This window comes from Aegilops tauschii, chromosome 4, assembly GCF_002575655.3.
Source record: "Aegilops tauschii subsp. strangulata cultivar AL8/78 chromosome 4, Aet v6.0, whole genome shotgun sequence".
Lineage (NCBI taxonomy): Eukaryota > Viridiplantae > Streptophyta > Magnoliopsida > Poales > Poaceae > Aegilops > Aegilops tauschii.
Window position 1 is genome coordinate 453,939,338 of NC_053038.3, and position 72,089 is coordinate 454,011,426.

At 43.4% G+C, this 72,089-nt stretch overlaps 3 protein-coding genes and 1 pseudogene across 4 annotated transcripts; 3 read left to right on the forward strand and 1 right to left on the reverse strand.

The window, feature by feature from the left end:
• Positions 1 to 11,996: 11,996 nt before the first annotated feature.
• LOC120963519 (uncharacterized) lies at positions 11,997 to 12,431 on the forward strand. The gene has a single exon (XM_040388165.1). It carries the CDS (start codon positions 11,997 to 11,999, stop codon positions 12,429 to 12,431), a length of 435 nt encoding a protein of 144 aa, XP_040244099.1.
• A 744-nt stretch (positions 12,432 to 13,175) lies between these two features.
• On the reverse strand, positions 13,176 to 17,956 carry LOC109774670 (uncharacterized; annotated as a pseudogene).
• A 2,767-nt stretch (positions 17,957 to 20,723) lies between these two features.
• Positions 20,724 to 26,792, forward strand: LOC109774656 (pentatricopeptide repeat-containing protein At2g48000). 2 transcript variants are annotated; one of them, XM_020333413.4, is made up of 3 exons: positions 20,724 to 21,050; positions 21,780 to 22,793; positions 26,453 to 26,792. In XM_020333413.4, the coding sequence occupies exons 1-2, from the start codon at positions 20,808 to 20,810 to the stop codon at positions 22,779 to 22,781; spliced, it is 1,245 nt and encodes a 414-aa protein (XP_020189002.1). In that variant the 5' UTR covers positions 20,724 to 20,807; the 3' UTR covers positions 22,782 to 22,793; positions 26,453 to 26,792. The 2 variants fall into 2 exon arrangements, with proteins under 2 accessions (XP_020189002.1, XP_020188994.1); XM_020333405.4 differs by lacking the exon at positions 26,453 to 26,792 and having other exon boundaries at positions 21,780 to 22,860.
• A 14,475-nt stretch (positions 26,793 to 41,267) lies between these two features.
• LOC141021958 (uncharacterized) lies at positions 41,268 to 59,958 on the forward strand. Its single transcript, XM_073497819.1, has 7 exons — positions 41,268 to 41,313; positions 41,761 to 42,019; positions 57,302 to 57,427; positions 59,211 to 59,220; positions 59,325 to 59,461; positions 59,556 to 59,603; positions 59,841 to 59,958. The coding sequence occupies exons 1-7, from the start codon at positions 41,268 to 41,270 to the stop codon at positions 59,956 to 59,958; spliced, it is 744 nt and encodes a 247-aa protein (XP_073353920.1).
• The last annotated feature ends 12,131 nt before the right edge of the window (positions 59,959 to 72,089 follow it).

A 72,089-nucleotide genomic window follows, 5' to 3' on the forward strand; every position in this document is an offset into this window, starting at 1 on the left:
CAATTTCATTATGGTCTTCTCCTATCGACCCCCAAAGAAAAGAAAAGAAATAAAACTATTTACACGGGAAAGCTCCCAACAAGCAAAAGAAGAACGGGAAATCTTTTTGGGTTTTCTTTTTAATTACTACTACTACAACAAGAAAAATAAACTAACTAAAAGCTACTACTAATTTTTTGGTTTTTCTTAAGGTTTAACAAACACACAAGAAGAAAGCGGGAAAAAGAAAATAAACTAACATGGATATTACAGTGAAAAAGTATGAGCACCGACATCTAGCAATGAGTGTGTGTGAACATAAATGTAATGTCGGTGAGAAATACGTACTCCCCCAAGCTTAGGCTTTTGGCCTAAGTTGGTTTATTGCCACGGATGGCCTGGCGGGTATCCATAGTTGTAGCCGGGGTCGTACTGAGATGCAGCGGCTATCGCTGCCTGAGCTGCAGCGTGGCGGCGAGCTGCCTCCGCCCTCCTCTCGTACTCATCTGCCTCCTCTCTAGTAATAACATACCTTCCTTTTGCCTGATAATCAAAGAAGGCAGGAGCAGGGAGAGTAATACGGACAACACGACGTCTGTCAAAGATTAAGCGATACCGGAGAGGTGATTCATTCCTCTCGACAAACTGGTGGTGGACCATAGCATTATAGTCTAAATAAGTAGCAGGCAACTCAATATCATCTTCACGAATGTCCACACCAAGAAAATCAGCTAAGCGGGTTGCATAAATTCCTCCAAAGAAATCTCCATTAAATCTATTATGATGCAACCTACGTGCAACAATGGCTCCCAAATTATAATATTTGTCTCCTACCACAGCACTCCTAAGAATATTAAGGTCAGGGACACACATATGACATGCTTCATCTTTACCATTTATGCACCTACCTATGAAGAGAGCAAAATAATGTATAGCAGGAAAATGAATGCTCCCTATGGTAGCTTGTGCTATATCTCTAGATTCCCCCACAGTTATACTAGCAAGAAAATTTCTAAATTCAAATTTGCGAGGTTCACTAGCACTACCCCATTGTGGAAGTTTGCAAGCAGTAGTAAAATCCTCTAAGTCCATGGTATAAGATTTTTCATAAAGATCAAACAGGACCATTGGAGAATTACCTGAAGACGAAAATTCAAACCTCCTCACAAAGGAACTAGTGAGATAGTGGTACTGGCGGCATTTGTCTGCCTCGAAGCTCACAAGATCAGCGTTACGCAAATATGTGTTAAATTCTTCCTTGATTCCCGCTCGATCCATAAAGTTTTCTGAAGGCCATTCACAAGGCCGCACTGGAGCGTCCCTTGGTGGCTCATCGTCAGCATCACGCATTGCAAGCCTGGGTCCTTGCTTTCTTGAAGAACCACCTTGGAACATTTTCCTAAGCATATTTCTTCCTCTGAAAAATTTCTGAAATTTTTAGTAACTTCAAATAAAAGTAAACCAAGCTCAACAAAATTGATAGCAACTACTCCTACAAGTGACTAGAGCCTAAATCAAGCATTAGAACTACTTGGAACCATATAATTTTGACATGCAAGCTCAAGAACATGGTCACCTAGGCAGCACAAATTTGCAATGTATAGAGCACTAGAACAAAAACTAATTGGACCAATGGAGGAGTCACATACCAAGGAACAATCTCCCCAAGTAGTTATGTGAGAGGTGCTTTGAGCAAGGAGATCGAAAATCGCAGCAAAATGAGCTAGAACTCGTGCTTGAGCTGGATGGTGATTTTTTTGGGAGGAAGAAGAAGTGTGTGGGTGCAGGAATAAGTGGAAGGGAGCCACCGTGGGCCCACGAGGCAGGGGGGCGCGCCCAGGGGGGTAGGGCGCGCCCTCCACCCTCGTGGCCAGGTGCTTGCCCCTCCTGCTGTGTTCTTAGTGCCAGATATTCTCAAATATTCTAGAAAAAATCATATTCCATTTTCAGGGCATTTGGAGAACTTTTATTTTCGGGGTATTTTTATATTGCATAGATAAATCAGAAAACAGATAGAAAAATACTATTTCTACTTTATTTCGACTAAATAACAGAAAGTAGAAAGAGGGTACAGAAGGTTGTGCTTCTAGTTTCATCCATCTCATGCTCATCAAAAGGAATCCACTAACAAGGTTGATCAAGTCTTGTTAACAAACTCATTCCGACTAACATGGAACCGGAGAAATTTCGAATAACACTATGTTACGTCAGCGGGGATATGCACATCCCCAATAATAAGAATATCATATTTATTCTTGATAGTAGGAAGAGGAAATTCAAAACCTCCAAAAATAATCGATGGAATTTTTCCAATAGAATTGATACTATAAACTTGAGGTTGTTTCCTCGGAAAGTGTACCGTATGCTCATTACCATTAACATGAAAAGTGACATTGCCTTTGTTGCAATCAATAACAGCCCCTGCAGTATTCAAAAAGGGTCTTCCAAGAATAATAGACATACTATCGTCCTCGGGAATATCAAGAATAACAAAGTCCGTTAAAATAGTAACGTTTGCAACCACAACAGGCACGTCCTCACAAATACCGACAGGTATAGCAGTTGATTTATCAGCCATTTGCAAAGATATTTCAGTAGGTGTCAACTTATTCAAGTCAAGTCTACGATATAAAGAGAGAGGCATAACACTAACACCGGCTCCAAGATCACATAAAGCAGTTTTAACATAATTTCGTTTAATGGAGCATGGTATAGTGGGTACTCCTGGATCTCCAAGTTTCTTGGGTATTCCACCTTTAAAAGTATAATTAGTAAGCATGGTGGAAATTTCAGCTTCCAGTATCTTTCTTTTATTAGTAACAATATCTTTCATATACTTAGCATAAGGATTCATTTTGAGCATATCAGTTAATCGCATATGCAAAAAGATAGGCCTGATCATTTCAGCAAAGCGCTCAAAATCCTCATCATCCTTTTTCTTGGATGGTTTGGGAGGAAAAGGCATGGGTTTCTGAACCCATGGTTCTCTTTCTTTACCATGTTTCCTAGCAACAAAGTCTCTTATCATAACGTTGATTCTTTGATTGTGGGTTATCAAGATCAACAGCAGGTTCAATCTCTACATCATTATCATTACTAGGTTGAGCATCATCATGAACATCATCATTGACATTTTCACTAATTTCATGTTCATTAACAGATTGTGTTTCAGCATCAGAAATAGAAATATCATTGGGATTCTCTGGTGGTTCAGCAATAGGTTCACTAGAAGCATGCAAAGTCCTAACATTTTTATTTTTCTTCTTTCTAGAAGGACTAGGTGCATCTAAATTATTTCTCTGAGAATCTTGCTCAATTCTCTTAGGGTGGCCTTCAGGATACAAAGGTTCCTGAGTCATCTTACCAGTTCTAGTAGCCACTCTAACAGCATAATCATTATTCTTACTATTCAATTCATTGAGCAAATCATTTTGAGCTTTAAGTACTTGTTCTACTTGAGTGGTAACCATAGAAGCATGTTTAGTGATGAGTTTAAGTTCACCTTTAACATTAGCCATGTAATTACTCAAGTTTTCAATCATATAAGCATTTTGTTTTAATTGTCTACCAAAATAAGCATTAAAATCTTCTTGCTTAACCATAAAGTTATCAAACTCATCCAAGCATTGGCTAGCAATTTTAGTAGGAGGGATTTCAGCTTTATCATATCTATAGAGAGAATTTACCTTTACTACCTGTGTCGGGTTATCAAGACCATGAGCTTCTTCAATAGGTAATGGATTAGGATCATATGTTTCTTCAACAGGTGGTAAATTAAGACCATGCATTTCTTCAATAGGAGGTAAATTCTTAACATCTTCAGCTTTAATACCCTTTTCTTTCATAGATTTGTTTGCCTCTTGCATATCTTCAGGACTGAGAAATAGAACACCTCTCTTCTTCAGAGTTGGTTTGGGAATAGGCTCAAGAAGTGTCCAATTATTTTCATTGGTCAACATATTATTTAATAGAATTTCAGCTTCATCCGGTGTTCTTTCCCTGAAAATAGAACCAGCACAACTATCCAGGTAATCTCTAGAAGCATCGATTAGTCCATATAAAAGATATCAAGTATTTCATTTTTCTTGAGAGGATGATTAGGCAAAGCATTAAGTAACTGGAGAAGCCTCCCCCAAGCTTGTGGGAGACTCTCTTCTTAAATTTGCACAAAATTATATATATCCCTTAAAGCAGCTTGTTTCTTATGAGCAGGGAAATATTTAGCAGAGAAGTAATAAATCATATCCTGGGGACTACGCACACAACCAGGATCAAGAGAATTAAACCATATCTTAGCATCACCCTTTAATGAGAACGAAAATATTTTAAGGATATAAAAGTAGCGAGTTCTCTCATCATTAGTGAACAGGGTGGCTATATCATTTAATTTAGTAAGATGTGCACAACAGTTTCAGATTCATAGCCATTAAAAGGATCAGATTCAACCAAAGCAATTATATCAGGATCAACAGAGAATTCATAATCCTTATCAGTAACACAGATAGGTGAAGCAGCAAAAGCAGGATCAGGTTTCATTCTAGCATTAAGAGATTGCTGCTTCCATTTAGCTAATAATTTCTTAACATCATATCTATCTTTGCATGCAAAAATTTCATTCGCAATTGCTTCATCCATAACATAGCCCTCAGGCACAACAGGCAATTCATACTTATTAGGGGAAGAGTCTTCATCATCACTAACATAAATATTATCAATAATTTCATTCTCTCTAGCCCTAGCAAATTGTTCATCAAGAAACTCACCAAGTGGCACAGTAGTATCAAGCATAGAAGTAGTTTCATCATAAGTATCATGCATAGCAGAAGTGGCATCATCAATAACATGCGACGTATCAGAACGAATAACAGAAGCAGGTTTAGGTGTCGCAAGCTTACTCAAAACAGAAGGTGAATCAAGTGCAGAGCTAGATGGCAGTTCCTTACCTCCCCTCGTAGTTGAGGGATAGATTGTTGTTTTTGCGTCCTTCAAGTTCTTCATAGTGACCAGCAGATATAAATCCCAAGTGACTCAAAGAATAGAGCTATGCTCCCCGGCAACGGCGCCAGAAAATAGTCTTGATAACCCACAAGTATAGGGGATCGCAACAGTTTTCGAGGGTAGAGTATTCAACCCAAATTTATTGATTCGACACAAGGGGAGCCAAAGAATGTTCTCAAGTATTAGCAGTTGAGTTGTCAATTCAACCACACCTGGATAACTTAGTATCTGCAGCAAAGTATTTAGTAGCAAACTAATATGATAGTAGTGGTAACGGTAACAAAAGTATCGGTAGCAAAAGTAATATTTTTGGTGTTTTGTAGTGATTGTAACAGTAGCAACGGGAAAGTAAATAAGCGAAGAACAATATATGAAAAGCTCGTAGGCATTGGATCGGTGATGGAGAATTATGCCGGATGCGGTTCATCATGTAACAGTCATAACATAGGGTGACACAGAACTAGCTCCAATTCATCAATGTAATGTAGGCATGATTCCGAATATAGTCATACGTGCTTATGGAAAAGAACTTGCGTGACATCTTTTGTCCTACCCTCCCGTGGCAGCGGGTCCTAATGAAAACTAAGGGATATTAAGGCCTCCTTTTAATAGAGTACCGGAACAAAGCATTAGCACATAGTGAATACATGAACTCCTCAAACTATGGTCATCACCGGGAGTGGTCTCGATTATTGTCACTTCGGGGTTGCCGGATCATAACACATAGTAGGTGACTATAGACTTGCAAGATAGGATCAAGAACTCACATATATTCATGAAAACATAATAGGTTCAGATCTGAAATCATGGCACTCGGGCCCTAGTGACAAGCATTAAGCATAGCAAAGTCACAACAACATTAATCTCAGAACATAGTGGATACTAGGGATCAAACCCTAACAAAACTAACTCGATTACATGATAAATCCTATCCAACCCATCACCGTCCAGCAAGCCTACGATGGAATTACTCGCGCACGGCGGTGAGCATCATGAAATTGGTGATGGAGGATGGTTGATGATGACGACGGCGACGAATCCCCCTCTCCAAAGCCCCAAACGGACTCCAGATCAGCCCTTCCGAGAGGTTTTAGGGCTTGGCGGCGGCTCCGTATCGTAAAACGCGATGAATCCTTCTCTCTTATTTTTTCTCCCCGAAAGTGAATATATGGAGTTGGAGTTGAGGTCGGTGGAGCGTCAGGGGGCCCATGAGGCAGGGGGCGCGTCCTCCACCCTCGTGGACAGGGTGTGGGCCCCCTGACGTGGATTTTTCTTCCAGTATTTTTCTTATTTTCCAAATAGATGTTTCGTGGAGTTTCAGGTCATTCCGAGAACTTTTGTTTCTGCACATAAATAACACCATGGAAAGTCTGCTGAAAATAGCATCAGTCCGGGTTAGTTCCATTCAAATCATGCAAGTTAGAGTCCAAAACAAGGGCAAAAGTGTTTGAAAAAGTAGATACGACGGAGACGTATCACCCTTCAACACACATCCTCTCATGGCGGAATAAAGCTGAGTCCGGCAAGCCCTCCAACATGCCCTCCGTAATGGTGGAAGGCTTCCATCGTCCCTCGTTGGCGTTACGCCAGCGACATCAGCTCGACAAGCCTTGATCGGTAGCGCCACCCTAAGCACATCTGCCTAACCTTCGTCTTTCATCGCCGCACGCCATTCGCGTGGGTGGTTGCTAAGTGGCTGTGAGCAGGGGAGAGAAGAGCCCGCGCGCTAAAGCTTCGTCCAAAAGCAATAACGGAGGGAGCACTAAGAAGATGATGGAGAGGGTGAAAGCGATGTGCCGTTGATTACCTTCGATCCGATTTTGGATGTAGATTATTTTATTTCTTTCTAGAGTGACCCTAGGTTATCAAACCCACGTAAAATGATTCCTTCGCAAGATGATTTTTTGCAAGAACTTGTTGCTAAAAGAGTTCCGATTTTCTGGACTAAATTACACAATATAAGAGAAAAGACAATAGTAAAGAAATAGACCAGGGCTAGAGGTTTTACAAGCAGCAACCCGATCAGGTACATGGAGATAGAGGAAACCGTAGCAGGAAAAATCATCTTCACTCTCCAAAACAAAACACAGTAAATAATCAGGGGATCAAACACGCAACACCAAAATAAAGCAACAAAACACCGGTTGCACCTTTTAACTTCCGCAGAGAAGGCAACATCTGAGAGGCGCACACTTTCATATCCAAACATCCAGACCAGCCCAACAATCTCCCATTATTCTTCCAATTACAGGTTGTACCTCCACCCGCTCTTGCCTAGTAACCTACCTTGCTCCTCAAGATGGACCTCGTCGAGGGCACTAAGGTAGTAGTAATAAGGATCATAGTAATAATCTGCATCCTCTTCTCGTCTCTTTTGTAGCTCCTGGAAATACTCACTCATAATCAATGAAGAGTAAACACTGATACGGAAGTCAGGCTGAAAGCTACCTAGACTACAGTTATCTTTATCATCGTTACACCTATGTGGGACATATATCTTTGTCTTGATCCCAGCACACTTGGCTTTGAGGGCATCATTCATGGTGATGTTACCACAACTGCGTATGTCAAGGTATTCCAAGTGTGGTCAGTTGTCAACGATGGCCATCAATCCTTCATTGGTTAGGGTGTCGTAATAAAGCGTCAGGGAACGCAATTCGTGCATCCTCCCGATTGCCAAGGCTTCACGGTTATTGTTGGGATCGTCACTGAAGTATGGATCATATCTTCTGCGGTGTTTTTCATGCCTGAAAAGCCTCAACCGTGGACATGCTTTGGCAACGAGCTCAAACACTCCAGTGTTGGCATCTACGCCGTGGCAGTTACTAAGTTCGAGCTTCTCGAGGAAAGGAAGCTTAGTTATAGCCGCAACGAATCCTTCACTGGTGACAGTAGGAAAGTAGCTGAGGTAAAGACTTCGTAGCAAGGGTGCCCTGCATGGATAGGGTTTGGACATCAGTAAGCATAGTCGATTCACTTCCAAAATGAAATGCAAGGTCACAGAGCATCAAGTCAGACAAAAATCAACATTTATGCAGGGATATACAACAACAAAGCATTTAGTCCCAAACAAGTTGCGGCAGGGAAGAGCTAAAACCCATAAGAATCTCGCAACCAACTCTATGATATCCATGTGCCAGAACTATGAGTTGGTGATTCTTATGGGATTCTTGCGGGTGTCGTATCCCTCTTGGGGGCGTCGTTGTGGTTCCTCTCCCCGCACCAGGGCTCCAGATGAAAACCTTGACCATATCTTCGGTCTCGAAGGGGGTGGCACATGGCTCGTCACCCTCTGGGGGGCATCATCGTGGAGCTCAGGTATACCCTTTGGCCGCGTCTCATCGCATCGACGGGCGAGCTCGGATCCTAACTCAAGGCTCCTTTGGATCTAGCATGGTGGGAGGTCCCGACAGCTTCCTATGTTTTACACGTGATGTCGTAGTCATCACTCTCGACCCTCGTTGTTTGTAGGAAGGATCGGCAATCCACAGACCGAAGCGAGAGGGCAAGTGGCTATCTCCCGCGACAACCTTTTTTTTTTGAACATCTCATCACCCCTTTATTAAGAGTAGTGATCAAAGTAGCATCCATTACAAGGATAGGGGTGATGGCACTAGGAGGCTTATCAAACCAGGTACGAGGTGTAGAAAATTTAGCAATTCTAGCTAATTCATGAGCTACGCTATTCCCTTCTCTATGACAGTGCTAAAAAGGAACATGAGCCCGAGCCATATGATAACAATCATCAATAATGGCAGCCCATGACAACTTGGTGTGTGCATTGCATCGGCATTCGACGGTTTCTCATGGAGGCGCGGTTTCTCTTCTTGTCCGTAGCCTTGGGTGCTTGTTGGTGGGGTGTGGGTACCCTAATAATCTTGTTTTAACTTTGACCTGCTTTGTAAGAGGTTTTCCTTATCACCTTATATCGGTTTGGCTGTGTTGCTTTATATATAAAGCGGGGCGAAAGCCCTTTTTAGTATAAACTATATATCAACATCTATGATATCTAATTAGTTTCACTAGATTTTTTTGATGTTGTAATATTTAGCACATTTTTCTATAAAATTGATCAAACCTAAAGAAGTTCGATTTAGGATAAATCTAGAATTTCAATTAATTTAAAACAGAGGGAGTAGTATGTATTAGAAATTAGTCAGCGACTATGTGACAAAAAAATATATCGATTGGTGACACACAGTAAGTCAATGATAGATTGGCAGACGTAAAACTACTAGGATTATACTATAATGTTCTATGTTCACATTTAAGTAAATTTGACAACTGGTGGGTAATCCACTTGCATATTCACATTTGCTCTAATATCCCACAATTGTATTTTTATTTGTAAAATAAATTTTGATATTTTTCACTTCCATTTTCATTTTAGTTTGGATGTGTATCTTGACTTGCCCTACATATGTTTTCTCAAATATCACATGTTTGAATTATGCACTACCACTTTCCACCCTTAACTGCAAGGGTGGTCATAAGAATCGAAAAGAGGTTGCTGACATGAGATAGATGCATCTTACCCTCTATAACTCTCGAAAGAATTATATTTACATGACGAGGAAAAATGGTCTATAGATTTCTCTCTTATATAACATATCCACTGAGCTTCCATAAGGTTGTGTTTGGCAGCTCAATTTTTTTGGAGTATTTAGAGAATAACGTGGGTTTTCTAGAAACAACGGGTTTAGAAACTTTTTAGGTGTATATATAACACCGACAAGAACCATAATTTAATAAACCACGGTATCCCTAATACCATGCTTTTTGTTGTATTTGTAGAAGAGGTATATATGTACCTCTTTTTCCTAAACTGAAGTGAGAAAACTTTTAGTTTTTAGAAACTAAAGTATTAATTGCCCATTAATTGGAATACTAATATTACGCTTTTGAATAAACTGTGTTGCCAACCTAGGATAAGTAGTGACGAGATCAAGGAATAGATCAAATGATCTCAAATACCGTGAAAGAAAAACATTACATAATTGAAATTTCATGGCATTCGGAATCCTAGAGGAAAGGAATATATTTCAACTTGCAAATGTGGCTCTTCGAAAAAAGAGTGCATACACAACACTTTTTTAAAATTTGATAGCTCCATTTCTTTGAATTAAAGGGCATCCAAATAAAAAAACATAAATGGAAATCATAAATCCTTCAATCTAGGAAGGCCAACGGCAATAAATTTTGCATTGCAAGATTTAAGATAAGAGAACCATTGCTAAACATCTCCTCCTTCCATGCAAGCAGTAAGGTTAGCACAAGTTAAAATTTCCTTTGGCAACTTATGGGAGGGAGACTACCGTCTGGTGATCAAGTGTTGAAACGTCATGGACCTGGAGATGGGCAATGCCTTCTCTGCGAGGTGGCAGAGGACATGAACCACATTTTTTTCTTCGGTGTCTATGCCAGTTTCTTTGGAATTGCGTCCGCGAAGTCTAGGGCAACGGGTGATGTCCCGCTAACTTCCCTGACGCATATATAAATATCGTTGCTTGTATTGGCCAGGACCAGTGGTTGATGTGGACAACCTTTGTAAACCCGGCTTAGGACTCTTTGGGGCATTCGAAATAAGCTTGTAATTGAGCATGTTCACCTCGCTCGGGCCACTGACCCTATATAGGCCCCTAAGCAAAAGGCGTAACTAGCCGGCCATCGACGTGCTTACAAGGAACTTCAAGGCACTGGCTTCTCGGCTACCTATAGCTACCTGTTCTCCTTAAGTCGTTTTGCTTTTAGTGGGCTTGTTGTGCTGCTGCCCTCACGGTGAACTTGTTGTTTTTTATTTTCTATGAATCTATGTTGTGTGTTTTATTCGTACTTTGAACTATGTATCATCGCTATGTTTTTTGGCAATTTAGATTTTGAAACACCAGCCTAATTAAAGTTCAGACCAACCTCTTAAGGATGAATTGTAACAATCAGATCATTTTGGGAGATATAAAATTTAGAGATCTCACTGATCGGCAAGGAAGGAGAGGAAGTCGTCGTCGCCGAAGTAGTCTCCGGAGAACGCCTCGCACCGGCCGGAGCTGCGTCGCGCGGCCTCCCGGGCAAAGACGTCCAGACGGAGGTCCCGGGAGCAGCCACCCATGTGGATGCGGCGCCACAGCTCGGGCTCGTCGCGCGTGGCGCCGCGCCATAAGCGGCAGACCCGCCCCACGCGGCCGAGGAGTTCGACGGGGTCTAGGCAGCGGAAGATTTTTAATGTCACGTCCAGCGGCAGCTCCGTCCAGTCCCGCTCCTCCTCCACCGGCGGCGGAGGCGGGTAGCGGTAGTAATTGAACACGTGGATGTTGTACGTTCGTCCTTTCAGGCGTCGTCGTTGCCGCCGGCGTGGAGGGGGAGGAGCCACCGCTCGCGATGGTGGCGGAGGCGGCGGCATCGCGAGGTGGATCTCGATCGATCACGTACGTAGGGTTTTGCGATCGAAGTTGACAACGACTCGAGCGAGTCGATCGAGCCGGAGGTGGGACGAGTGGCGACTGGTACAATAGGTCGGTCGGTAGCTTGGCCCGATTGGTTTTGGTTTTAGCTTTTAAAAAAAAAATTGATTGGTCTTAGCTTGCAGATAAGGCAATTGTTTGAACTACTAGCTTTCTTTTAAACTGGTGGGTAACTAGTAGACCGCCCGTGCGTTGCCACGGGCTCTTGAAATAGTTTGCAAAAGTTACATGTTAACTTTCTAAGGTCTCGCCCCGCCGTAGATTCAAACCCCCGCCACTGATTCCACCCCGCCTAGGCCGCCGCCTGCCGCCGCGCTGCCCCATCGCGTTCGCCTCTGCTCCGGCCGCCCCGACCCCGCCCGCCTCCTCTCCGGCTGCCTCCGCCTCCGGTCCATCCTCCGCCCGGCCCCGCTCCGTCTGCCTCCTCTCCGGCCCTGCTCCGTCCGCCTCCTCTCCGGTCCGTCCGCCGCCCCGCTCCGTCCGCTTCCGCCCCGCGCCGCATGCCGCCGCCCCGCTCCGTCCGCCTCCGCCCCGCGCCGCACGTCGCCGCCCCGCTCCCCGATGGCGCCGAAGAAGACGACGAAGGGAAAGTCCGGTTTCTTCGGCATGAGGGCGAAGCCCTCCGGGAACTTCGGACTGGAGTTCTCCGACGCCGGACAGCGTTGGTGGCTCGGCACGTATCCCACTGCCGATGAGGCCGCTCGTGCCTACGACGTGGTGGTGTGGCGTGCCAGACAGCCGAAGACGGACCTAAACTTCCCGGAGGTCGAGTCCCAGGCGGTGGCGGAGTGGCTCGTGCCGCAGGGCATCCGGATGGAGGAGATGCCGGGTAAGAAGGCGAAGAAGAGACCGGCGGTTGTTGTCGCTCCCGGCGAGAGCGACGAGGCGGCGATGGCTTGGTTTGCGCGATTTGCAATTTGTTGCAAAGCCATCTCTAATGAAATGCTATTTGCTACATTTTTAAATAAGAAAATTATTCCGATCAGCCAGCCATAACTCAACAGACCAATCTCTAATGAAATGCTATTTGCTACACTTTTTAAATAGAAAAATTATTCCGATCAGCCAGCCATAACTCAACAGACCAATCCAAACCCACATTTTCTAAAGTAAAGAAATTATTTCCCTTGATAGATCAAGATGCCAAAGTGTCGTTTGCCCGACTGCTATGTTCCTACACACGCAGAGCAAATTATTTTTCAAATCAAGGAATTAAGAAAAGGAAGAATATCATGATGTTCGTGGCACTTGCCAGGTCTGCCATGCTACCATGGCATCGTCTTTTTAGTCTCTACCCACATGCCGAGTTGAGAAATAATCTTCAGATATACCCACTGCTAACACACTCACGTACATAATGGCCCTTGGCTGATTGATTTGGTTGGCTGTTAACACAAGCACACAACACACAAAATCAGTCAATGGCCACACGTATGCATTGTTTACTTTATCCCAATTGTGATGCAATCGTGACACCTACTCGCCCCGTCCGCTCGCCCGTCACGGTAATTGCCTACTCGCCGCTGGTGCCAACTGCTCGGCCTCGCCACCGCCGCTCACCACTCAGTCTCCACCGGCTGCCCATTGCCTCTTGCGCCACCCGTGCGCTCGCTCGGCCCAATGTTGTTGATTGGAATGCGGGACTGAAGGTAACCCATGGACAGGTTTTAGTTCTGCTTGGCATCAATCTTTGGTACTTGTCAATCCATCTAGCGCACAAAAAAAATCGACTCTCAGACAGAAAAGTGATCTAACTCTATTGATGAGCACAACAGTACATACCATCCCATCATGATGTTGCCATCTCTCACACTTGATGATTACATCTTGTTATTTCTAACATGTACACCATCGGGCGATTGCTTTATTAGAAATATATTTACACAATATGATCAGAGCAACATCAAGGAGTCGGATGCTGGTGCACAGATTCTCCTCAAATTCCACATGCAACCCTTGTAGAAAAGAACGACATATTTTTCTTAGGTGATTTTTGACCGAGCTCCTACAGAAAAATTCAAAGAAATCATGAGGAGCATGGAGCCAAGCAAACTAATCAGAGTAAATCATGAGAGGAGAAGCCTCTCAACCTACTACAGGGAATCGAGTCAACATTAATTCGTGTAAGAATTAAACCGTAATGTAGATCAACAACCCAGTAGTTGATAAAATAACCCTGACACAACCCATTAATACAATATATGGTCACAGGAAGTAGATTTAGATTGTGCAGATATCATGATCTACGAACCGTATCTATGAATATTGATTGCAAAGTCACAAACAGAACCTCCTCACATCACAAAACAAATGTTTCATCAACAGAAACCCTAGCGAATGCCAATTGGATTATATAAGTAAGATAGAGACATCGAAAAAAAGAAAAGATAATTCAAAGAGTATATATATTCTATTTTCTTACTTGACATCACAGAGAATGCAAGTCAAAGATATTGCGATACATCTTACCCTTCTATAAATTGACTGCAAGGCACAATCCCCAGCAAAATATACAGAATGAATTTGCTCCTATGGTTCAAGTATTGCATAAATAGTTATATACAGACTATTCAACAGTGAGCATAAACATGGCATGTACTACCAAAATCCCTTTGCTATGGAGCTTAGTCTGCATGTCTATTCGTCTTTCTGTAAATCAGTTGTGGCCAAGATGTGCTGACAGCTCACCAGCCTCTCCCCGTTTACCAATAAAATCAAACAAGCTCAAAGCAAAAAAAAAAGAACATAGATATATCTACCTGATGTAATTGCTTGTAACTCCAGAGTGTTGGTAGAGTCGAGAAGAGAACACCCAGCCAATGTTACAGCAGATCGATCTGCAGTCTTTGTTAGGGACGGCATCATCATTAGAGGTCCCAATTGTAAATCAATCTGCAAGAGATGGAGATGCGACTGGAAGCTTACGGATTTGATGCATCAGAACAGCCATGGCCCATGGGCAGAGGAGAAGTGCCGGCAGCTGGGGATCTGACGTGTCACAGACAGCATGGGTAGAGGAGAGGCGGCGTCAGATCAAGCCTTGGGCATGGCAGGCGGAAGCACACTCACCCCTACTGCACCCTTCCTACTTCCCCGTCCTTCTTCTCCTACCTCTCCTCCTCCCTGGATCCTCCTCTGTCTCTCTTTTCTACAAGAAAAATCGAAGCCCCGCCATGACCTTGAGCTCCCCCTGCCAACCATAGAAATTAGATATTTCCTAATTGTTTGCATAACAAAAAACATACTGGCTGCAAGAGAATGAAAGACTAACCTATTGATGAGCACAACAGTACATACCATCCCATCATGATGTTGCCATCTCTCACACTTGATGATTACATCTTGTTATTTCTAACATGTACACCATCGGGCGATTGCTTTATTAGAAACATATTTACACAATATGATCAGAGCAACATCAAGGAGTCGGATGCTGGTGCACAGATTCTCCTCAAATTCCACAAGCTGTAATTGAAGAGAAAACTGAAAGAAAGCTATTAGTAATACCAATTTAACCAGACACACCACACCACTAATGACAAAATAAAAATTTAGAAGTTCCTAAAGAGGCCTTATATATAAGAAGTGCAAGATACTGATGAAACTACCAAAGCCACCAGATCTTAGTACAGATTAGTTAAGTAGACACTACTATTTAGTAAGGATGAACTATATTATGGATTTGATTGGAACAAGAAAATATCCTATAATAGCATATTATACAAAGGCACATAAAACAATAAAGAGAAGTAAAAGTGGTAGCGATGAACTTATAATAATAATAATAAATGGATAGCACATGACTCTTTTTATACGACTCATCAGCAGAAGCAGTGAGCCACAATGGAGTTTTCTTGGGCTCAGGCTTTCTGCACACTGCCATATAGACCAAGTCAAACATGGGTGGGCGGCCAAGAATGTTGGGTTATAGTTTTACAGATAAAGAGAGGAGAAATCACTTTGGCCTATGAGCACATCATAAGAGAAGGCAACATCACACACACAGAAGTACTTGTAACTGAATTTAAGGAGGGCACAATATGTTGACATAGGTGTGCCTACCAAAAAGAAATGTCTAAATGAAAAAAAAATCAAGTGTTTAGTACTCCCTCCGTTTTTATTTAGTTCGCGTATTAGCTTTGGTCAAAGTCAAGCTTGGTAAACTTTGACCAAATTTATAGACAAAAATATTGGCATATATAATAACAAATCAATATCACTAGATTCATTGTTGAATGTACTTCAACATCATATAGATTTGTAATGGTAAATATTTATAATCTTTTCTATAAACTTGGTCAAACTTTAGAAAGTTTGACTTCAGTCAACTCTAATATGCAGAGTAAATAAAAACGGAGGGAGTAATATAATACTACAATGATGGTGCAAACTAAAGTCTAAATCATCAATGGCAAATCCACGGCACACAAAAATTCTTCTCCATAATCGATTTGCTCTCTTCGTCCAAATGCCCAAACTCATCACAACATAGCAGAATAGCCTGAATGGAATAAACCATATCTGAACCATCATATGCAATACACGAACCATGTACTGAACTTAATTGATGTATTGCTACTGAACATAGCAGATTAGTCTCTATGTGCATGTATTACTAATTTACAGCTGAGCAGCCACTCTAATGTAATGAACTTAAGAACTGTTTGTTCCTCTTAAGCAACCCTGCAGTTTTCATGAAAACTTTGGCTGTAGTGGTCCTAAAATCCACTTGGAGATTCTTTGCAGCTTCCTCTCCATGTTGCCGGACCAATCTGCAGATAAAAAAGGATAAGGTAAATAATTGTTGTTTTGTTTGCCAATAATCAAACAACTATGATATAGTAAGAAAAAAGTTAGTGGAGGTATAGGAAGGACAAGTAGTTCTACTACACACAGATGATTAGGGGTCAGAGGGAATTCAAGATAAACCAAGACAAACTTCAAAATTCAGTCCTACAGTTGAACATCAAATTCAAATCAAACGGGGAAGAATCAATGGGTCAGGGGTAAGGATGCAAGTGTGTGTGTGTGTGTGTGTGTGTGGGGGGGGGGGGGGGGGGGGAGCCCACTAAGCCGCTGCGCCGTCCCGTGAAGAAAACCCGCAAAACGGCGCCGGGCCAACCACATCATGTCAAGCGGTCTCAAATAGTCCGACCACTTTGTCTAGCGGACGTCGCACAGTCTCGCGTATCCTACGAAAGGGAGAAAACTCTCCTGAGAATTCCTGTCCTTCTCGACGCGATAGAGGTGCACGACTGTATTGTATAACAGGCTCATCCCACACAGCGTGCACTCCTCAATTTGTGCCCCAGCGACAACACCAGGCATGCCACGGAGCTCATGATGACCCAGTTGGTCCGGCTGTGCGCATCAGCTGAGGGCGGGTGGTTGTGGTGGCGCACCCGGTGGCAAAGAGTGTGATGCGGCAATGAGTGTGCGGCGTGTCCACGGCGGGCGGCGAGGCGGCGCTGCCGCAGTAGGTGCTGGAGATTGTTCATGTGCGTGCAATAGGGAACCTGATCAGGACCTGAATAATACGGCAAAGGATACACTCTCGCCGGTGTGTGTGGTGCAAGTCAGCTTGTACCAATGCCTACCTGCTCTATATTTAGCCATCCGTCACAGTTGCATGGCGCATCTTGTGTAGGTTAGCTATAAGATGTACTCCGTAGGACGACGAACGCCCGCGTTAGCCAGTGCGGGCTGGTCGCTGCTCGCTCCGCTTGCATCCAGAGTCAGGGGTAGGGATTGAAGGGAGAAACCCGCTGGCAGAGCGCCACCATCAGGAGGACGCGCAATCGCCGGGTGCGCATCACCATCAGGAAAAACGAGCCTCTACTCAGACCGGCGAGGGCAGGGACCGCCACGTGCAACTACTGGGAGGATGAACGAATCAATGTGGCAGCCATCGGCGACCGGCTCGTGGGGCGAACCAAGGACGGCAGATCTATGTTGTGTGGGCTGCTACCAGCCTACCACTCGTTGGCGGCGGAGAAGATCTACAGGGGCGAGGGGAGCGGGCCATCAAGTGGGGGCGAATCGAGATCTGAAGGGAGGGGTACTCACCGACATGGCCAGAGTCGCGAGATCGCCAAGACGGGGGCTGCCGAGTTCGATTGGCCGGAGTCTCGGGCTTGGGCTTTGGCGATGCCTTGGCGCGCCTCGGACGGACCCAGCTCATTCGCGACCGGTGCCCGGACCCGTCTGGTTGGTGCTTGCGCACGACGACCCTGACGGGATGATGACCAGAAGCCGCCGCCGCCACCACCATTCGTCGTGCGTATGACTGTCTGCTGCTGCCGCCGCCGCCACCGCCACCGCTCCGACCTTGCAGGGCATGGAAACCCTTACGGGCAGGTGCCTGGGCGGACGAAAATAAACCAACGAGAGAGACGGTGGTGGGAGATGACGCGAAAAAAAACCGACGAAAATAAATCGGACGAAAATAAACCGGCCGAAAATAAACCTGGAAGCGAGACTACTAACTGCTCCATTAGGAGTAGAGATACTCGGCTTCGGTAGGCTCTCGAAAGGCGAAAATCCACATCTAAGCCCGGGCTCAGATGCTCCCGCTCAGAAAAAATTCAAAACGAAATACTAGAAAAATAAAAAAAATCATTTTTTTTTGCGTAGTAGATAATTTGATGCGTGAGGTCCGCTTCAAATTTCAACTCATTTGGATGTCTGAGCAGCTCTTGGCAAAAAAGACAAATCGAGTCAAAACAGTTCGTGAACAATGAACTTTTTTACAGACCCCGATTTTGTCTTTTTTTGTAGAGAGCTGCTCAAATGTCCAAACGGGTTGAAATTTGTAGCGAACCTCACGCATCAAATTAACTACCACACAATTTTTTTGGAATTTTTTGAAATTTTTCTAGTATTTGTTTTGATTTTTTTTCATCGGAGAGGGTGTAGCTGAGCCCGGGAGCCAAATTGGCCTTCTCCTCGAAAGGTCTGCACCATACGATGCGTCTCCCCGTGATCATTTGATCCACCTCCGCACGCAGCTCCAGCCTTTGCACATCTTCCTCGTGCAAAGCCCCAATGCCTCCACTGCGCTCCCCGTCCCTGAGCAGTGTGTGCCGTCTTCATTCACAGCAGCCCAACGACCTGAGCCAACATCGACGATCAATTAGCTACATCAGTCACCGATTTCCAAAAAAAAGCTACATCAGCCACCGGTTAACCGCTCCTCGGCCCCACCCCCATTCCACAACAGTTTCTGCCTCGCTGGAAAAATCTCACAGTTGCAGCGCCTCGTAGCATCCTCATCACTCGGCCTTACAACATTCGCCGTCTGACCTTGGCGTGTCCGTCGCGACACTTGTAGCACAAGCGGTGGCCGGATGCAACATCGGGCGTCACCAGTCCAGCACCGGACGTTGTCGGTTCCAACTTTAAATGTCGTCGGACGCAGGATCTGGCGGTACGGATTCCAACATTGGACGTCATCGATGGTAGCATCCGCAACCGCCAATTCTAGTAGTGGAAGTTGTCGGTCGCTGCATCCACCACCGTCGGTCCCAACAGTTGATGTCATCTGTTGCGGCGGTCGATGCCACCGGTTGCAACATCCGGTGCCACCGATTGCAATAGCCCAACGTCCTTTGGTAGCCATCGAAGCAACGTCTTGCCGGTAGGCGGCGAGCGCGACATTGCCTCCTGGCGAATGCTTGCATCATCGACCGAAACTACCCCCACTTAAACCCGCACCAAAAGGAGCGTAGACGCGCCCCTGACGGGATGATGATAAGGTAGCCGATAAGAGGTGCTCACAGTGTTGTGCGGGCAGGGGAGGGAGCTGCTTGCAGCGTGATAGCCAGTAGGTGGAGAGAGGAGAGTAGGAGTGGTGCTCGAGAGAAGCGTATCAATGGCGGCATAGCGTTCGCTGCAGACAAGAAAGATGAAGAGCCCAAAGAAGAATGAGTGGAGGAGCGCATGCGTGAGGATAAAGGAAAGAATGATAAATCTAGGGAATGGACGATGGGCTGGGCCTACGTAGAGGATTGGTGGCCCTTAGGGCTAGGTTTTTGGCCAACACATTTTCCATCAGCCTGCGAGGAGCATCACGGGGAGGAGGGATACCTCGTTCTTGCTGCGCACCTTGAGCCGCAACTCTAGAACTCGCATTGGATGAGCTCAGTTCACGCATTTCTGACACGACATGAGGAGGGGGGATAGAGGTGATGGGTCACGGACGAAAGAGGGTTCCTGTAGGGCCGGAAGACTGTTCAAGCAACAACACATGGGCAGAGGCCGGCCGACATCGAGCTATGTGTGACACCGGCCATGGCGACATGAAGCAGAGCACAGGGACAAGCCAATGCATCACAAAGGAAGTTACGCTACGAGGGCGGCGTCAACACTGATGGACGTCGGAAGGTGTCTATTGTGGAGTGATTGTGCAATTTTGAGGCGGTAGAAGGAGTATCTTTTAAATAAGGCACACCCTAAAAGCATAGTTTTAAACACCGGACCGGCAATCAAACCGGTGAGATTATCGATTTAGGTCTTTACCAGTCGGATCTCCGGTTCAATAGCGACAAAAAACCAAAATATTCAAGTTATTTTTTCTACGAAATGGACCTCTGATCAAATGGACATACTTAATATTGGCTGTAATCCGTTATTAAATCACAAATTGTACCTAGCCCAGTTGGTATTGGCTTTTGGGCTTACATAGGTTTGATTCCTACTTAACCCATTTATACACGATTTTCTCGATATTTTGTTGGTTTTTCTATTAAAAGATTGACACACATTAAAAAACCGAACGAGTCCTTAATTCTAACTTTCCTGATTGAACCATCGTTTGATCCTGTTTTAAAAACTATATATGCCTAAAAGTAAGAGTCAGCTAAAGATATACTAGAGCGATAATTTCTATTAATTCTTTTTTAACACAACACAAACGCAACGCTCATACATACATATGTGCACTCATTCCTATAAACACGTGCACGCACTCTATCCTATGAGCACCTTCGAGAGATTGAGCCGGCACATCATCTGAGATTGACGAAGTCGTCATAAACGCTTTTGTAGTTGAGAATGTCTTCTTTCACCGAACGCACATCACCGAAAGGTCTAAAATAAATCAAAAAATATGCGACCACTGGTGAGTCTAAGATTTAAATTCTAGTGGGCTGAAAATATCAATGTGCTTTTAACCATCCATTCATATATGCATTCATTCGATTTTTAGGTCAAACGGTCGTTACATGGAACATGCATGAACCTGTTTTGGACGCAGTACCGTGCTTTTCCAAACGGGAGCGTAAAGCATTTTTTAAAACTCGTAAAGCAAATATTTGGGAGGGTTGACATACTTATCTCAAATCTCAAGCAGAAACTGCAGCGGGTTCATCATCGATGGCTGTCGCCGCCGCTCGTCGCCGCCTGTGGCGCGGGATGCGAACTGCAGCCGCCGCCACCACCGCGTCAGGCGAGGAGCTGTACGCGTCCCTGCTCTCGCGCCTGGTGGCGGAGCCGGAGTGCCGCGTGAAGGCCAGCATGGAGGAGGCGACCTCCTCGGTCCCGCACCGCGACGGCGCCTTCTGGGAGCCCCTTGCTGCGGCCCTCGTCCGCGCGTCCTACCCAGCCAAGGCGCACCTCGTGAGCTCCTCATACCCTGTATTTCCAGTTCCAACCCATTTGTGATTTCTTCATAGTTCTGTTTAGTAGCATTCGAGATCCCGAAAGCTCTCACAAGAACAACAGCAGAAATCATAAGGAAATAGGATTTCAAGCACGATTTCCGGATTCGTGTTGATAAGTTGGGAGAAATTCCCCAGATTCGGAAACAGATTAACTAGGTTTCCTTACACCGGAGAAATAGCAAACCAAAGTCACCAGGCGATATTTCAACTCTTTCCCACCCCGTGTTTTATAGCTGACAGGTTTACTGAGGTAACAATCCTAACTGAAAGATAAAAGTAACTAAATGCGGGTAATTAACAGCCAACACAACTACTCGGTAATATGGTGACTCCAGCACCGTGGATTTTAACTCGTCTGGTTAACCTGTCGAAGTGGTATGCTCTTGTTTCTTCAGAACAGAGAGTTCAGGCAAAGAGGGGGAATTCAAAGATGCAGGCTGACATCTTTGTTCATAGTTTTATTTAGTAGAAGCGGTAGAGAAACCCCCCTGCCCCCTTCTCCCTCGTGTTAGAATCAGATGCGATGCATGTGGTGGCCTGAGGTATAGCAGATATAGCTTAGTCTATAGCCAATATGATCAGTGAGTTTTGTGTGGTAGTTTTTCAGATTCATGAGATTTCTTCTTTGTATTTGTAATGACAGATCTTTATTAGGTGAACTAATATGAGACTAACATTGGATCAGGTCTTGGAATGGAAGCTAGAGAGGCTACTAAAGGAAGGGGTTAATAGTTATAATTGTGAACCCTACTCGACAATAATCCGTTTCTGTGGAGAGACAAGGAATGCAGCTCTTGGAATGAGAGTCTTTGAGTGTGCAGAGGCACAGGGAATTCAACTGAACACTGACATTTTCAATGCCCTTATTAACACTTTCTTGTCGGTCGGAGATCTCCTTGCTGCAGTGACCTTATACGAGACCATGGAAGGAATAGAGGACTACAAACCTGACCGTGCTACATACGATGCATTCATATCTGCATTTTCCTGGCTCCGAAGTGGCGATGCTATGATGAGCTGGTACTTGGCTGCAAAGAATGCAGGGTTTGTTCCGGGTATTCAAGCTTTCGAATCTTTGATAGTGGGATTTGTTATGTTGAACAAGCTAGATGATGCTGAGTTAGTCTTCAAAGAAATGGTTTCATTTGAAATGAAGCCAACCTGTACTATTTTGGAGGCCAAGCTTGAGGTGCTTTCTAGAACAGAAGAGGGTAATAGGGTCAAAAGTTTCATAAAACTTGTCAGTGATGGCGACTGGGAGTTGAATAAAGCTTTGGTTGACAGACTAACAAGACTATGCCTGGATGGAGGTGAAGTTGATATAATGGAGCAGCTGCTCGCCCTAATACAAAAAGAAGCACACTTTAGTTCTGCAACTCAACTGCATTGTGGAATTATCAGGTTCTATGCTAGTGCAGATCTCTTGTCAGATATGGAACATGCAATAGACCGGATGTTGGATGATGGCATGATGTTTCTGTGCCCAGAGGATGTTGAGGCTGTTATCTGTTCATATTTTCGTCACAAGGCCTTTGATAGGTTGGAGATGTTTTTAAACCGCATCCGAAGTTTGTACATGCTCACCCGCTCTAGCTACGATATATTAGTTGCTGGATTTCAGAGGTTTGACTTGCATCAAAGACTTGAGGCAACCATAAAAGATATGAGGGAAGCTGGATTTGCATGATGTTCCAAAAAAGTATGTACACTGGCTTCCTTTGTTTGGTATTTCCAGAAGTTATAAATTAAGTGCATTGAACTATCAACATCAGATCTTGGTGCCACTTTTCCTAGCTCTAATTAGGTTTAGGAACGATCTCTCGACAGGCACAGTATCATGTTGATTATTTATCTATTTAACCAAGATGTCACAAAGCTGTAGTGTATAGGATATGTGGCGGTTTGTGTAGTGGGGATGGGTTTTAACCTCACTCTGCAGACCAGTGAGAGGTTTTTTGCTTCCTAACATGCCATTTAGGTACGTGGTTGTTGTATCTTACAGGCACAGTATCATGTTTTTTGCTGTGAGGTGTTATGTCATGTTGTTAGGCTCGAAGTTCTTAAAGCTAGCCCTCCTGATTGTAAAAGATATTCTGATATATAGTATGATTTATTTATTTTTCCTGAAAAGGGGATAACCCCGGCCTCTGCATCATATAGTATGGTTTAATAGCCCTTGTCTGAAGTATTTTTCATAAATACACTTCCATTTTTTTTTTCATGTAGTATAACAGACTTAGGAGTACTTAAGAAAAAGGGTCTCCCCCCGCTTTAGATTATAAAACAACGACCAACCGATACAACGAGCTTGCTGGAGCCGCAGCACAAACGAGCCCAAAAGAAAAAGGAGGGAAAGAAAAAAGAAACAAATGTCGACGCCGGCAGCTCAACTAAGCGAAGATGGCCGACACCCGCTGCACCCTCCGGAGAAGTACCACCACCCGCCAAGCACTCCGAAGCCTCACGTACCAAGCAACACCTTCATGAAGGAATGCGACGACGATGCCGCTGCTGCCCGGACAAGTCTAGGGTTTCCCCTGGTACATGGATGGCAGTGGGGAAGGGGTATCACCGACGCCCCTCAGGAGGGTCCGGCAACGCCCATGGGCGCAGCCGCCCCGGTGGCGAACGAGTTGCCAGAGATATCTCTCGCCCCGAAACCACCACCGCCACCCAAGACAATCGGAAGCGCGCCGCCCAACATGCCGCCCACCAGCCTGTGCCACCACGGACACCGCACCATCTTCACCATCTCACTGAGGCCACCAACACGAGACCTGGAGGTAGGACGAGGAGACACCGGACTCGATGATAACCGCAACGCAACCGACAGGAGGGAACCACCTCCACCGCCGCGCGGAGGCGACCGGACATAGCAACAGGGACCTGGCAGGCCGCCACCGGCCTGGCCGGACCCCAACGGGTCCGGATAGTCCCTGCAGCCACGCCGGCCGCCGGAGCCATCACCACCGTAGCCACGGCCGCCAAGCCTCACCTCCAGGGAGCAGCGCCGTCGCGCGCCGACCCACAGGCCCACCCCAGCCCAGATGGGACCCGAAAGGGCCCAGATCTGGGCCGAGCGGGCGCCGCCGGCCAGCCGCCCACCGCGTCGCCCCGCAGCCAACGACCACGCCGCCGCATCGAGAGCACCCGAGGCCCGCAGAGCTCCGCCGCTGGGCCCCACCGCCGCCGGGCAGGAGGGAGCCCCGACTCCCCCTCCAGGCGCGCGGGGAAGGAACATCCGCCGCCGGAGGCCGCTGCCGGCGGCGGCGAAGGGTAGAAGGAGAGGAGGGGGGTCGAGGCTGGTAATTAGTGGATTAAGACGTACGAAATAGGTTGCTATATAGCCAGGCCCCAGTATATAAGCCACGTTGTTGCTTTGTTTGTGTGGTATCATGCCGAAGGAAGGGATACTAGATAATATCCGATCTTTAGTTCTGCTAACTTGTTTTAATTCTTCTAGGGTCTAATTCGTGGGTACCTTCAGTATTAAGTAGTCACTTCCAATGGAACCCATCCCTCTAGAGAGCTAAGAAAAGAGGATCATGATCACAGAACTGTTGTTGATATTAACTTAACACAGATGACACATATACAATAGCAATATGCCAATGTATGAGGGTGGTCCATCTGATCTTGATAGGGTTCGAGGGTTCGTCTACTATCCAATTATCCATGATGCTACTGACGATTTTCCGAACTTTTTTTTTCTAGAATACGCATGAGTGTGCGTACTATGCATTAAGAGGGGGGGGGGAGTGGGTAAGAGTATCCAGGTCCACATGCAAGGTTTAGGTTACAATTTCACCCGAACACCATCACACGTCCACCTCAACAACGCAAGACTAAGTACTCATTAGCTACCCACCTAGACAAGCCCCCCCTAGTGCGTCATAATCCCCTGCGAGGCGGCCAGCCCGTAGCCAAGCACGCCCTTCCGCTTCTACTTGGGTCATGATATGTCTCAGGGATGGCGTTGCACCATCAAAGACAATCGCATTGCGATGCTTCCACAACTCCCACATGACCAGCATTGTGATGGCATGGGTCTCTTTACGCTGGCGGCGGTCACCAGTCAAGACATACTCGTAGGATGTGTCCTTGCAAGAACGGTGTGGTCAACCATGTGGACGGCGCTTGGCAAGCCAGAGTGGAAGCCCTCCCTTTTTGTTATCTTATTATTGTTTTTTTCTCCTACAAATTGCTTCGGTTAAGATATTTGGCGCTCTTTATCCGTCAAATAGTTTTCCTTTTCTGCAACTTGATCTGAATTTTTGCTAAGAGCTACTGCCTCCATTTATTTATACACAACCATCTCATAGGGTCTAACTTTGACCATCGATTTGATCAAGAAAATATATGTTATATGCCACAATAAGTATACCATTAGAGTCGTATTTGAAAGAAGTTTCCAATGGAGGGCCTTGTATACTTGTACTCCCTCCGTCCCAAAATAAGTGTAGTACAAAGTTGAGTCACTTATTTTGGGACGGAGGGAGTAATAGATGAATGGAGAGAATCTATCCATATAACATTAGTTATATCCTTAAATCTTAATCCTTTCCATGGAACCTGCGTATTTTGCAGCAGGATAGGACTAATCGCAATCCAGCATGCATCAACTACCAGTATGGTGCATAATTTGGTGAAAAACAAAAAGGATAAAATGCACTGCAAATTTGTGAGGAAAAATAACATAGAATTAATATATATGCAACTCCAGACTTGAGCGCAATAATGGTTGCTTGTGCAATTATTTTGTATGTAGATGGTTAATATCAAAGAAAACAAAAATGGACCCCGTTTGGATGAGAAGATAAATAATTTGATGCATCTGTTTGAATTTAAAGATTCAGGCAAATAATTCTGGCATTCTTGACCTCTCATAATCTAAGACATCAAGCTCTAGGTGAGATAGACATTCAGATATTTAATAGCTCTGGTAGTTATAGAATACGTACAAGCCAATAACTGACTTCAACTCGGTTAGTTACAGAGGTAAATGGCGTGTAGAAATCGAATAACACTCGAGCAAACAAATGATTCCTAGATAGAATCATAGAAGTATGGGTTCTCAAGTATACTTTAGGTTTGGCATAATTGGGTCCTTGACACCGCATCTGTTAAATCATCACATAATCTATCACACTGCTCAGGGCGGTAACGCGTCCTAGGTGAGCCACCTCCTTGACGCCTAAGTGTTGACTAAGCGAGGTGGGCAAAATTGTAAGGCGCTGCCAAGGCGCCTTGTCACCCAAGCATCCAAGATGGGACACCTTAATAACAATTGTCGTTTGCTGATGGATAAGATGCTCATTGCACAACACGTTGACTGAATTATCAAATCGTCATTTTTAGGAGGGAAAAAGGGGTGTGAAATGTCTTACTTCCCCTCAAAAAGAGATGAGGGAACAGCTAGAAGAGAGAAGAGAAGTGGGACAGACAACAGGCAGGTTGGCTCAGTTAGTCAGATGTGGCAACAATTCCAACCAAGTGCAGTGTCCAGAACCAAATTTTCCTTTCAGATTTGTGTGGTCCCAAAAGAATACCAGTGCCTTTATGAAGTTGTAGGTTGATTTGCATTGCTACAGTGTAAATCATGTTCCTTTGCTTTTATCAAACCATGCTTCAATGTAAAGATGCAGGTATGATGCCATTTACTGACTTGGGAACATGGTGATCAAGTGGTTCTCTTGGATATATCATGATCATGATCATGACGTGTTTTTTTAGTAAAAGGATTGCCCCCGATTTCCGTAAGAGAAACCAAGTTTTTACATCCAATCACATCAATTCAACTACCTCACGCAGCAAAAGGATAGACAACCAGGTGGGAGGAGGGGAAGGAGAAAAGGGAACATTCAATGTAACATTACATGACAGAAAAACCAAGGACAACAACAGCAGGAAGAGAAAGCTACAGGTTTTAGCACAATCTTGGAATCCAGGGCGTGCAACCTCTCCCAGCATTGAAGATTTCAGCAGTGATGTGTTCCAGCATTTTCGCGCAGCGGAGCAGTGCTATGGTCTTGCGTCCTCCCTCCCCTACAAAATACTCCAATGTTCAATCCGGCGGCAAATCCGAAAAACAACAGCACCCAGGTTGCTAGCCATTGGGGCCGGAAGCAAGCTAAGTTTCTGACTCTCCATATTGCCCAAAGAGCACCAGCTGCAGGTTTTTAAGTGCTGATCACTGCCTTGCATTCCTAACATACATGGCCAAAGGGTAAAGATGATTGATACTTTCGTCGCATCCATAAACAAGACAGGTGGGTCTTAACACACCAGGGGAAAGTTTTGATTCTAAGGGAGATCTTAACACACCGCATGAATCTATAAGAGCATCTACAACCATAGTTGCCTAATACGAGTTCCTATACGCCCGCGGACTTGCCTAATATAAGTCCCTATATGCCCGTGGACGCGTCCGGATGACACGCCCGCTGGCAGTGACCAGACAGTCCCATTTCTCGTTGTCCACATCAACATTCATTGAGATAAAACTACACAGTTCATCGGACAGACATAATCGGACCCAAAACACATTGTTCACCGGATTAAACTACAAACAAAATAAACATAAACGATGTGGAGAGGGCGCTATCACCACTTCTTGACTGGGCCCTTGCCCTTGTGGCACCTTCGCGGCGGTCCATCTACTCCGTGTACGCATCCGTGGCAGGAGGATCGTCGTCGTCTTTGTCTATGTTGGTGGTGCCGCTCTTCGATGCCAAGGAGAAGTAGCCGGACAGGCGGTGGATGGCGCAGGCCTGCTCGCTCGCGTGACGAGCCGCCTTGGCGGTGGAGAACTCCTTCCTCGCGAGGTGCTCAGATGCTTCGAGCCCGAGCAGGAGCGCCGTCGTGTTTTTGCGCTGTAGGGACCTGGTGTCCAACTCCGCCGTGGTCAGCGATCGGCGCATGACCTCGCGGAGGAGCGCCTCCTCCGAGTCGAGGGGGACGGAGTGGGAGTGCTGGTGGGAAGAGGCGCGTTCCGTCGAAACCGCTGCCCGCCGCCGCTCGCACCGGGCCGCCTTGGCCTCCGTCTCCGGCATGCGCACCCGCAGGGGAGCCACGGGCACGAGCACCGAACGCTGCCCGAGCGGTGCTAGCGCCGGAGGGGAAGGGGAGACGTTCGCCCTGCTCTGGATTTGGAGCGGCGCAGAGCGGGACGAGCGAGCGCGGGCCACATTGTGGTGGCGGGGCTCGGAGGAGCTGGCAGCGGACGCCACGGAACTCGAGCTCCCACCGGTGTCCGACCACGAGTGCTGGATGGCGATGCGGAACCGCGAGGTCCTCGTGCGATGCATCGCTGGCGGAGCCGGCGTCCTCCTCGCTGCCGGAGTCATGGCCGGACTTGGCCATGGCGGAGGGGCGGATGGATTGGGAGAGAGGAAGTGGAGAAGACGAGAGGGGAGCGGAGAAGTCGAGAGGACTGAGAGTGACTAGGGTTCGTCCGAGCGAATGAGTTTTTTGTGAGGATGGCGGTGGGGCAGTGTGGGCTAGACCGGACCGGTCTGACGTGGCGGCGGTGCAAAGCGCGTCCAATGCCTTCATATATCCGCCCCAGATATAGATAAAATATGGGGGCTGCCGGTAGTCTTGGGCCGGATTCAAGTGGGGTATGGGGGTGATCTTGGCACTCTCTTCACACTCTGCATCGCCAAATAGAAGAACTGACATTGAACTCCCCTGGAGGAGAGAGTGTCCAGATCAGTTTATCCTCCTCTCACCACATGCAAAATTAACACACACAACGTTCAGGTTATTCCATTGTTCCAACGTTCACCTACTTGAGCTCTTCTCATCTCATGCACCGCGACATCAAGAGTAGTGGGTTCTCTATTCTTCGCATTCCCCACTTGAATTCTACAACAACTCCAGAAAAAGTTTTAGGCCAACTTCAACGTGCGGACTCAAATTGACATGGATTTCTTCCACCTTTTGTCCGCTTGGGTCACCAGTAGGGGTGGCATCCGCCCCTTGTCCGTGCATTTCTGGGTAGTGCGCCCAATTGGTCGACCTATTTGGTCCGCCCGTCCGTTTTTAGTCGAATTTTCCATGACCAAATATAACGTGTGAATGGAACATTATAAATTATTAAACAAATAAAAGTGACATAGTTTATACAACTAATAAAGAAACATCACATAGTTTACAACCAAATGAATTTAAAATTGTACCAAAGACATTGGAAGAAAAAGAGTACATACAACTATTGGTTCTAAGGATGGCAATTTTACCCATGGGTATGGGTACCCGCGGATACCGTACCCGCATGGGTAGGGTATGGGCACAATTTTATACCCATGGATAGTACCCATACCCTACCTGTTAAGTCATGGGTAGGGTATGGGTATAGCCTTTTACCCATGGATATACCCATACCCTACCCATTTATACTAACATGTGAGTTTTACCCGTGATTCACAAGTGTACCTATGTTAAAATTGTGTCGTGAGCTTATGAATCTATGTTAAAGTTGTCACCAATTGTCAATTTGAATTGAGATAATTATCATGTACTCATCTAACAGTTATTGAGTTGAGATCAATTTTTTTTGTCAAATGTGTTATCGATGAATGTAAAATTGCGAATAACTTGTGTATTATTTGATCTACCCGTTGGGTACCCAATGGGTATGGCTACCCATCGGGTATGGGTATGGGTAAAGGTTCATACCCATGGGTACGGGTATGGGTAGAATTTTGTACCCATTGATTACACGGGTATGGGTATGGTATTGCTCTACCCGCCCCATACCCTATCCATTGCCATCTTTAATTGGTTCCCTATGGAGTCTACATATGCTCAACCAAATTATTTTGAAGTTGAATCTGAGTTGTCTAATTACACATTTCTTGATGAAATTGAATGAACTGTGCATATGTTGCCGTTCCAGTCTCAGGCTCAACATTTTCACCCTGAAAATCCCACCCTTGGTCATAGAGGCTCTCATCACGCTCGCCCTCTATGATCATGTTGTGCATGATCACACAATCAGTCATCAACTCCCACATAATCTGAGTGCTCCATGTTCTAGCAGGGTGTCGAACACTAGCCCATCGAGATTTGAGCACACCAAAAACACGCCCCACATCCTTCCTAGCACCCTCTTATTCTTTGGAAACCTAGCCCTCTTCTCTCCTTAGGGCTCGGAGATTGTCTTCACAATCATAGACCACCGAGGATAGATACCATTAGCTAGATAGTATCTCTTGTTGTATTGGTGGCCATTGATCTCAAAGTTGACATCTGGGAAATTGCATTCTGAAAGCCTAGCGAACACCAGAGAGCGCTGAAGCATGTTGATGTCATTGTGAGAATCTACCACGCTGAAGAAAGAGTGACAAATCCGTAGATCTTGTGATGCAGCAGCTTCAAGTATGACCGTGCAAAAGCTTTAACATGTCCCTTATACTGCCCCTGCCAGGAAAATGGAGAGTTATTCCACTTCCAGTGCATACAATCTATGCTTCCAAGCATTCCTGGAAAGCCTCCCGATTCATTGATCGCTAACAATCGGGCTGTATCCACATCATTTGGTTCTCTCAAGTACTCTGGGCCAAACACGACCATCACACTTTTGCAGAGTCAGTACAATGCCTCAAGGCATGTGGACTAATTCATGCCTACATACTCATTAAGAAGATAATTGGGAATTACGTGCAAGCATGTGAACAGCTGCGGTACATTTCTAATAAGAGAAGTCGGTCTTTCCAAGGGCATGCATCGGAATTAATCATTATACCCCCATCACTCCCTCCTGAATATAGTTGAACAATGGTCTCACCATCAGGAACCGTCGCCGGAAAAAATTGGTGTTAAATAGTGATTTTGTGAGATCGAAATAATCGTTGTAGGGTAGGACATGGCCGATCCCCTAAACAATGGTCACTGCCTTGGTATGTGGTCGTTGACAATGACAGTAGCAACCACAACATCATCATTGTCAGATGATTCTTGGGTCGATGATGAACATATGATGTTATTGTAAACAACTCATCCGAGTTGTCCGCCATGATCCTTCGGAGTGATGAATCCATACCTTACTAGACATCAGAGGGCGTGAACGAGCCTCGTCCGAGCAACAGAATCGACCGAACACCTTGTGGGTGGCGAGGAGGCGGCTGTGGACAAGTCACGGCCGGTGAAGGGTCCCGTCCTTGTCCCGTTCAGGTAGCAGGGCTGTCGAACCCCATGTCCTTTGATGGTGACCGTGGAGGTAGCGGTGGTATGCCGAGGTCTATCAGTGGCCCTGGGTAGGCGGGCCTTGTACTACTCTGTTGGCGATAAGAAGCGGCCACAAGGCCGATAGAGTGGACGCCGGTGGATGCGGTGGCAATGGGGTCGTCGGTGGATGCGGCGGCGGGGGCAGTGGAAGTAGTGAAGGGGCCGAAAGTTAGGCGGCGATGGTGAGGACGAAGACGCTGGTTTGTTGGTGAGGGGGGGGGGAGGAAGAATGACATGTGTGTCGCTGCCAGGCGGGCCATGGGAGGACAAGGGGAGGACGTCACGGGCGTATGTGGAGTGTCCATGCGGACCCAAATCCAGACCAAGTTTGGGTTGGAAATGCGTCGAAGTGGACACGAAAATGGACAACCATCTGTTTGCATCGGCATGTTGGGCCGTGTTTTCTATCCATGCGGACCCAAATGGACATGGGCAGATGAAATGCGTCGGCCCTTTAAGGGGGTTTGAGGCCAAAACTAAAGCACAGATCTGCATGGGTGTTTGTGCTTTGCTTTGGGCTACTTAGAATTGTCACAACGATTGTATTTTTAACAGAGTGAAAGTTTACAATTTTTTGTAGGTTATTTTCTGTGTTATATGATGGATCCGTATGTGTTTGTTACCGCAACATGCAGAAGTCCAAGAGCTTATGGTCTCTTGGTGCAACCAATGGAAGATGGTAGCACTGGATACATCAACATGTTTGGTTGTCGGTCCAATAATAGAGTATGTGTGTAGTCATATTTTCTTATTTGTGTTGGTTGTGGCTTGTAATTATTTTTGAGTACCACGGTGATGTGCTCCTTCTCTAAAGAAAACTACATCCGCTCTTGATCACCTTCCACAAGATCATCCACAGTCAAAGTGGCCTTGTCCTTTCCGTCAGATTCATCCTTTCTAGCATGTTCCCCACATTCTCCTTCTCCTGCTTGCTCGAACTCGAACCCCATGGGGAGAATATCTGGTGCACCGGTGCTTGTGGTGCTACCGGTGCACCGAACTCAAGTCGGACATTTTAGATGTTTCAAAAATTCTGAAAAAAATGTAGCACATTGACACAATATTAATGTAGATTGTCACAAAATTTCAAGTCAAAATTCGAAACATAGCTCAAAAATGACAAATTCAACACTGAAGGATACATAACATAAGTTGGGCTTTAGATTTGGCCCATTACCACACTGTTGTCAATTTTGTCATTTTTGTACCTTAAAAAATATTGAAATTTTGATACGAAATTTCTTGACGACATTTATTGATGTTACGTCCTACAACTATGCGAGGTGAGTCAATCTAGTCCTAAAACTTCAAAAGTGCATAATTGGGTCCCAAATGTTTTCAACGCGTACAACCCAGGTCCCAAACTCGCTGCAGCTGCGTTGATTGGCAGACGTGGCGCTTGGACCGTTGCCACGTGGACCCAGGGCGTGTGGTGGGAGATTTCCCGCTGCTGGCGGTTGAGATCTTTTGCAATTGACCCATTTATGTAGTTGCCTTCTCCAGCCAGTCCTTTCCCCGCTCAGATCTCTCTCTCTCTCTCATCAGTTCATCTTATCTGCTGCTAGACAAATGGTTTGGACAAATGACAAAATAGAGAAATGATGTTGCAACTTAACAAAGACATATATATATATATATATATAGATGATAACTACCAGAATTCCAGGAAGTAGCACATCATAGTGTCATTACATAAATAGTAGAGTACTCTTACAGGAACATATAACAGGAAGCAACTATGTAATGTGGTACTGGGTAGCACTCTGCATGATGCAGTACCATATTACATAAGGCCAAAATAAAGCCTCCACTTTCAGAAGGCCCTAACTAACTCTGTCCAAAATGAAACCAACTTGTGTCCAAAATGAAACCAAGTTATGTCCAGCATGTTCACTTCCACTTCTTTTTCCTAGGAAGAACATTCTCCTTCTCCTTGATCTTCTCCTTACGTTTCTTCTTCTTTGGTGCTACATGGACTATTGCTGTGGTTTGTTTTGTCACTGGCAGATCATCTCTTTGGCTTGCAAGAAAATGATTTTCAGGAAGAGGTCTTGGTGCTTGGGAAGATTGGGATGGTTGTGACTGAATGTGCAAACATGTAGTAGATCAGTTTTGGAATGAGTTTGCATGAGTTGTTCAAAAGTTCAAAAGGACTTACGGATTGCATTAGTATGTCCAGTACACACATGTTCTGATCATAGACTTGTGTCACACCAAATCCACCAGCACTTGCAGAAGATGTGGTCTACAATTCAAGAGCGATAACATTAATTCTAGAGAGTGAGTTAGGAACTTACACACTACAAGTAATAAAGCGACAAGTAATTCCGGACGGAGGGAGTAGCTGTTACCTTAGCAGTTGAAATAATCTTTCTTTTCACTGGTAATTTGGTCTTTTTTGCAATATGACTAGGAATTGAGGTTTGTCCCTGTACTGCCTCCGCTTGTTGCATTTGCTCCCCTTGCCCTGCCTCATCTCGATGACCTTGCCCTACCTCAGGTTGCTCCCCTTGCACTGCCTCAGGCTGTTGTCCTTGTACTCCTTTATTAGGGCAAGTTCTTTTATTATGATCAACTGACATGCAAATACTGCAATGAGAAATTGCACCATGCCAGCTCAACTTGCCTTCATCAGTCTCTATAGGACTCTTCTTTCTTTTGTTGCTAGGCCTCCCAACATGTTTTTCATACAGTGGGGGCAAAACTGGAGCAGCATTAATCTTTTCCCACTCTCTTGGGTTTCTGCAAAGCATAATAATTTCACCATATACTTGCTTGAAAGCGGCAATACTATAGCATGGTGAGACAACACTCTCAGGTTTGATTCTTTCACCTCTGAGACAAGATATGCCATGTCTACATGGTATGCCTGTTAACTGCCAAGCTTTGCATGAACATGTGTAATTGTTTATGTCGACCTTGTACTCACCAACCAGTCCCAACACGGTAAAGACGCCTTTCCCAGCAGGCAATGCCTGACAATTATTAGCCATCTCCGCATTCTTATCAAGTATCTTTTTGATCTTAGGACATATAGTTCCACACCACTCTTCACTTTCTTTGTTCTTGCTATAAAACCTTGTCGACAATTGATTTTTGATTTTTTTGAACATGCTCATGACAGGAAGCTCCCTAGCATCAAGTATCCACCTTCATTGATAGAAAACAATTTCAGTTCACAATATAAATTCAAACCACCTAATTCTAAAAGTAGAATGAAAACGATATTCCAAAAGAGATCTCAATGGGAAAGCAATTGGAAACTTACTTATTAAAGACCTCACAATTATTGTTTAGTAGCAGGTCACACTTTGGTAATTCTTGGAAAAATGCCCTGCACCAGGAACTTGGTTCAATTCCTTGTAGGTACTCATAAGCTTCCAGATTTAAGTCCTTCATCTCCTCCATATTTTTCTTCCAATCAAGGACCTTGCAATTGCCCATAACTTGTTCTTCAAGTTCTCACCCTTCCACTTCTTTGCAAAATTCTAATATAGGTGCCTTACACAAAACCTGTGTTGTGCTTTAGGGAATAGAGCAGTTACAGCATTAATTAGTCCTTTTTGTCTATCACTCATCACTGTCCAAGGTGTTGTGTTCACTATGTGGAGATCTTCTTTTAAAGTCTGTAGAAACCACTTCCATGTTGGTGTGTCCTCGACTTCAACTCAGCCATAGCAATAGGGAAAATACAGTTGTTTGGATCAATACCTACAGCAGTCAACAATTGTCCACCATATTTTGTTTTCAGATGGCAACCATCAACACAGATGACAGGTCTACATCCAGCTGAAAAGCCTCTTTTACAAGCATCTAATGACATGTAACACTAGTAGAATCTGTCCTCTTTGAGTTTCATAAACATGCTCCTGCCAGGGTTAGAGCTTCTGATCTCTTGTGCAAAGTCCCACATCATTGAGTATTGTTTGACCTCATCTCCATGAATTTGTTTTATTGCTATTCTTCTAGCTCTTGCTAGCTTGCTCCTTGAAGGTTCCATGTTGTAGTCCTTTTGCACCAACCTTGCAAAATTCATCAATGTCATCTTTTCATCTGCCCTAAAGTTCTCCAAATACTTGCCTGCTAAGTATCTTGATGTGAATGCATTAACCTCCCACTCTTTACTGCAGGTGTGATCTCCCACATAGGTTTTCACCACAAAACTTGTGGTTCTGCTGTCAGGTGCTGCAAATAGATACCATGGACAGTCATCGGAGCAGTGTGCCCTAATTCTTTGTCTATCATTCTCTGCATATTTTATTTGTACCCTATTTTGCACAGTGTACTCTTGGATTGCCCTTCTAAGATCAGCTGCCGTAGGGAATTTCATACCCAATTTGAAAGCTGGAGCTTTCAATTCCTCTGGCTTGAAGGACCTAAGCTTCACTTTCTTCTTTTTCTTTTTCTTCCCTTTCTCTATAACAATTTCATGTTCTGATTCATTTCCCTCATTCTCTGAAGCTGGCAGTTCTAGCTCGTCAGTGTCATAGTCACTATCCCTTTCATATTGTGTTGCTTTCTTCTTTGCTCTAACATCCTTACTAAAGTAATCCACTCACTCCTCAAACAGACTATCATCATCATTATCGAAGTCGTTATCTGAGTCAGCCCAACCTGCATAAGTACAATCACTGTCACTATCATCACTATCACTGTCATTGTTTTCCTCCACTTGTTCCTTATTTCTCCCTTTTACCGTCTGTCCAATTATCACTTCACGAACTGACATATTAAGTTTCCCTTTCTGTGTCTTGCTCTCCATCCTAGGACTGCATCTAACATAGCTATGTGCACCTCTATCTTGTGGCTTCCCAGGACTCATGACAGCAGGCATTGGAGGTGATCCAACTATGCATATGTCATCCATAGCAATCTCATTGTAAATGTCACCATGATCCATGTACAGCTTGAAATGTTTAAACTTTGGCACAACAACAGTCATACTAAGGCAGTCTGCATCTCTATCAATAATTCTCAGCCCATTATCCAAATTCATGCCAGGAAGTAACCAGAAACACTGCACTTTACTTGGATCATAACCAAGTTGCTGCACAAAATCTGTTATCCAGAGTGGCGACCAGGTTTCAACCTCACAATGATCAAAATAATCTGTCTTGCAATCCATATATTTCTTGCTTGCTCCAAAGCCGACGAAGAAACCCCCATGGTTAATCTCTACTGAGAAGATCTCCTGTTCGGGTCCTATTAAGGGAAAACAGAGCATCTTCATCACTAAATTGTGCAATCACCAAATTAATGAACACATTACGACTGAATCGGCACAATATGTAACACATACAGATTTGGACAGGGGGGATATATCTCAATCACCAAATTAATAAACAAATTTGGACTGAACCGGCGCAATATGCATGCCTTAATGCCCAAATCGCACTATTCGATTGAAATTTCTAAGCCAAAGTTGGGGCAGGAGGGATTAGGGTTAGGGTTCTTACCGTAATCGAGAGGAGGGTCGTTGGGCAGCCGCTGCGATGGCGCCATCGGACCCGAGCCGTCGTATGAGGACGCCGTTCCAGATCAGGTTCTACACCTCTTCTCGTCGGCCATCAAGCACGCACGTCGCCGGTCGCCTCCATGTCGCCGCCTCTCGAGAGCTTTGTGCGTGGAAGAGAGCCGCGGGGTGTGAGAATGAGATGAAACACGTTCCAAGGGCTTTGCTGCAAATGTATGCTGTGCCGGTTACTGGGTGGGTCCCATGGGTCCAGGTGGCAACGGTTTGCCAGTCAACGCAACTGCAGCGAGTTTGGGACCTGGGTTGTACGCCTTGAAAACATTTGGGACCCAATTCTATACTTTTGAAGTTTTAGGACTAGATTGACACACCTCGCATAGTTGTAGGACTTATGATGACAATATTAATGTAGATTGTCACAAAATTTCAAGTCAGAATTCGAAACACAGCTCCTAAAACAAAAATGACAAATTCAACACTGAAGGATACATAACATAAGTTGGGCTTTAGATTTGGCCCATTACCACACTGTTGTCAATTTTGTCATTTTTGTATCTTAAAAATATTTCAAATTTTGATACGAAATTTCTTGATGACATTTATTGATGTTACGTCAATGTGCTCAATTTTTTCAGATTTAAAAAAATATATTGTATGGCATCCGGTGCACCGGTAGCACCACAAGTGTTGGTGCACCGGATATGTTCCCGAACCCCATGGCCGCTAACCTTTGCCACCAGAGACCTTGTCCTCCCGTGAGCATCAGAGGGATGGAGATTATGGCAGCAATCACTTTGCACCGCCTTAACGACTTGAAACCCTAGAAGGCGTTTTGGGGTTCCCTATCCCAAACACCTGATAACTTGTGCATTATTTTTTTGACAGAAAGACTGTAAGGGAACCCCCTGCAGTATAATTGGTGCAACAAATCCAAATTGCAAGTACCATGCCTTGAACCTGGATGGGTGGGAAGGCATCAGCCCCTTCCCACCACTAGGCTATGCCTTAGTCTGCAGAGACCTTGTGCATTATCATGTGTTACCTCCTTCATGTTTACAGTGATTTAGTAAGTTTTTTCCTGAAGGAACCCGGGGGGGGGGGGGGAGTTAATTCTTGAGATTATAGGATGTTGTAACAAGCAAGGTTTGCCACTACGAAATGTATGGGCAATATAGGCTTTTCACAAATTATACGGTAGTCAGACGACCTCGTGACTGGTACGGCTTAAAGGCAGCGCTAACGTTAAAGTAATAATAGTGTTCAAACAAAAACTTTAAAGTAATAATTAGAGCTGCAGATCCGGGTTTTTTTCCAATACTTTTACAAAATAATGTGAACAAAATTTCTTGAGAATGCCAACAATGTTTCAAAATAGTAAAAAAAGATCGAATATTCTTTTCTTAAATGTGAACAATTTTTAAAAAAGTGAATTTAAAATTCACACTGAACATTTTCTTAGTATATGGTGAATTTTTTCAAATACAAAACTGAGCTTTCTTGAAAATATATGTTGATTTTTTTCTTGAAATGCACGCTGAATAAAATTTGTACACACAATGAACACTTTTTATACACAGTGAACATTTTCCCAATGTACAGTGAACTATTTTTAACATGAATATTTTTTGGAAAATGAACAAATTGGAATTTCGAACTTTTATTGGAATTTGGAATTCTGAACTTTTTTTGAAACAATAATACATTTGAAAAACATGAACAATTTTTGAATATGTGAAGAAAAATTGGAATTTCAATCTTTTTTTGAATTTCTAATTTATGGAAAACAAAAAGGAAACAAAATAAGGTAAAAAGAAAAGAAATGAAAATGAAGAAATAAGCAGAAAGAAAAACGAAAAATAAAAACATGAAGAAAAAAAAGGAAAAAAGCTTAGGGAACCTTTTAAAAGGTTCCCAAAACTGGTTGCTCGCTCAAAGTGGGCCGACTCGTATTGTGCCGGTCATTCGATTCGCTTCAACGGAGCCGCGACGGTTTGACACCCACGGGCGGCAAATAGGGTTCGCCATTCGGGAAGTACAATCATATAGATGGCACCACGCACAGGACGCTGCCCAACTGGGCCCGCCCATTATTGCACGCGAAAATAGGGAAAATATATCAAAAATGAAATGGCAGTGCGAGGGATCGAACCCTGTAACTCTCACTACCGACCGCTCGTCGCTAGGTACACAAGCTGATAAGCTTCAATTTCTAACTACAAAAACGCAACCTACTAGATCTATCCTTTACTGACCAGCTTACTGTAGCAAAACAGACTTTTTCCACTATTTCTTTCTCCTTTTGCTGATAGTTTTTTGTTTCTTTTCCATTTCCATTTTTATTTTTTTCTTTTTCAAAAAATGCTCGTCTTTTAAAAACTTATCTAATTTTTTTAAAAAGTTGCTTTTCAAATTTTGTTTATAAATTAAAATATTTGCATTCTAAAAGCTTGTACAAACATTGAAATGACCGCAATTGTAAAAAAATGTACAAACATTGAAATATAATTATTAATAAAATACAAGGCTTCATGTCATAGCATGTTGTTTTCCGACATCCTTGAAATGACCCCAATTTTTTCAAGTCGCTTGTATGACCAAGTTAAGGCACCATGCCAAGTTGTTTTGGTTTTCAACAAATTTTGTATTTTCTTGAGTTTTCCCGGTAAAAAATGATTGATAAATGGCCGGACGTGTCGCAACTTGCATATGGTGTAGGAAATCATTCAAACCCGGTGTGGATGACTACCATGGGCACGCCTACCTGCGTGCTTACCAAAGTTGGGGCCAGTCCTGAGATTTCCAAAAAAATATCATGTTCAACGGAGATTGTTCGGATAGGCCAGAATTTTTTTGGTTTTAATGTTGCTAAATGGATTAAAAAAAGAATAGTATAAACCAAAATTTTGATTTCTACCGAATGCCCACCTTGACTTTTTAGTATTCCAAACAATTTTAAGAATACATTTTTTAAATTTTGAACAAATTTCAAAAAGCATAATAATGTTCGAAAGAGAAAATTGAAATATGAAAAAACAAAGTATGTCAAGCTACTCCCTGTACAGCGGGAGCTCCTAGGCAGCACTCACATGCCACCTTTCATAGGTCGGCCCAACTACACGAGCGATCAGCTGTCACTTGTCAAGACCATACGCCTGATCGCTTCTTTCTAGTTCGACCAAAAAAACCTTCTTCATGGTTGACCTGGACGACAAGTTGAGCATGGACATATTTGACCTTTGACCATTGAATTTAAAAAGGATCATCTTTTTTGGAGAAGTTCATGTATTTCAAAAAATATTCGCGGATTTGCAAAATGTTCACAAAATGAAAAACACCATGAATTGAGAAAAAAATCATGGATTATGGAGACAAAAGTTTAAGGATTTGAAAAAGTTCATCAATTTTGAAAAGAGTCCATACATTTTAAAACAAAGTTCATCTACTTTAAAAAATGCATTCATTTTGAAAGAAGTTCATCAATTTTGAAAAAAATCATCCATTTTGAAAATACGTTCATCAATATTTTTTATGCATTTGATAAAAAGTTCTCGATTTTGAAAAAGTTCACCAAGTTTGAAAACATGTTCGCAAATTTTAATAAAAGTTCATTCATTTCGGAAAAAAACAAAATCAATTTTTTTGCACATTGCAAGAGAAAAAGGAAAATGAAAAATGAAGAAAAAAATAAAGGAAAACGAAAAATAAAAATGGAAAAGGGAAATAAATCCGGAACAAACCGCTTGAAAACACGTGAAAAAAGAGCAAGAAAAAGGAAAGAAGAAAATAAGAAAAATAAAAGAGCATAGAATAAAAGAATAAGAAAGACACTTGTATTCATTTTAACTGATGTTGGCAAGTTGGTTATGGCGACTCATTGTGAACCATAAGTTGTTGGCTCGAATCTTGGCACTCTCAGAAATTTTTGCGATTTAAATTCAGAGGAAAAAAAGATGGATGGGATGCATTGTCTTGTGAGCGCAGCAAGAGTACGGCATATACGTATACACCGAAGTGATTCTGAAAAAAGTATACAACGAAATAGGACTATCATTGCCCTTTATTATGAAGAGGTATGTGTTAATCTAAACTGTCCTTGTGTTTAGAGTGGTCTACCGAAGCAGAAGTGCCGTATGAGATGTTTCCATCTCCATTGTTGGAGCCAAGGTGGTAATCCACGGAAAGATAACACTTTTTTTTTGAGGTCCACGGAAAGATAACACTTACATAGTACGGAAGCTACTTTTCTGGATATGTTAGCACACACAGCCTCCTTTTTATCTCTCTCTATATATATCACGGCTATGGCGGGCGAGGTCTTCTCTGACGTCGTTCTCTCTCTCCCTCTCTACATTTTACTACTTCCAGTCGTCCATAGCTTTGGCCCTACTTTTTCCTAGCCCCGGTCTAGCCGAAAATCCATTGGGGGGGGGGGGGGGGGGGGGGCGCGCTGCCCCCCAGTCACTTTCAGTGATGCACCGTGGAGCCAACGGCCATGCCAACCGTAATCTTGGTGCAGGTTCTGAACAAATTCATGTCCGTTTCGTTGCAGGGGAAGGTCACACTCATGTCCCATTCATACCATGGCGTCCGAGACTCGGGGCTCGGCGGAAACAAGCGAGATCTTTAACACCCAAGATTTTCTCGGTTTTTGTTGATTACCATGGGAAATGTGGTGCCTTTAATTCCGCATGTTTTATATATAAAAAGCATACAATTAGTTTGCCAAAAAGAAAAAAAGGTAAAAAACTGTTTGAATTAACTAATTTCAGTTTAATTTGTATGATTTTGTATTCTGAACCTCAATACCAAATGTATCGCACGCTCTTATAACTTCTACTCAATTTAGTTTGTGAGTTTGCCCTTTACCATGTTTTTTGTTTCAGGAGCACGATGAAGCCGAGCCTACAATACTGGTTGCGCTGAGAGGTGTGCCTATGCTTCCTCTCAGTGCTGGCTTGTGTAGGAGTGTCCGTCTACCTCCTGTGGCGACGATACCAGGGTACGGGACCCCACCGCGGGAGTGAGGCAGCTCAGCCAGGTGCTGAGGGCGGCGAGAGGAGCCCTGGGGTGGTGTACGATGGTGAGGCGTGGCGGCCGTACCTCCAGAACATCCACCCCTGCTGGTTGTTGGTGTACAGAGTCGCGAGTTTACTGTTCTTCACGACGTTCACGGTGATCATCGTCAAATCATGCGGCCACACCATCTTTTATTACTACACGGAGTAAGTGTCTTTTTTACCCCTTCTTCAAAGAAACATGGTCTACTTAATTAATTGGTGCTGCTTATTTCATAGTTGGATGATCCTCCAAAGAAACTAAAAATATGGTAAAATGCATCTGTAGATGGTAGTTTCTTCTACTTGCCTATTGTCAAACTTGCAGCGTGTGTAGCGCTGCACAATACAGCGTGGCGCTGCCGAGTGCATCTGCTACACGGGTTTGTTTTTTGAATTGCGGGTAGCGCGTATCGAACAAACTCGCAGCCGCTTGACATGTTTTTTCCCCCTATGGCGCTTGCTAAAAAAACAGGTGCCGGTTCGGAAGAAAAAACAGCTACAATTTCTTTGATCAATATGATTTTTTTAGAATTAAAAAATTCGTGAATTAAAAAAATCATGTATACAAAAAATATTCATAATTTTGAAAAAATGTTCATAAATTGTAAAAACGTTTAGGAATTAAAAAAATATTTTTAAAAATGTTCGTGCGTATTGTAAATGTTTTAAAAAATGTTCCCATATTTAAGAAAACAAAAAAGGTGGAAAAATAAAAGAAATAAGTCTACACTGGGCCAGCACATATAGAACCTGGGTACTCGTATGGCCAGGCGGAATAGAATTCCCCAGGAATATGGCATTTCCTAAACGGCGTCCTTTGCGCCCGATACAGTTGTTTGTGCAACCGGGCGCACACCCCCCGATCCACACTGGGCCGGCCTGTCCTACTCATTTTTTCCCTCCTTCTCTATATCCTTAAAAAAATGTTCGTGCATATTGTAAATGTTTTAAAAAATGTTCCCATATTTAAGAAAACACAAAAAAGTGGAAAAATAAAAGAAATAAGTCTACACTGGGCTAGCACATATAGAACCTGGGTACTCGTATGGCCGGGCGGAATAGAATTCCTCAGGAATATGGCATTTCCTAAACGGCGCCCTCTATGCCCGATACAGTTGTTTGTGCAATCGGGCCCACACCCCCCGATCCACACTGGGCCGGCCCGTCCTACTCATTTTTTCCCTCCTTCTCTATATCCTTCAAAAAAAGGCGTGCCAGGAAGATTCGAACCCTAAACCCCACGGCCTCTGTACGAGCGCAATAACGACCCTGGACAACGTCCTTTAGTGTTTAAGAGCCACTTTTATAGTTCTTCAAATAAAGAACGTGAATCTGTCTTTTTTTTTTCTTTTTGGCCTGTTTTCTTTTCTGTTTTTCCTTCTTTTTTCTATTTTCAATTTCGTGAACCTTTTCTCGGATTTGCGAACTTTTCTCGAGTTCGCAAACATTTTTGTGTGAACCTTTTTGAATACGTGAACTTTTTCAAAATTGATGAACTTTTTTCAAATCAATTAACTTTTTTCCAAAATCGATGAACACTTTTTTCCCATTTTGATGAACTTTTTTCATGATTTGTGAATATTTTTTCAAAAAATTGAAGTTTTTTTGAATTCGTGAACCCCTTTTTGAAAATCCATGAACTCTTTCAAAAATTGATGAACTTCTTTCAAATCGATGAACTTTTTTCCAAAATTGATGAACATTTTTTCCCATTTTGATGAACTTTTTTCATGATTGGTGAATATTTTTTCAAAAAGTTTCAACTTTTTTCGAATTCATGAACCCCTTTTTGAAAATCCATGAACTCTTTTTCAAATTGAATGAACTTTTGTAAAAATTACTGAACTTTTTTTCAAAATTGATGAACAATTTTTCAAATTTGGTGAACTTTTTTAAAAATTTGATGAACTTTTTTCAAATTTGTGAACTTTTCTCAAAAAATGATGAACTTATTCAAGTTCATGATTGTTTTAAAATAATTCAGAAAAGTAAGTGCATTAAATAGCGCAGCCGCATATCCTTGTAGCGTTGACACTTTGCTCTTCCACTATGGTCGAGTAGTTCTACTGGTTACTAGATCATTGATGGCGCGCGTTGCTGCGCCCGTCTATTTTGATGGCAAATATTAGAGATTGAACTTAGTATGTGGATACATTTATTTTGAAGTTAAATTGACTTTAAGTGGAATATACATTTGTTGTTAATCCATCTATTTTGTTTATTAAAGTGATTTTCTTGTTAATACACCATTGCTAGTTTTATAGTCATCAAATAATGGACGTTGTCCATCGCGGTCTGCATTGATCGCATCCCTTGGACAATGGCAAAATTCTGCTCCACTTTCCCTTGAAGTGATTATTATAATTTGGAAAATAGGTTATTATGGTGGAGTAAAGGAGAGTTCTAAACTCCTTATCGTTAAGGATGGCAATTTTACCCATGGGTATGGGTACCCGTGGATACCGTATCCGCATGGGTAGGGTATGGGCACAATTTTATACCCATGGGTAGTACCCATACCCTACCCGTTAAGTCATGGGTAGGGTATGGGTATAGCCTTTTACCCATGGATATACCCATACCCTACCCATTTATACTAACATGTGAGTTTTACCCGTGATTCACAAGTGTACCTATGTTAAAATTGTGTCGTGAGCTTATGAATCTATGTTAAAGTTGTCACCAATTGTCAATTTGAATTGAGATAATTATCATGTACTCATCTAACAGTTATTGAGTTGAGATCAATATTTTTTTGTCAAATGTGTTATCGATGAATGTAAAATTGCGAATAACTTGTGTATTATTTGATCTACCAGTTGGGTACCCAATGGGTATGGCTACCCATCGGGTATGGGTACGGGTAAAGGTTCATACCCATGGGTACGGGTATGGGTAGAATTTTGTACCCATTGATTACACGGGTATGGGTATGGTATTGCTCTACCCGCCCCATACCCTACCCATTGCCATCCTTACTTATCGTGCTCTCACAAAACAACAATAATAATATATCCTCTTCCTATTTGATTCGACATTACTATAAATCGATTACTCCATTAGCCTATCTACATATATTTAATTTGTGATGTTATTTTCCTATTCTGCCTCCTTTTGGTGGATTGGCCATGGTGGCAGTGTATCAAAGGGAATGACATTAGGCTATTAGAAGAACAGACATGGTATAATCATGCACAAATAGTAGTAAAGATTTAGTTACATAGATAGCCATCATCCACATGGAACAGCGGAAAATTATTGTGCTACTGTAGCAGTAGTTGTCTTTTAGCAGTTGATAAGTATATGAAATATGAATTTCACATACTTTTAAGAAGTGTACATATCAAATAATAAATATGTACTTTCTGTGTGCAGCTTGTATAACAAGGGGCAAATACGTAAGAACATCCATTTGAAAAAAGGATGGGCAACACAATGCAAGCTTAGATAATCATGGTATAGCTTGTTGTCTTAGGACACGGATTATGAATATCGTAGATGGTCCAGTACATATGTATGCATAGATGGAATTCTAAATATATAAGGATAGCTTCCTTGAACTTCAGGTCTACTTTAGCCATCAATTTGTTTACATATATTTTTTGAACATTGTAGGACTGGAATGACTCAAGGGGCCTGCAAAAGCAGAGTGAGCATTACATATATACTAACAGTTAATAAAAAGATGAACAATTAAAGAAATGATTATTCTGTTTTACAAATAGGTAAATATGCTAGTAATGCCAATTACTTAAATTAAATAAAAGAGACAGCCATACCAGTGAGATTATAATTGTTGCATGTAGGTAGTTTGCCTTCTCTTGAGAAGTGGCCATGTGCTGTTGTAAAATAAATTAGTCTTATTCATACATTAAATCTCAACCAATGGGCAAAGAAAACTTCCATGTCCCTAGGTTCACCATCAATCAGGTTCTCCCTCAAAGAATGAGACTTCCTCAGAATACGAAATGACATTGACGAATCAAGCATCAAACCAGTATAGCAGAATGTATCACAATGCATATATTACATCATGATAAACTTGTTAGCTCAATCAGATCTATCTAAATATCTCTTGACAATTTGTGACATGTTAGTATTATAGCAGCACGACAACTTTTTACAGAAAAGCTACCTCTAAACAGCAAAATGTTCTAAGTCTAAAATAACTTTAGGCAGGAAAACAAGCAACTGGTTTATGTTGAAGTTCAGTTAGCATTTGGATGAAACACATGACGAAATAGACTATGTTGGATTATATTTGCATGAAGAGATGGGGTGTGTCAGTCCTGCGAGTGAACTAATTACCTGATCAGCAGCCATGGCAAATTGTGCATTGAAGAACTCACCAAGAAAAATATGAGAACCAGCCTCCATGATCAGTCTGAATCAAATAGTTGACCAGATCCAGGATTGACAAACCCCTGTACAAACTGAGTTTGGAAAGACATTAGCAGAAAAGAATTGCTAAGTGGAAGAGGGAATCGTAGGGGAAAGAGAAAAATAAAGATAGTGGGCAATACAACCGTGAACCATAGCTACTACAGTCAGAGAAGGACGGGAAGTTACATATTCAGGCGCATGAAGTCAAGCAGCTGCAGGCCAGGAAAATAACAATGTATATCTCCACTAAACGATGCAGGTGAACGGCAACACACATCAGTTGTCGTTAACACTTCCAAGAACTGATGATTCATCGCCTCTTTCAACCCGGCAGATGAGATTCAGTTGTCTGCTTCACCGAACAGCCATAGGGCTGCTTCGCTATTGGGGAACGTAGTAATTTCAAAAAAATTTCTATGCACACGCAAGATCATGGTGATGCATAGCAACGAGAGGGGAGAGTGTTGTCCACGTACCCTCGTAGATCGACAGCGGAAGCGTTATCACAACGCGGTTGATGTAGTCGTACGTCTTCACGATCCGACCGATCAAGTACCGAACGCACGGCACCTCCGAGTTCTACACACGTTCAGCTCGATGACGTCCCTCGAACTCCGATCCAGCCGAGTGTTGAGGGAGAGTTTCGTCAGCACGACGACGTGGTGACGATGATGATGTTCCACCGACGCAGGGCTTCGCCTAAGCTCCGCAACGGTATTATCGAGGTGTAATTTGGTGGAGGGGGGCACCGCACACGGCTAAGAGATCAGAAGGATCAATTGTTGTGTCTCTGGGGTGCCCCCCTGCCCCCGTATATAAAGGAGCAAGGGGGAGGCAGCCGGCCAAGGGGAGAGGCGCGCCATAGGGGGGAGTCCTATTCCCACCGGGAGTAGGACTCCTCCTTTCCTTGTGGGAGTAGGAGAAGGGAAGGGGGAAGGAGAAACAAGGAAGGGGGCGCCCCCCTTCCCTAGTCCAATTCGGACCAGATCATGGGGAGGGGCGCGGCCACCTTTTGAGGCCTTTCTCTCCTTTCCCGTATGGCCCATTAAGGCCCAATACGAATTCCCGTAACTCTCCGGTACTCCGAAAAATACCCGAATCACTCGGAACCTTTCCGAAGTCCGAATATAGTCGTCCAATATATCGATCTTTACGTCTCGACAATTTCGAGACTCCTCGTCATGTCCCCGATCTCATCCGGGACTCCGAACTCCTTCGGTACATCAAAACTCAATAAAACTGTCATCGTAACGTTAAGCGTGCGGACCCTTCGGGTTCGAGAACTATGTAGACATGACCGAGACACCTCTCCGGTCAATAACCAATAGCGGGACCTGGATGCCCATATTGGCTCCCACATATTCTACGAAGATCTTTATCGGTCAGACCGCATAACAACATACGTTGTTCCCTTTGTCATCGGTATGTTACTTGCCCGAGATTCGATCGTCGGTATCTCGATACCTAGTTCAATCTCGTTACCGGCAAGTCTCTTTACTCGTTCCGTAATACATCATCCCGCAACTAACTCATTAGTCACAATGCTTGCAAGGCTTATAGTGATGTGCATTACCGAGTGGGCCCAGAGATACCTCTCCGACAATCGGAGTGACAAATCCTAATCTCGAAATACGCCAACCCAACAAGTACCTTTGGAGACACCTGTAGAGCACCTTTATAATCACCCAGTTACGTTGTGACCTTTGGTAGCACACAAAGTGTTCCTCCGGTAAACGGGAGTTGCATAATCTCATAGTCATAGGAACATGTATAAGTCATGAAGAAAGCAATAGCAACATACTAAATGATCGGGTGCTAAGCTAACGGAATGGGTCATGTAAATCACGTCATTCTCCTAATGAGGTGATCCCGTTAATCAAATGACAACTCATGTCTATGGCTAGGAAACATAACCATCTTTGATTAACGAGCTAGTCAAGTAGAGGCATACTAGTGACACTCTGTTTGCCTATGTATTCACACATGTATTATGTTTCCGATTAATACAATTCTAGCATGAATAATAAACATTTATCATGATATAAGGAAATATATAATACTTTATTATTGCCTCTAGGGCATATTTCCTTCAGTCTCCCACTTGCACTAGAGTCAATAATCTAGTTCACATCGCCATGTGATTTAACATCAATAATTCACATCACCATGTGATTAACACCCATAGTTCACATCTCTATGTGACCAACACTCAAAGGGTTTACTAGAGTCAATAATCTAGTTCACATCGTTTATGTGATTAACACCCAAAGAGTACTAAGGTGTGATCATGTTTTGCTTGTGAGATAATTTTAGTCAACGGGTCTGTCACATTCAGATCCGTAAGTATATTTGCAAATTTCTATGTCTGCAATGCTCTGCACGGAGCTACTCTAGCTAATTGCTCCCACTTTCAATATGTATCTAGACCGAGACTAAGAGTCATCTAGATTAGTGTCAAAACTTGTATCGACGTAACCCTTTACGACGAACCTTTTGTCACTTCCATAATCGAGAAACATGTCCTTATTCCACAAGGATAATTTTGACCGCTGTGCAGTGATCTACTCCTAGATCACTATTGTACTCCCTTGCCAAAACCAGTGTAGGGTATACAATAGATCTGGTACACAGCATGGCATACTTTATAGAACCTATGGCCAAGGCATAGGGAATGACTTTCATTCTCTTTCTATCTTCTGTCGTGGTCGGGTTTTGAGTCTTACTCAATTTCACACCTTGTAACACAGGCAAGAACTCTTTCTTTGACTGTTCTATTTTGAACTACTTCAAAATCTTGTTAAGGTATGTACTCATTGAAAAAACTTATCAAGCATTTTGATCTATCTCTATAGATCTTGATGCTCAATATGTAAGCAGCTTCACCGAGGTCTTTCTTTTGAAAAACTCCTTTCAAAACACTCCTTTATGCTTTGCAGAATAATTCTACATTATTTCCGATCAACAATATGTCATTCACATATAATTATCAGAAATGTTGTAGTGCTCCCACTCACTTTCTTGTAAATACAGGCTTCACCGCAAGTCTGTATAACACTATATCCTTTGATCAACTTATCAAAGTGTATATTCCAACTTCGAGATGCTTGCACCAGTCCATAGATGGATCGCTGGAGCTTGCATATTTTGTTAGCACCTTTAGGATTGACAAAACCTTTAGGTTGCATCATATACAACTCTTCTTTAATAAATCCATTAAGGAATGCAGTTTTGTTTATCCATTTGCCAGATTTCATAAAATGCGGCAATTGCTAACATGATTCAGACAGACTTAAGCATAGATACGAATGAAAAACTCTCATCATAGTCAACACCTTGAACTTGTCGAAAAACCTTTTTGCGACAATTCTAGCTTTGTAGATAGTAACACTACTATCAGCGTCCGTCTTCCTAGATCCATTTAATCTCAATGGCTCGCCGATCATTGGGCAAGTCAATCAAAGTCCACACTTTGTTCTCATACATGGATCTCATCTCAGATTTCATGGCCTCAAGCCATTTTGCGGAATCTGGGCTCACCATCGCTTCTTCATAGTTCGTAGGTTCGTCATGGTCTAGTAACATAACCTCCAGAACAGGATTACCGTACCACTCTGGTGCGGATCTTACTCTGGTTGACCTACGAGGTTCAGTAATAACTTGATCTGAAGTTCCATGATCATCATCATTAACTTCCTCACTAATTGGTGTAGGAGTCACAGGAACAGATTTCTGTGATGAACTACTTTCCAATAAGGGAGCAGGTACAGTTACCTCATCAAGTTCTACTTTCCTCCCACTCACTTCTTTCGAGAGAAACTCCTTCTCTAGAAAGGATCCATACTAAGCAACGAATGTCTTGCCTTCGGATCTGTGATAGAAGGTGTACCCAACTGTCTCCTTTGGGTATCCTATGAAGACACATTTCTCCGATTTGGGTTTGAGCTTATCAGGATGAAACTTTTTCACATAAGCATCGCAACCCCAAACTTTAAGAAACGACAACTTTGGTTTCTTGCTAAACCACAGTTCATAAGGCGTTGTCTCATCGGATTTTGATGGTGCCCTATTTAACGTGAATGTAGCTGTCTCTAATGCATAACCCCAAAACGATAGTGGTAGATCGGTAAGATACATCATATATCGCACCATATCTAATAAAGTACGATTACGACGTTCGGACACACCATTACACCGTGGTGTTCCAGGTGGCGTGAGTAGTGAAACTATTTCACATTGTTTTAACTGAAGGCCAAACTCGTAACTCAAATACTCTTCTCTACGATCAGATCGTAGAAACTTTATTTTTCTTGTTACGATGATTTTCCACTTCACTATGAAATTATATGAACTTTTCAAATGTTTCAGACTTATGTTTCATTAAGTAGATATACCCATATCTGCTCAAATCCTCTGTGAAGGTGAGAAAATAACGATATCCGCCATGAGCCTCAATATTCATTGGACTCTGTTGCTCTCTCCATAGTTCCGGAGAATGGCGTTTTAGTCATCTTGCCCATGAGGCACGGTTCGCAAGCATCAAGTGATTCATAATCAAGTGATTCCAAAATCCCATCAGTATGGAGTTTCTTCATGCGCTTTACACCAATATGACCTAAACGGCAGTGCCACAAATAAGTTGCACTATCATTATTAACTTTGCATCTTTTGGCTTCAATATTATGAATATGTGTATCACTACGATCGAGATCCAACAAACCATTTTTGTTGGTGTGTATGACCATAAAAGGTTTTTATTCATGTAAACAGAACAACAATTGTTCTCTAACTTAAATGAATAACCGTATTGCAATAAACATGATCAAATCATATTCATGCTCAACGCAAACACCAAATAACACTTATTTAGTTTCAACACTAATCCCGAAAGTATAGGGAGTGTGCGATGATGATCATATCAATCTTGGAACTACTTCCAACACACATCGTCACCTCGCCTTTTTACTAGTCTCTATTTATTCTGCAACTCCCGTTTCGAGTTACTACTCTTAGCAACTGAACCAGTATCAAATACCGAGGGGTTGCTATAAAACATAGTAAAGTACACATCAATAACATGTATATCCAATATACCTTTGTTCACTTTGCCATCCTTCTTATCCACCAAATAGTTGGGGTAATTCCGCTTCCAGTTGACCAGTCCCTTTGCAGTAGAAGCACTTAGTCTCATGCTTAGGTACAGACTTGGGCTTCTTCACTTGAGTAGCAACTTTCTTGCCGTTCTTTTTGAAGTTCCCCTTCTTCCCTTTGCCCTTTTCTTGAAACTAGTGGTCTTGTCAACCATCAACACTTGAAGTGGTCTCGTCAACCATCAACACTTGATGTTTTTCTTGATTTCTACCTTCGTCGATTTCAGCATCACGAAGAGCTCGGGAATTACTTTCGTCATCCCTTGCATATTATAGTTCATCACGAAGTTCTACTAACTTGGTGATGGTGACTAGAGAATTCTGTCAATCACTATTTTATCTGGAAGATTAACTCCCACTTGATTCAAGCGATTGTAGTACCCAGACAATCTGAGCACATGCTCACTGCTTGAGCTATTCTCCTCCATCTTTTAGCTATAGAACTTGTTGGAGACTTCATATCTCTCAACTCGGGTATTTGCTTGAAATATTAACTTCAACTCCTGGAAACATCTCATATGGTCCATGACGTTCAAAACGTCTTTGAAGTCCCGATTCTAAGCCGTTAAGCATGGTGCACTAAACTATCAAGTAGTCATCATATTGAGCTAGCCAAACGTTCATAACGTCTGCATCTGCTCCTGCAATAGGTCTGTCACCTAGCGGTGCATCAAGGACATAATTTTTCTGTGCAGCAATGAGGATAATCCTCAGATCACGGATCCAATCCGCATCTTTGCTACAAACATCTTTCAACATAATTTTTCTCTAGGAACATATCAAAAAATAAACACAGGGAAGCAACAACGCGAGCTATTGATCTATAACATAATTTGCAAAATACTATCAGGACTAAGTTCATGATAAATTTAAGTTCAATTTATCATATTACTTAAGAACTCCCACTTAGATAGACATCCCTCTAATCCTCTAAGTGATCACGTGATCCATATCAACTAAACCATGTCCGATCATCACGTGAGATGGAGTAGTTTCAATGGTGAACATCACCATGTTGATCATATCTACTATATGATTCACGCTCGACCTTTCGGTCTCCGTGTTCCGAGGCCATATCTGCATATGCTAGGCTCGTCAAGTTTAACCTGAGTATTCCGCGTGTGCAACTGTTTTGCACCCGTTGTATTTGAACGTAGAGCCTATCACACCCGATCATCACGTGGTGTCTCAGCACGAAGAACTTTCGCAACGGTGCATACTCAGGGAGAACACTTTTATCTTGAAATTTTAGTGAGAGATCATCTTATAGTGCTACCGTCAATCAAAGCAAGATAAGATGCATAAAGGATTAACATCACATGCAATCAATATAAGTGATATGATATGGCCATCATCATCTTGTGCTTGTGATCTCCATCTCTGAAGCACCATGCTTGTGATCTCCATCTCCGAAGCACCGTCATGATCACCATCGTCACCGGCGCGACACCTTGATCTCCATCGTAGTATCATTGTCATCTCGCCAACTAATTGCTTTTACGACTATCACTACCGCTTAGTGATAAAGTAAAACTATTACATGGTGATTGCATCTCATACAATAAAGCGACAACCATATGGCTCCTGCCAGTTGTCGATAACTCGGTTACAAAACATGATCATCTCATACAACAAATTATATCACATCATGTCTTGACCATATCACATCACAACATGCCCTGCAAAAACAAGTTAGATGCCCTCTACTTTGTTGTTGCAAGTTTTACGTGGCTGCTACGGGCTTAGCAAGAACCGTTCTTACCTACGCATCAAAACCACAACGATAGTTTGTCAAGTTGGTGCTGTTTTAACCTTCGCAAGGACCGGGCTTAGCCACACTCGGTTCAACTAAAGTGAGAGAGATAGACACCCGCGAGTCACCTTTAAGCAATGAGTGCTCCGAACGGTGAAACCAGTCTCGCGTAAGCGTACGCGTAATGTCGGTCCGGGCCGCTTCATCTCACAATACCGCTGAACCAAAGTATGACATGCTGGTAAGCAGTATGACTTATATCGCCCACAACTCACTTGTGTTCTACTCGTGCATAGCATCAACGCATAAAACCAGGCTCGGATGCCACTGTTGGGGAACGTAGTAATTTCAAATATTTTCCTACGCACACGCAAGATCATGGTGATGCATAGCAACGAGAGGGGAGAGTGTTGTCCACGTACCCTCGTAGACCGACAGCGGAAGCGTTATCACAACGCGGTTGATGTAGTCGTACGTCTTCACGATCCGACCGATCAAGTACCGAACGCACGGCACCTCCGAGTTCTACACACGTTCAGCTCGATGACGTCCCTCGAACTCCGATCCAGCCGAGTGTTGAGGGAGAGTTTCGTCAGCACGACGACGTGGTGACGATGATGATGTTCCACCGACGCAGGGCTTCGCCTAAGCTCCGCAACGGTATTATCGAGGTGTAATTTGGTGGAGGGGGGCACCACACACGGCTAAGAGATCACAAGGATCAATTGTTGTGTCTCTGGGGTGCCCTTGCCCCCGTATATAAAGGAGCAAGGGGGAGGCAGCCGGCCAAGGGGAGAGGCGCGCCATAGGGGGGAGTCCTATTCCCACCGGGAGTAGGACTCCTCCTTTCCTTGTGGGAGTAGGAGAAGGGAAGGGGGAAGGAGAAACAAGGAAGGGGGCGCCCCCCTTCCCTAGTCCAATTCGGACCAGATCATGGGGAGGGGCGCGGCCACCTTTTGAGGCCTTTCTCTCCTTTCCCGTATGGCCCATTAAGGCCCAATACGAATTCCCGTAACTCTCCGGTACTCCGAAAAATACCCGAATCACTCGGAACCTTTCCGAAGTCCGAATATAGTCGTCCAATATATCGATCTTTACGTCTCGACAATTTCGAGACTCATCGTCATGTCCCCGATCTCATCCGGGACTCCGAACTCCTTCGGTACATCAAAACTCAATAAAACTGTCATCGTAACGTTAAGCGTGCGGACCCTTCGGGTTCGAGAACTATGTAGACATGACCGAGACACCTCTCCGGTCAATAACCAATAGCGGGACCTGGATGCCCATATTGGCTCCCACATATTCTACGAAGATCTTTATCGGTCAGACCGCATAACAACATACGTTGTTCCCTTTGTCATCGGTATGTTACTTGCCCGAGATTCGATCGTCGGTATCTCGATACCTAGTTCAATCTCGTTACCGGCAAGTCTCTTTACTCGTTCCGTAATACATCATCCCGCAACTAACTCATTAGTCACAATGCTTGCAAGGCTTATAGTGATGTGCATTACCGAGTGGGCCCAGAGATACCTCTCCGACAATCGGAGTGACAAATCCTAATCTCGAAATACGCCAACCCAACAAGTACCTTTGGAGACACCTGTAGAGCACCTTTATAATCACCCAGTTACGTTGTGACCTTTGGTAGCACACAAAGTGTTCCTCCGGTAAACGGGAGTTGCATAATCTCATAGTCATAGGAACATGTATAAGTCATGAAGAAAGCAATAGCAACATACTAAACGATCGGGTGCTAAGCTAACGGAATGGGTCGTAAATCACGTCATTCTCCTAATGAGGTGATCCTGTTAATCAAATGACAACTCATGTCTATGGCTAGGAAACATAACCATCTTTGATTAACGAGCTAGTCAAGTAGAGGCATACTAGTGACACTCTGTTTGTCTATGTATTCACACATGTATTATGTTTCCGGTTAATACAATTCTAGCATGAATAATAAACATTTATCATGATATAAGGAAATATATAATACTTTATTATTGCCTCTAGGGCATATTTCCTTCATTCGCTTCTCCCATGAAATCCAAGTGTCACGGCCTACCTCACCCGCATGCCCCACGACTGAGAAGGCCGTGCACTCAACGGGGATCAGTCGTCGTGGCCTGCCTCGGCTTGCTGAAAGATGTTGTGCTGCTGGAGTGGAAAGGGTGGGCGAAGAGTGACAGGAAAGAAGGAATATATACACGTACCTGTACTCCTTGGCATCGAAAAGGATCGGCATCCGCCATGAATGCGCGCTCCAAAACTGAAGTGTGATTGCATCTTTAAAGTGTCAGCGGAGCAGTTTCCATCAGATGAGGCGTCACCCACATCGTGCGCCACGGGATCCCCTCGCGCGCGTTGGCCGGATCCCCAAGGACGATCAATCGCGCGCGCGTCGATTGGATCCCCTCGCAGCACCCGCGCCGGCCGCATCGCGAGCGCCTCGATCCCCCCTCTGTCACCGATCAGGTCCTTTGTATCGGGTGCAGCCCGACCCGTCGCTCTGGACCGTACGTGCTCGGTTAGTTAAGTGGGCTGGAAACTCCCAAATCGCCTAATCGGCCCAGTTAACCAGAGGGCTTCATTTCGGCCTACGGAGCAGCAGTCCACAGGACAGCCAGCCCAGTTTTGCCAGATCCGGGACAGATCGCTCTAGCAGGAGATCCGACGGCGAAAAACATGCAGATCACGTAAACGGACGGCTAGAAACGCGAAGCGCTGAGAGGGCTCGCTTTAGGTGCGGTTATACTGTCCTTAATGTGCCCTTGTACGTTAAGGGAAAGTCTCGAGTTCGATTCCTGGAGGGGCCACCTTTTTTGTGTTTTTTCGCTCGTTCACTGCACAGCTGAGGATGGCAATTTTACCCATGGGTATGGGTACCCGCGGATACCGTACCCACATGGGTAGGGTATGGGCACAATTTTATACCCATGGGTAGTACCCATACCCTACCCGTTAAGTCATGGGTAGGGTATGGGTATAGCCTTTTACCCATGGATTGACCGATACCCTACCCATTTATACTAACATGTGAGTTTTACCCGTGATTCACAAGTGTACCTATGTTAAAATTGTGTCGTGAGCTTATGAATCTATGTTAAAGTTGTCACCAATTGTCAATTTGAATTGAGATAATTATCATGTACTCATCTAACAGTTATTGAGTTGAGATCAATATTTTTTTTGTCAAATGTGTTATCGATGAATGTAAATTGCGAATAACTTGTGTATTATTTGATCTACCCGTTGGATACCCAATGGGTATGGCTACCCATCGGGTATGGGTACGGGTATGGATAGAATTTTGTACCCATCGATTACACGGGTACGGGTATGGTATTGCTTTACCCGCCCCATATCTTATCCATTGCCATCCTTATGCACAGCGCCCCGAGCGGTCGTGGGAACCAGGCGCATCGGCCTTGTTGGGCCAGGCCCAGGTTGGCAGCGCGCTGGCGCCGGTACCTGTTAGTGGCGCTAAAGGCGCGGCTTAGGAGCACACCAGGAATATGGTACAGCCACTATGGTTTTTAATTTTTTGGAGACAACGGTACCCCTTTGGTACGCAGTGCACACCACTCCTAGCAGCTTGTACAGTAGCTGGCTGGCCCATGTAGTGTTCTTTTTTGTACCAGTTTGGAAAAGTTCTAGATACTACGGCTTGATTAATTTTGATTTTTTTGCTCGATTTTTTCATTTCTTTTCATATATTAATTTATGGTTTGTCTTTTATTTTAGCTTTTTAAAATTTGGGAACTTTTTAAATAAGGCTAGGCATAGGGGCATTAGCACCCAAAGTGGGTTGGTCAAATTCCAAGGAAAAGAAAGTTACTTATTGATTAAAAAGCTGAAACAATCAATCAGCTACCATATACTCTTGAAAAGGGCAGTAGTACGCAGGTCTTCAATAGCTCTTTAAAAACATGTATTTAAACAAAAAAAATGTAACTGAAAAAATATTCACATCTTTTAAAAATGTTTATGTTTTTAAAAAGTGTTCATGTATTTTGAAAAACGTTCATGTAAGTAAAAAATGGTAACACCTTTTATAAGAAAATGTTCATCTAACTCAAAAGTGATTGCGCCTTTAAGAAAATGTAGTTTGTTTTTAAAAATGTGTTATTCTGACAAAATGTGTTATGTGTTGTACAGGTGGACTTTCCTACTGGTGACGCTCTACTTTGGGGTAAGCACAACCATCAACTGTGTCAATTTGAGACGAAGTCCCCACAGAATCCTGCAACTAAGCACAACCATCAACTGTGTCGATTTTGTCAGGTTGCCAGTTGGATCTCCATCTACGGGTGTAGGAAAGTAGTCGATTCGAGTGCAAACGGAGAAAACGCAAGGAAGGTCGCTGGGCTTGGCGGTTACCTGCTGCAGATTATGTATCAGGTAACAACAGAAAAGTCTTACGAGAAAAATAGTTTTTTTCTTTCAGAAATTCGTTTTGGCTCCCGGATGCAAATACTCCCGAAATCTGGACCGCCACACTCCCTTAGGATGCACACACCCTCGTCGCGTGTATTATGTCTCGTGTTTACGCGGGGCACCACATTTTTGAACAGTAAACTGGCCCACGCCCCTGACTGCATTAATGCCGTATATATGCCGGTTACAGGACCCGCGTGAATAGATAATTTGTTTAGATGTTCAGAAGAATAGATGCTGGTAATATGACTGGATCACCAACTCTATTAATGCAGTATATATGCCGGTTACATCTATTCTGAACTAGTCAACCAGCATCGGCTTTGGATCTTCACACACAACTTTCATCTGCATACCAAAACGACACGTCATTTCGACATCTGCCCAATCCAGCATACAACAAACCGTTGTGGGCTTGTGACCATCCGTAACTACTCCCTTCATCCCATAATGTAAGACGTTTTTTTGACTCTTCACCGATATCTAGCTACCGACTGTGTAACAGTACACCTCCCGTCGAAGTCTTACACGCGACGACGCTTTAGCTTGCTCGATGACACTTGGTCTTCATCCTCGGATCCATCGTCACAGCGCCATGTGACTCCAGATTCTTCGTACTCCTCCAGCATACCAGCAGGCGGTCCGTCTGCGTTCGGGATCATACTCCCCCACCACTTCCGGCAGCTCAACACATGGCACCTCCTCATGTCTCTCTGCCTACGATCATCAAGCAGGCGTGTTACTCCAAGTTCTTCAGTACACTCCCAAACAATTAACCTTATCAAACAAAACACACACACACACACACACACACACACACACACACACACACACACACACACACACACAAAATACCTTATTTCCTCCTATCCACCTCGGCCAAAATAATTTCTACACCAATTCCATCACCGACAATATAGCGATCAAAATAATGCTCCTCGCGAACCGCTTTTGCAGGTGTGCTGGAACCTAAGTGCGTCATACACATTGTTGTCAAATTGTAATAGTTGATTAATTATATACTTCCTCCAATCCATCGGAGGGAGTACCTTGATTTTAGAACTGGACACTTTGTTGACTTGGCGAAGAGACTAGTTCTACATCCTCAAAAATGCTCCAATGTTTCCACTGGATCCACCGGAAAAGCCACCGCCCAACCGCGCCGCCGGAAGAACCCCCCCTTTCTCCAAGCGCCTTGAACTATAGTAGTTCTTTGCCTCCAGAGCTTTTCTCTGGGCTGCTCTCTAGCGTTTCGATTGTTTTTGAGCTTTCTGTCGCGTTTTTCTTATGCACGTCAATTTCGTTCGTTATTCTTTGGTTCGCAAATTGGATGGTGGGCAGCAGAAGTGATTCTGTAAACACATGTACCATCGGCCCACATCATTGAGTTTGCCCGTCCGTCAACCGCCGTGCGCGTACCAGTTGCCGCCATTCGTTCCCCGTCCGCAGGGACGTTATGTATATACACATGCGTCCTCTGTATTTCGGATCTACACTACACATCTTCGTATGTCGCACTGCATAAATGTTGACATAGATCCTATAGACCAACTAGACATCCTGGATATAGGGTGTATTTGGTTCTTTTATTTTCTTATTATCAGTATTATTACCGTACATCTATCCACAGACAGCTGCAGGTGCTGCCATGCTCACTAACACTGTTTTCTGGGGCATCATTTGCCCGGCCCTCCTTATCCATCATTACAGTGATCTTGACTTTGTAAGTACTTCAATCCAATAGAATTCAGTCCAATCCAATCCCCTACTCGCGGTCAATTCAATTCACCTACCTTTACAACACTTCCCGTGGTTTCGAATTGCGTACTTCTGCGTGTGGACCTGTGCGTACGTGATTTTCGAGTGGATCGTCCATGCTTCGTCTCTAATGACATAAAATTTCTAGCTTGTGTTCCTTTCCTGCATAACTCCGGTAATTGCATTTTTCTTGATAACCAAATTCAATCTTTCACAGGTGGCTGTACTCATTCCTGGACTTGTCGTCCAAGTTTGCACCTCTGTGGTAATAACATTTGTATCTACTTTTATTTTCTTTTTGATGAAAAATAAAAATGCATTTCATTGAAGTAATAAAACCATTCCAAATCGAATAGTCAGTCGGACAAGTGGGTAAGGTAATGTTGGGTGGACCAAAAAAGTTTGGATAGAGCTGAATCTAAGTGTTGATAGTTTTTATCTAAAGAACTTGTGTCTATAATAGTCAAATATACTTTTCTCACTATGTTTCACATGCTGGTAGGTATGTTGTGGCTGGGGTGATGCAAATTCCGTGTTACTTGGTTTTCGGGCTGGTGATCAAGAAGTTGAAGAAGCACCTGAAGCAGTCGCCGTCTGCCCCAGTTCGCGCGACAGCCTAGCCTGGCCGTTCCCAGCAGTCGCCTTCTGCTGTTCGAGTTGCCGAGTGAAGCTGTAGCTGCTTCCACTCTGTTCCCTGCTGCTGCGATGTGGTGTTTTACAGTATATATTTTTCAGACATGATGGATATTAAGACTGGATACTAAGAGAATTTATCAGGATTGGATGCTTCTATGGATTTGTATGCGATGTTACTGGCAAGATTGTATAGTTATATGTAAATTGTATGACTGCATCAGGTTTAACAAATCTTTGAGCATAAGAATGATACTGCCATGTCCATGTTGAGTTGAGCATTAGGTTCATCAAACAATGATACAATGCAAACTGTATACTCCATGTTGAGTTGAGCATCAGGTTCACCAAACAATTTCCTTTGGGCGTCTTCAAATATACAAGTTCAAGCTGACAATAAGAGCTCCATAGATCTTACACACACAAGCGCACAAAATACAAGTTACATATACGAAGACCTCATTTCTCTAGCCCCCAAGTCCCCAGTGATTGGAAAATAAGTTAACGTTTTTTAAGGTAAAACATGCATGCTATTTATTCATATAGTTCGGGGATCTCAGCAGATACAAATCGAAGAATACAAGAGGCTCTTGAGCCCACAACTTACATAAATCGTTGCTAACTCCCTCTCTAGCCAGTGCATGCGCTGCATTGTTAGCTGATCACCTAACCCAGCTCACCTTGAACTCCATTCTAGTACTCCTTCACCTCCTCAATCACTGGCCCCACAGTGGACAAGTTTTCCATGGGGTCATTTAACATGCACACCACAGCTTTGCAGTCCATCTCGACATGTAACATCTGAAAATCCATCTCTATTGCGAGCTTTACAAGAAGTTCAGCGGTTCAGGGTTGGAAACTTGTGGGAAAACATGACACGCACCAACACTGAAATCTCCATCTTTGATCTCTGAAGATCACATGAAGTTTCTTCTTCTCTTATGTTACCTTCTTCCCAGCCTTTTCTACAACCTTCTTCTTCACATGAGTTTTTTTGGTCTTCACTTTTGGAGCTTTTCCCAGTCCAATAGTTGATCACTTTGTTGTTGCACCATTAATAGTTGATGTTAATACTGTCTTGCTCTTCACAGGAATTTCTTCTTCTTTCGTGTGGCCTTCTCCATAAGCACAAAAAGTTACTCCGAGGTACATGATAACTACCTATTAACCTAATCATGTGAAATAAAGTTTCATGGTTTAGCATTGGTAAACCCAAGGTTAATGTTGGTATAGACAGGGTAATTAGTGACCTAATTACAGCATGCAAGGGCTAATTATCACTATGTGAGTCATAAAACTTTTTATTGCTGCATGGCTAAAAACCCAAAAGACTCTTGCTAACAAATCAAAAAATATTTTCTTACCAATTGCCTAGATAATTACCAACAATTTTCTTTCTGGAAGAAGCTAGAGTTCAAGCCTTTTGCACCTTGCCTGCCGTCATGCTTCATCTAATATGCCTAAAAGGCACGCATAAGTTGTGACATGAGCTTCGAGCTAAAGCAAGCTCCTGCAGAATGTGGCACTGAATCCACATAATAGTATCAGATCACATAAGTATAATAACAATGGTGAGGATAGAAATAACTAAGGATGATTAAGAAATTGCTTGAAAGTGTATTCATTGCAGTATTTATGATGAATATATTTCACTATTATATTAGTGCCACGATTCAACATCCAAAATAAAAAGAATAAGCATTAAGATTGTGGGATGTGCTTGCCATTTCTTTAAAATCTAAAAATATCATCAGAGAATATAACTCAGTCCTCATATAACCAAAACAGAGGCTACCAATTTAGGAGTGGATGTCAAGTACTCCTAAGCTGCAAAAGGCTGATGCAAATTGTTGGAAGATGAAACATATCGAATATTATTAAATGAATTAAAAAATAGGGAAGCACAATGATTATTTACTCATACATGTTCACATGGCCCTGGAGCTTTGTCCGTGAACTACTGGTAGACAACACTTCAGTAGTCAAAGAAACATATTAGTGTCACCCATATTCTCAAATCACAAATGAATGAAAAATGAATAGAATACTCAGCAGCATACCATTTATTTAGTTTTATCCAGCAAGCAGAAAAATAGAAGTGCCATTTATTTAGCTTCTGACAGTGAGCAGCAATATAAGAGGGTCAATCTATTAAGAACATCAACCATCCAATTTATGTCATTTGCTAACTCCCAGGAATGCACACTCATGTTCCTGTCTGCAAGTAACAAAATGTTAAGCAATAAGTTTAGAATTCAACAAAAGATCAGTAAAGAACTTGGAGGTGGGGTTTGTAACACCACAGAATAATTTCTAATCGGACTGCAACACCTGATGCATGGCACGGGCTGTTACTACGAGACATGAGCCACATACTCACTCTGTTCCAAAATATAGTGCTTCCTCTATTCCTGTGCTTTAACTTTGACCATAAATTTAACCAACAAGACCGACTGCGGCGGGAGCAAAAGTTATACCAGTGAATTCGTATTCAAAAGAAGTTTTCAATTATATAATTTTTTCTCTCGCCGCAGTCGGTCTCGTTGGTTAAATTTATGGTCAAAGTTGGACCTCGGGAAGCGCGGGCGCACTATATTTTGGATGGAGAGAGTATATTATTCAACTATTAAAAAATATTTTCACCGACGCATGGTAAGAACCAATGGCAAGCAGGATCCCGAGTGACATTCTTAACCTAATCTATTCCAGAAAGGCACATATGTTGGTTAATCTACATTATCCTGCCCAATTCCATCCATGATTGGATGCCTCACATGAGAATTTCGTCAAGCACTTAACACACACAAAACAACCAAAGAAAAAGGAACATAAAATGGAGGGGAATACGGTTAGACTTACACAAATAGGGGTAGGAGCAAGGCATATTATTATATCATGGTGCGGTTATGGTGTGCAATTCAAAGGGTAAACACATGATCAATATTTGCAAGCAATCGACAACAACAATACGGAGGTCCATACAACTAGTTCATTCTACTCATCCGAGATAGGCTTCACACAAATGGAAGAACTATTGTTTGATCTGTCAGAGAATTTGAACCAACCAATGAAACGGTGGTGATCAATACAAGTACAACAGGCTCTTGAACCATCGCACTGAAGTAGTGAACATTCCAACTAAAATGTTTGTGCATGCATAGGATGGCATTCACGGTGTGAAAACACTATAATAAATCAGTCGCCACTGACTTGCCAATGCGTCGGCACTTCTGTATGGAAGGGAGGATGAGTTCAGGAATTGGATCTATTCACAGAAAACTAAGCAATAGCGACAATGAGCTTACAGAAATAATTTGTAAAAGCACATGATCTGATTGTACAAGTAAAAAGAACATATGCACAGCAAAGTCCGGTTTTACGAAACCATTTCAGGTCATAATAAGCTGACATTTGTTCTTTCCTACTTCTACATCAGGTTCATGAAATATACTTAATAAAATAAAACAATATGATTGAGATGATTAACGAACTGATCAGTTTCATTAATGAAATTGGTTTTTCTTTAAATAAAGCACGTGAAAAAGGTAAAATTGAAGGAAATATGCCCTAGAGGCAATAATAAAGTTGTTATTTATATTTCCTTATATCATGATAAATTTTTATTATTCCTGCTATAATTGTATTAACCGTAAACTTAGTACATGTGTGAATATATAGACAAATAGAGTGTCACTAGTATGCCTCTACTTGACTAGCTCGTTAATCAAAGATGGTTAAGTTTCCTAGCCATGGACAAAAGTTGTCATTTGATGAACGGGATCACATCATTAGAGAATGATGTGATTGACTTGACCCATCCGTTAGCTTAGCACAATGATCGTTTAGTTTGTTGCTATTGCTTTCTTCATAACTTATACATGTTCCTATGACTATGAGATTATGCAACTCCCGAATACCGGAGGAACACTTAGTGTGCTATCAAACGTCACAACGTAACTGGGTGATTATAAAGATGCTCTACAGGTGTCTCCGATGGTGTTTGTTGAGTTGGCATAGATCAAGATTAGGATTTGTCACTCCGATTGTCGGAGAGGTATCTCTGGGCCCTCTCGGTAATGCACATCACTATAAGCCTTGCAAGCAATGTGACTAATGAGTTAGTTGCAGGATGATGCATTACAGAACGAGTAAAGAGACTTGCCGGTAACGAGATTGAACTTGGTATTGAGATACCGACGATCGAATCTCGGGCAAGTAACATACCGATGACAAAGGGAACAATGTATGTTGTTATGCGGTTTGACCGATAAAGATCTTCGTAGAATGTGTAGGAACCAATATGAGCATCCAGGTTCCGCTATTGGTTATTGACCGGAGATGAGTCTCGGTCGTGTCTACATAGTTCTCGAACCCGTAGGGTCCGCACGCTTAACGTTCGATGACGATCGGTATTATGAGTTTATGTGTTTTGATGTACCGAAGCTTGTTCGGAGTCCCGGATGTGATCACGGACATGATGAGGAGTCTCGAAATGGTCGAGACATAAAGATCGATATATTGGAAGGCTATGCTTGGACATCGGAATGGTTCCGGGTGAGTTCGGGCATTTACCGGAGTACCGGGGGGTTACCGGAACCCCCCGGGGAGTCATTGGGCCTTAATGGGCCTTAGTGGGAGAGAGGAGGAGGCGACCAAGGTGGGGGCGCGCCCCCCAAGCCCAATCCAAATTGGGAAGGGGGCCGACCCCCCTTTCCTTCTCTCCCTCTCCCTCTTCCTTCTTCTCCTACTCCAACTAGGGAAGGGGGGGGGGGAATCCTACTCCCACCGGGAGTAGGACCCCCCTTGGGCGCGCCATAGAGAGGACCGGCCCTCCCCTCCTCCACTCTTTTATATACGGGGGAGGGGGGCACCCCATAGACACACAAGTTGATTGTTTAGCCGTGTGCGGTGCCCCCTCCACAGATTTCCACCTCGGTCATATCGTTGTAGTGCTTAGGCGAAGCCCTGCGCCAGTAGCTTCATCATCACCGTCACCACGCCGTCGTGCTGACGAAACTCTCCCTTGACCTCAGCTGGATCTTGAGTTCGTGGGACGTCACCGAGCTGAACGTGTGCAGATCGCGGAGGTGCCGTACCTTCGGTGCTAGGATCGGTCGGATCGTGAAGACGTACAACTACATCAACCGCGTTGTCATAACGCTTCCGCTTACGGTCTACGAGGGTACGTGGACAACACTCTCCCCTTTCGTTGCTATGCATCACCTAGATGGGTCTTGCATGTGCGTAGGATTTTTTTTGAAATTACTGCGTTCCCCAACAGTGGTATCAGAGCCAGGTGTATGCATAGATGTTATATGCACAAGTAGAACACAAAGAGTTGTGGGCGATAATAGTCATACTGCTTACCATCATGTCATACTTTGATTCGGCGGTATTGTTGGATGAAGCGGCTCAGACCTACATTACGCGTACGCTTACGCGAGACTGGTTCTACCGACGTGCTTCGCACACAGGTGGCTAGTGGGTGTCTGTTTCTCCAACTTTAGTTGAATCGAGTGTAACTATGCCCGGTCCTTGTTGAAGATTAAAACAGAAAACTTGACAAAAAATTGTTGTGGTTTTGATGCGTAGGTAAGAACGGTTCTTGCTAAGCCCGTAGCAGCCACGTAAAACTTGCAACAACAAAGTAGAGGACGTCTAACTTGTTTTTGCAGGGCATGTTGTGGTGTGATATGGTCAAGACGTGATTATATAAATTGTTGTATGAGATGATCATGTTTTGTAACACAGTTATCGGCAACTGGCAGGAGCCATATGGTTGTCGCTTTATTGTATGAAATGCAATCGCCATGTAATTGCTTTACTTTATCACTAAGCGGTAGCGATAGTCGTAGAAACAATAGTTGGCGAGATGACAACGATGCTTCGATGGAGATCAAGGTGTCAAGCCGGTGACGATGGTGATCATGACGGTGCTTTGAAGATGGAGATCAAAGGCACAAGATGATGATGGCCATATCATATCACTTATATTGATTGCATGTGATGTTTATCCTTTATGCATCTTATTTTGCTTAGTTCGGCGGTAGCATTATAAGATGATCTCTCACTAAATTTCAAGGTATAAGTGTTCTCCCTGAGTATGCACCATTGCTACAGTTTGTCGTGCCGAGACACCATGTGATGATCGGGTGTGATAAGCTCTACGTTCACATACAATGGGTGCAAGGAAGTTTTGCACATGCAGAATACTCGGGTTAAACTTGACGAGCCTAGCATATGCAGATATGGCCTCGGAACATTGAGACCAAAAGGTCGAGTGTGAATCATATAGTAGATATGATCAACATAGTGATGTTCACCATTGAAAACTACTCCATCTCACGTGATGATCGGACATGGTTTAGTTGATATGGATCACGTGATCACTTATCTAAGTGGGAGTTCTTAAGTAATATGATTAATTGAACTTTAATTTATCATGAACTTAGTACCTGATAGTATTTTGCATGTCTATGTTGTTGTAGATAGATGGCCCGTGTTGTTGTCCCGTTGAATTTTAATGCGTTCCTAGAGAAATCTAAGTTGAAAGATGATGGTAGCAACTACACGGTCTGGGTCCATAACTTGAGGATTATCCTCATTGCTGCACAGAAGAATTACGTCCTGGAAGCACCGCTAGGTGACAAACCTGCTACAGGAGCAATGCCAGATGTTATGAACGTCTGGCAGAGCAAAGCTGATGACTACTCGATAGTTCAGTGTGCCATGCTTTACGGCTTAGAACCGGGACTTCAACGACATTTTGAACGTCATGGAGCATATGAGATGTTCCAGGAGTTGAAGTTAATATTTCAAGCAAATGCCCGGTGAGAGATATGAAGTCTCCAATAAGTTCTATAGCTGCAAAATGGAGGAGAATAGTTCTGTCAGTGAACATATACTCAGAATGTCTGGGTACCAAAACCACTTGACTCAACTGGGAGTTAATCTTACTGATGATAGTGTCACTGACAGAGTTCTTCAATCACTGCCACCAAGCTACAAAAGCTTCGTGATGAACTATAATATGCAAGGGATGGATAAGACAATTCCCGAGCTCTTCGCAATGCTAAAGGCTGCGGAGGTAGAAATCAAGAAGGAGCATCAAGTGTTGATGGTTAACAAGACCACCCATTTAAAGAAAAAAGGCAAAGGGAAGAAGGGAAACTTCAAGAAGAACGGCAAACAAGTTGCTGCTCAAGTGAAGAAGCCCAAGTCTGGACCTAAGCCTGAGTGCTTCTACTGCAAAGGGACTGGTCACTGGAAGTGGAACTGCCCCAAGTATTTGGCGGAGAAGAAGGATGGTAAAGTGAAAGGTATATTATATATACATGTTATTGATGTGTACTTAACTAATGCTCGCAGTAGCGCCTGGGTATTTGATACTGGTTCTGTTGCTAATATTTGCAACTCGATACAGGGGCTACGGATTAAGCGAAGGTTGGCTAAGGACGAGGTGACAATGCGCGTAGGAAATGGTTCCAAAGTCGATGTGACCGCCGTCGGCACGCTACCTCTACATCTACCTTCGGGATTAGTTTTAGACCTAAATAATTGTTATTTGGTGCCAGCGTTGAGCATGAACATTATATCTGGATCTTGTTTGATGCGAGACGGTTATTCATTTAAATCAGAGAATAATGGTTGTTCTATTTATATGAGTAATATCTTTTATGGTCATGCACCCTTCATGAGTGGTCTATTTTTACTAAATCTTGATAGTAGTGATACACATGTTCATAGTATTGAAGCCAAAAGATATAAGTTTAATAATGATAGTGCAACTTATTTGTGGCACTGCCGTTTAGGTCATATTGGTGTAAAGCGCATGAAGAAACTCCATGCTGATGGGCTTTTGGAATCACTTGATTATGAATCACTTGATGCTTCCGAACCATGCCTCATGGGCAAGATGACTAAAACTCTGTTCTCCAGAACAATGGAGCGAGCAACAGACTTGTTGGAAATAATACATACTGATGTATGCAGTCCGATGAGTGTTGATGCTTGCGGCGGGTATCGTTATTTTCTTACCTTCACAGATGATTTGAGCAGATATGGGTATATCTACTTGATGAAACATAAGTCTGAAACATTTGAAAGTTCAAAGAATTTCAGAGTGAAGTGGAAAATCATCGTAACAAGAAAATAAAGTTTCTGCGATCTGATCGTGGAGGAGAATATTTGAGTTACAAGTTTGGTCTTCATTTGAAACACTGCGGAATAGTTTCGCAACTCACGCCACCTGGAACACCACAGCGTAATGGTGTGTCTGAACGTCGTAATCGTACTTCATTAGATATGGTGCGATCTATGATGTCTCTTACTGATTTAGCACTATCGTTTTGGGGTTATGCTTTGGAGACGGCTGCATTCACGTTAAATAGGGCACCATCTAAATCCGGTGAGACAACACCATATGAACTGTGGTTTGGCAAGAAACCCAAGTTGTCGTTTCTTAATGTTTGGGGCTGCGATGCTTATGTGAAAAAGCTTCAACGTGATAAGCTCGAACCCAAATCGGAGAAATGTGTCTTCATAGGATACCCAAAGGAGACTGTTGGGTACACCTTCTATCACAGATCCGAAGGCAAGATATTCGTTGCTAAGAATGGATCCTTTCTAGAGAAGGAGTTTCTCTCGAAAGAAGTGAGTGGGAGGAAAGTAGAACTTGACGAGGTAATTGTACCTACTCCCTTATTGGAAAGTATTTCTTCACAGAAATTAGTTCCAGTGATTCCTACACCAGTAAGTGAGGAAGCTAATGATAATGATCATGAAACTTCTGATCAAGTTACTACCGAACCTCGTAGGTCAACCAGAGTAAGATCCGCACCAGAGTGGTATGGTAATCCTGTTCTGGGGGTCATGTTACTTGACCATGATGAACCTACGAACTATGAGGAAGCGATGATGAGCCCAGATTCCGCAAAATGGCTTGAGGCCATGAAATCTGAGATGGGATCCATGTATGAGAACAAAATGTGGACTTTGGTTGACTCGCCCGATGATCGGCAAGCCATAGAGAATAAATGGATCTTCAAGAAGAAAACTGACGATGACGGTAATATTACTGTCTACAAAGCTTGACTTGTTGCGAAAGGTTTTCGACAAGTTCAAGGAGTTGACTACGATGAGACTTTCTCACCCGTAGCGATGCTTAAGTCCGTCCGAATCATGCTAGCAATTGCCGCATTTTATGATTATGAAATTTGGCAAATGGATGTCAAAACTGCATTCCTTAATAGATATCTTAAAGAAGAGTTGTATATGATGCAACCAGAAGGTTTTGTCGATCCAAAAGGTGCTAACAAAGTGTGCAAGCTCCAGCGATCCATTTATGGACTGGTGCAAGCTTCTCGGAGTTGGAATATACGCTTTGATAGTGTGATCAAAGCATATGGTTTTATACAGACTTTTGGAGAAGCCTGTATTTACAAGAAAGTGAGTGGAGCTCTGTAGCATTTCTGATATTATATGTGGATGACATATTGTTGATCGGAAATGATACTGAATTTCTGAATAGCATAAAAGGATACTTGAATAAGAATTTTTCAATGAAAGACCTCGACGAAGTTGCTTATATATTGGGCATCAAGATCTATAGAGATAGATCAAGACGCTTAATTGGACTTTCACAAATCACATACCTTGATAAAGTTTTGAAGAAGTTCAAAATGGATCAATCAAAGAAAGGGTTCTTGCCTGTGTTACAAGGTGTGAAGTTGAGTCAGACTCCATGCCCGACCACTGCAGAAGATAGAGAGAAAATGAAGGTCATTCCCTATGCTTCAACCATAAGTTCTATCATGTATGCAATGCTGTGTACCGGACCTGATGTGTGCCTTGCTATTAGTTTAGCAGGGAGGTACCAAAGTAATCCAGGAGTGGATCACTGGACAGTGGTCAAGAACATCCTGAAATACCTGAAAAGGACTAAGGATATGTTTCTCATTTATGGAGGTGACAAAGAGCTTGTCGTAAACGGTTATGTCGATGCAAGCTTTGACACTGATCCCGATGACTCTAAGTCACAAACCGGATACATATATTTATTGAATGGTGGAGCTGTCAGTTGGTGCAGTTCCAAGCAGAGCGTCGTGGCGGGATCTACGTGTGAAGCGGAGTACATAGCTGCTTCAGAAGCAACAAATGAAGGAGTCTGGATGAAGGAGTTCATATCCGGTCTAGGTGTCATACCTAGTGCATCGGGTCCAATGAAAATATTTTGTGACAATACTGGTGCAATTGCCTTGGCAAAGGAATCCAGATTTCACAAGAGAACCAAGCACATCAAGATACGCTTCAATTCCATCCGCGACCAAGTCAAGGAGGGAGACATAGAGATTTGCAAGATACATACGGATCTGAATGTTGCAGACCCGTTGACTAAGCCTCTCTCACGAGCAAAACATGATCAGCACCAAGACTCCATGGGTGTTAGAATCATTACAATGTAATCTAGATTATTGACTCTAGTGCAAGTGTGAGACTGAAGGAAATATGCCCTAGAGGCAATAATAAAGTTGTTATTTATATTTCCTTATATCATGATAAATGTTTATTATTCCTGCTATAATTGTATTAACCGGAAACTTAGTACATGTGCGAATATATAGACAAACAGAGTGTCACTAGTATGCCTCTACTTGACTAGCTCGTTAATCAAAGATGGTTAAGTTTCCTAGCCATGGACAAAAGTTGTCATTTGATGAACGCTATCACAGCATTAGAGAATGATGTGATTGACTTGACCCATCCGTTAGCTTAGCACAATGATCGTTTAGTTTGTTGCTATTGCTGTCTTCATAACTTATACATGTTCCTATGACTATGAGATTATGCAACTCCCGAATACCGGAGGAACACTTAGTGTGCTATCAAACGTCACAACATAACTGGGTGATTATAAATATGCTCTACAGGTGTCTCCAATGGTGTTTGTTGAGTTGGCATAGATCAAGATTAGGATTTGTCACTCCGATTGTCGGAGAGGTATCTCTGGGCCCTCTCGGTAATGCACATCACTATAAGCCTTGCAAGCAATCTGACTAATGAGTTAGTTGCGGGATGATGCATTACGGAACGAGTAAAGAGACTTGCCGGTAACGATATTGAACTAGGTATTGAGATACCGACGATCGAATCCCGGGCAAGTAACATACCGATGACAAAGGGAACAACGTATGTTGTTATGCGGTTTGACCGATAAAGATCTTCGTAGAATGTGTAGGAACCAATATGAGCATCCAGGTTCCGCTATTGGTTATTGACCGGAGATGAGTCTCGGTCATGTCTACATAGTTCTCGAACCTGTAGGGTCCGCACGCTTAACATTTGATGACGATCGGTATTATGAGTTTATGTGTTTTGATGTACCGAAGGTTGTTTGGAGTCCTGGATGTGATCACGGACATGACGAGGAGTCTCGAAATGGTCGAGACATAAAGATCGATATATTAGAAGGCTATGCTTGGACATCAGAATGGTTCCAGGTGAGTTCGGGCATTTATCGGAGTACCGGGGGGTTACCGAAACCCCCTGGGGAGTCATTGGGCCTTAATGGGCCTTAGTGGGAGTGAGAAGGAGGTGGCCAAGGTGGGGGCGTGCCCCCAAGCCCAATCCGAATTGGGGATGGGGCCCGCCCCCCTTTCCTTCTCTCCCTCTCCCTCTTCCTTCTTCTCCTACTCCAACTAGGGAAGGGGGGGGGGGAATCCTACTCCCACCGGGAGTAGGACTCCCCCTTGGGCGCGCCATAGAGAGGGCCGGCCCTCCCCTCCTCCACTCCTTTATATACGGGGGAGGGGGGCACCCCATAGACACACAAGTTGATTGTTTAGCCGTGTGCAGTGCCCCCTCCATAGATTTCCACCTCGGTCATATCGTTGCAATGCTTAGGCGAAGCCCTGCGCCGGTAGCTTTATCATCACCGTCACCACGTCGTCGTGTTGACGAAACTCTCCCTCGACCTCAGCTAGATCTAGAGTTCATGGGACGTGACCGAGCTGAACGTGTGCAGATCACGGAGGTGCCATACCTTCGGTGCTAGGATCGGTCGGATCGTGAAGACGTACGACTACATCAACCGCGTTGTCATAACGCTTCCGCTTACGGT

What these genes read in the sequence shown, in the direction of transcription:
- LOC120963519 (XM_040388165.1), top strand. Translation starts at nt 11,997, where the DNA reads ATGGCGCCGAAGAAGACGACGAAGGGAAAGTCCGGTTTCTTCGGCATG.
- LOC141021958 (XM_073497819.1), top strand. Translation starts at nt 41,268, where the DNA reads ATGCACCGTGGAGCCAACGGCCATGCCAACCGTAATCTTGGTGCAG. An exon ending in ATCTTTTATTACTACACGGA is followed by an intron (nt 42,020 to 57,301) that starts GTAAGTGTCTTT and finishes TGTGTTGTACAG; the next exon opens with GTGGACTTTCCTACTGGTGA. An exon ending in TCCAAGTTTGCACCTCTGTG is followed by an intron (nt 59,604 to 59,840) that starts GTAATAACATTT and finishes ACATGCTGGTAG; the next exon opens with GTATGTTGTGGCTGGGGTGA.
- LOC109774656 (XM_020333413.4), top strand. Translation starts at nt 20,808, where the DNA reads ATGGCTGTCGCCGCCGCTCGTCGCCGCCTGTGGCGCGGGATGCGAACT. An exon ending in ACCCAGCCAAGGCGCACCTC is followed by an intron (nt 21,051 to 21,779) that starts GTGAGCTCCTCA and finishes ACATTGGATCAG; the next exon opens with GTCTTGGAATGGAAGCTAGA.